At 40.4% G+C, this 71,619-nt stretch overlaps 1 protein-coding gene and 1 pseudogene across 4 annotated transcripts; one reads left to right on the top strand and one right to left on the bottom strand.

The window, feature by feature from the left end:
• Positions 1-34,189: 34,189 nt before the first annotated feature.
• FAS (Fas cell surface death receptor) lies at positions 34,190-61,699 on the top strand. 4 transcript variants are annotated; one of them, XM_040975749.1, is made up of 9 exons: positions 34,190-34,453; positions 48,681-48,816; positions 51,849-51,986; positions 53,335-53,443; positions 55,378-55,433; positions 55,718-55,780; positions 56,899-56,966; positions 58,947-58,971; positions 60,014-61,699. In XM_040975749.1, the coding sequence occupies exons 1-9, from the start codon at positions 34,424-34,426 to the stop codon at positions 60,346-60,348; spliced, it is 960 nt and encodes a 319-aa protein (XP_040831683.1). In that variant the 5' UTR covers positions 34,190-34,423; the 3' UTR covers positions 60,349-61,699. The 4 variants fall into 4 exon arrangements, with proteins under 4 accessions (XP_040831683.1, XP_040831682.1, XP_040831681.1 ...); XM_040975748.1 differs by having other exon boundaries at positions 55,703-55,780; XM_040975747.1 differs by having other exon boundaries at positions 55,700-55,780.
• A 5,289-nt stretch (positions 61,700-66,988) lies between these two features.
• LOC121153470 lies at positions 66,989-67,920 on the bottom strand (annotated as a pseudogene).
• Between the last annotated feature and the right edge of the window lie 3,699 nt (positions 67,921-71,619).

Below are 71,619 nucleotides of genomic sequence, written 5' to 3'. Positions count from 1 at the left end.
GAACTGAAGTATAATAATAGGGCTGACAGGCCCACATTTCACAATTAGGAATTTGGAAGTCAACATAACCGTTGCCATTTTAGTTTTTGGGGACAGATCTGTCTACTAATTTTCTTCTTTTTTTTTTTTTTTGGCAGCATGGTTAGGAATCATCATTTAAACAGAGATATCATCTAGCAACTTGTCTCAGAAATGAGTTGAGAAACAAAGAGAATGTTCAAAGGAGAACTTTCTAGTTCTCCTCTCTGCCCACTAAGCTACTTGAAAGGTTTTAGGAAGAACAGGTGACTCCATCATTTCTCAAAGACAAAAGTTCTCATTCTCAAACAGCAATAGATCACTTCAACGGTTTTACATTTGTTCATTGCCTTCCTCCCAGGCAGAGCGCTAATTAAATTCATCATAGCAAGGCTTGATGAATATTTCTGCATTGCTGAACAATACAGCATGAACAGTTTTGTCTTAGAACTATGTCTGGCTTTAATTTATGTTATGGTGTCTGTGTGATGCATGACATACAAACACATATATTCTTATCTTGGAAGAATTTCATGCCTTATTATTATAAAATTTTAAATAGATTAATATACCCTAATCAGGTTTGTTTGTATTGCTCAGGATTTTGTCATCTGTGTCTAGGTTTTCATAAATGGGTTTAAAAATGATATATTTGTTTGAAAGGAAGAGAGAGGGAACGGGGAAGAGGGAGACAGAGGAGGAAAGAGAGAGAGATGTTCTCACTCCCTGAATACCTGCAATGGCCAAGGTAGGCCAGGCTCAAGTCAGGAGCCACGGTTCAGGAACCCAAGTATTTGTTCCATCATTGTTGTCTTCCCAGGCACACTAGAAGGGAGCTGAACTGGAAACTGACAGGCAAGGATGTGAGTTGAGCCAGCAATGGCTTAACTTCCTATGCCACAACCAACACAGACTAGAAAACACAACTATTTGTATGTTCAAAAATGATAACAGTACAACGGAAAGGCTGGCATTAAGAGGATTATGTAAATTAAATACTCACATTTTCTGTATTGGGGGCAAACTTCACTAAAAGAAGGTACTCTCCTTTTTTTTTTTTTTTGGTCTCAAGAAGTATCTATTTACTGAGAAGCGACTACTATTCCTTTAACTATTCAAGAGTTTTGGCATTTGCCTTTATGACTCATTTATCACACCCTCTCTGACTAGAGTCAGATAGTAATTGGACTATGACACTAAATTTTAAAAATTACTTGTATGATACTAACCAGGGAGGATCTGCAGCCCAAAATAACCTTCTGAGAAAGGGATTCAGTATTTCGTTGTCCGAGTTCAAGGTTTAGGCTTTCACATCCTATCCAAGTTTTCTCGGTGAGAGAAAGCAGCGCTGGATGAGCATGTCTGTGTATGTACAAAGAAATGTCTTTTCAGTGGCCACATAGCTCCTGGCGCCAGAGGCCGAAGAGTTGTGGAACAATTAGAAGAGTAGTAACACCCACTTGTTCAGTTTAAGTTGGGGGCTGCTATAAAATGAATGCCAAACTATAGGCACACAATCCTGATTCATTGCCAGGAGCATCACACAGCACTGTGATCACATTATCCAGTGGTGATGTATGGCTGATTTTTTTTTTTTTTTAGAATTGGGACAGCAATAATTATCTTTGAAACCCTGTGCAGAATTGAATAATAATAGTCTGTGCCGAATAACTATCTAAGGACTTCTTGATAATTCTCCAATATTATTAAATTATATCATCTAAATATGGGCACATATTCATAAAATAGAGATGTCTCATAAAGAATTTTTTTGCTGCTAATGAAAAATATTTTTTCTTTGGATTGATCACACTCATTAGCTGTTTTGTTCAGCTTTTAGAGGGCTCTCCCATGAAAGAAGACATCGCCAAAATAAAATGAAAGGAACAATGAAAACTATTAAGAAGGACTGAAATGACAGTTGGCTCTCAGATCTTTTCTTGTGTGAAGGCAAACATTTTTGGAGCAATACAAGATTATTGAATTCAGAGCTCAAATTCATGAACTTCTGCTTCTTAGTTATTTTTTCCTATATGAAAAGTTAAATTAAGAATCATGCCTTATGGGCCTGGCGCGGTGGTGCAGTGGTTAAGGTCCTCGCCTTGCACGCCCAGCATCCCATATGGGCGCCGGTTCTATCCCGGCAGCCCTGCTTCCCTTCCAGCTCCCTGCCTGTGGCCTGGGAAAGCAGTCGAGGACAGCCCAAAGCTTTGGGACCCTGCACCCGCGTGGGAGACCCGGAAGAGGCTCCTGGCTTTGGATCGGCATAGCATCGGCCGTTGCGCTCACTTGGGGAGTGAATCATCGGACGGAAGATCTTCCTCTCTGTCTCTCCTCTCTGTATATCTGCCTTTCCAATAAAAAAAATAATAAAAATAAATCTTTAAAAAAAAGAAGAATCATGCCTTATCACAGATGGTAATGAGATATGAAATTAGTAGAATGTGAAGCACCTAGAATGCTACATAGCTCAAGGGGACACTGGGTCATTATCAGTTATTCTTTTTAAAAAGTTTATTTATTTGAAAGACAGAGTTACAGAGAAGGAGAGACAGAGAAAGAAGCCTTCCAACTGCTGGTTCACTCTCCTAATTCTGGGCAAGGACAAAGCTAGGAAACAGCAGTGTCCCTTCTCATCTGGGTATCCCACGTAGGTGGCAAGGGCCAAAACTCTTGGACTATCATTTGTTACTTTTCCTAAGCCATTAGCAGGGATCTGGATCAGAAACGGTCAGCCAATCAATGTGAGAACCCGGCACTGCGGGCCCATTGCAAGTTAATTATAACACCAAGTGCTCTGTAGAAAAGTATTATCTATAAAAGTGAGAGATACTTTTTTATATAACATCTTTGTGATTGAGTTTACTTCTACATGTCAGTTCTTAACAATCTCTTAATCACCGACAGATAACTCAGAGATCAGGCATAACCATGAAGAACACAGAATTTTAAAAATGGAATTAAATTCCTAGAGAAGGACAATAGTTGCTACTCCCTTGTTAACAGTTCTTACATTCTACTTGCTTCTCCTTGCTTATTCCTTGTCCTACGCAGAACTGAAACAACACTTTCTCATTAACAAACAGGACAGCTCAGGGCCTTGGTTTGTTCTGCGTCTCTGCCTTAAACAGCATTTCCACAGCCATTCCTCTATGTCTCCTCAACTTCATTTCTTCTGACATTTTATTCAGCCCAGGGGGAGATGTCATCTTCCCCAGCAAGCTTCTTCTGTCTACCTGCACCTCCCACTTTTGATAAGAGTGCCTTTTCTATTTATCCAAAACACTATATTCACCTTTCTTTTAACATTAATAATGCTATTCTATAATAATAAGGCCTATAATAATATTCCCAATGCCCATGTCTGTTACAATGTGCTTGAGATCAGAACCTAAATTGGCTTTGTCTGTATATACCTAGAGCCTGGAACATTCAGTAAATGTTTCTTGAGCCAAACTGAATTCGGCACAGAAAAAGTCTAACAAATGGTTTCTTAAACAATGAGCATCAAAAGTATTCTGAAGAGACAGCAAATAATAATGACAGTTAATACTTACCAGACAACAGATGGTGCTATGAGATATTTGCTTTGAATATGAGAGCTCATTTAGTCTTCACAGTTTCCAAAAGGGACACTGTTACTTTCATTTATAGCTGAAAAAATAGAGACTTAAATGAGCTAATCATCTTGCCAAAGACCTCCTAGCTAGCAAGTGTTAATGCAGGCATTCAGCAGCGGTCCAACTGACGCCAGAGACTGAACTCAGTCACATAAGCAGAGGTGTGAGCAGTGTCCTGGTGTCATGTTCCACCAAGATAACAGGAAGAAATAGTTAAAAAACCATCAGGCAAAAACAGCTGACTTGGGCCCTGCGGCGTGGCCTAGCAGCTCAAAGTCCTCGCCTTGAACGTCCAGGATCCCATGTGGGCGCCAGTTCTAATCCCGGCAGCTCCACTTCCCATCCAGCTCCCTGCTTGTGGCCTGGGAAAGCAGTCGAGGACGGCCCAAAGCTTTGGGACCCTGCACCCGCGTGGGAGACCCAGAAGAGGTTCCTGGATCCTGGCTTCGGATCGGCATAGCATCAGCCGTTGCGCTCACTTGGGGAGTGAATCATTGGATGGAAGATCTTCCTCTCTTTCTCTCCTCCTCTCTGTATATCTGACTTTCCAATAAATAAATAAATCTTTTAAAACAAAACAGAAAAAAACAGCTGACTTTACTATTCAACATTCCTGCCATTTGTTTCCATTGCTGTAAGAATGGTTGAGTACTCTGTAAGCAAAAGAGAGAAGGAGTTTAGGAGAAGGAAAGCCTAAGGAAAGCCTAAGATTGAGGATTTACATTAGTTCTGGGTGCTAGCTACACCACATCACAGTGGAAGGTATCATGGGGAGAGTGTTATATGAGAGGGAAAGATCACATGGTGCTACAGGAAGCTGGAGAGCAAGGAGGCACCATTCTTTTTTGGTAACAATTCTCTCTTGCAGGAACTACGTTATCTAGAACTGTATCCCACTAGGCTATACCTCTTAAATCACCAACTGTCTCTAACACTAACACACTAAAGATCAAACTTAACACACATGAGTGTTGGGGAGACACACTTGTACAACATCCACATCTTAGCCCTGGCTCATGAATTCCTGGGTCCCAAGAACAATTTTGGCTCCAGCTTAGCCCAAGCAAGCCTGGCACCAGCTCTTGCCTTCTAACTTGATTAGATCCAGCTTGCCCTAGAGTCCCACTAGATTTTCATCAGCTGACTGATGTTTGTCAGGCTGAAGCTGGCCTTCACAAACTATCCCAGGTCTCTAGAGTGACAAAGAGTCCTGGTTTGTGTAGGGCTGAAGGGAGTTTCTCAGGACATAGACTTTTCATCACTTCAGAAAGTCCCAAGAAAACCAAGACAGTTGGTTATTCTGTCAATGATTGTTAGAGTGACCCATCTCATGTAGTTCTCATATTTAGTGTCCAAGGATACTCTCTCTCTCTCTCTCTCTCTCTCTCCCTTCCTCTCTCTCTCTCTCTCTCAGAAGCTTTTGGAGGTGGTCACAACCGTTCCTTCTGCATCCATGACACTGACCATGGCTCTCTAACATAACTCTGCAAAATGCACATGTTTAGCATCAGTAGTTTCCAACACAATAGCCACTAGCTTCATTGAATACTGATCGGTGAAATATGTGTGGAAATTAAAATATATTTAAATATACAGAAAAGCTGGGAAGACAGTAGAGTTCTCAAGTGCCTTACATTCAGTGTCCCTTATCATTAACATCATTCAAAAGATCTGTTTATTTGGTAGGTAGTGTTAAAGAAACAGTAGAAGATCTTTCATCTGCCAATTTACTCTCCCAAAGGGCTGCAATTACCAGTGCTGTGCCAAGCTGAAACCAGGACTTGGAACTTCATCCAAGTCTCCCATGTGGGTATCTTGAGCCCAAAGACTCAGGCCTTCTTCCACTGCTTTCCCAGATGCATTATCAGGGAACTGACTCAGAAGTGGAGCAGGTAGAACTGGAACCAGCTCCCACGTGGTATTCTGGCACTGCAGGTGGAGATTTAATCTGTTGTGTCACAATATCAACTCCTGATTCTTTGTTATTAATTGAAGTCCATACTTTATTAGAATCTCCTTAGTTTTAATTCCAGGATACTATATTTCATTTAGTTATGTCTCTTTGGCTCTTCTTGGTCACAACATTTTCTCAGACTTTCCTTCTAACTGGACAGTTTTGAATGGTCAGGTCTATTGCAAAGTATCCTTGAATTTGGATTTTTCTGGTGCTTTTCTCATGATTAGACTGTCTTACATGTTTTAGGTGGGAGGACCCTGGAAGTGAAGTGTCATTCTCATCACTTCCAATCAGGGCACAGGCTACCAAGATCACTTAATCACCTGATTGATGTTGGTCAGTCTTGTCTACTGTCAGCTACTCTTGCCTCAACTCTTTGCATACTGAACTGGGAGGAAACCGCTCTGCACATCCCACATCCTTTAAGGTAGAATACTGAAAAAATTATTTAGAATGGAATCTATTTTGATACGGCTCTCAAAGATTCTTACTCATTTCTAAATTTATGGGTCACTCACACACCAATGCTGGAGAGAGTTAGCATCACATGAAGTTCTGGAGTTTGTTCCCAATTAACTTAGATTCTTTGAAGGTAGATATCATTAATAATCAGTGGATTTGCAAGATGTCTTTGGAGACAAACTGAGAACCACTTATTTAGTTTAAAAACCAAATCACAGATCCTCTGAACACAAAACAGGAAATAAATATAGAATTGTTGCTATTACCACCAGGAGGAGGTTTGTGAGTTGGAAATCAGCTAATAGAGGAGAAAAAGGCCATGTGAGGAAGGCTATATGTAATGCTTTGGACCAACGTCATGGACACAGTGGAAGAATCAGCCAAAGTGAAAGAATCAATTGTATCAGCTAAGAAATGGCTGTGTAGTACAGAAAAGGGCCCCGAGATATGTGTGCGCTTGTGAAGAGTCCTTGTGGCCCACATGTAGTGCATTGCTTCAGATCGACAATGCCATCCATTAGCAGCAGAAACAGCAGTTACTTATTGAGCAATGCCAGTTTATCACACATTGGTTTAACATTTTGCATCAACTGTGCTATTACTATATCCATTTTAAAACTTAGGCATTTGACCTGGTGAGGATGGAGAGAGAGAGGAACTCTTATACAATGCTGGTGAGACTTTAGATTAGTATATTCACTACAGAATACAGTATGGGGATTTCCTCCATAAAAACTTCCATAAGATCCAGCCTAAATTTCATGTTGCTTGAAATAATCCAGACCTAGGCCCAGGCTGCTCCACTTCCAATCCAGCTCCCTGCTTGTGGCCTGGGAAAGCAGTTGAGAATGGCCCATACCTGTGGGACTCTGAGCCCGTGTAGGAGACCCGGAAGGAGTTCCTGGCTCCTGGCTTTGGGTTAGCTCAGCTCCCACCCTTGCAGACATTTGGGGAGTGGATCAGCAGAGGGAAAACCTTTCTGTGTCTCCTTGACTCTGTAAATTTGCCTTTTAAAAGCAACAAGAAGAGCAACAAAGCTTTTTTTATTTTTTAAAGGAAGATGCCAGACCCAAATACTGCATAATATTTTCCAATATGTGGAGGCTAAAAATAACATCAATATAAACAAACAAACAAACAAAAAAGTGACTATAAGAGAGGAGGAATAGGGGAACAGAGTTTAGATACTGGTGTCAGATCAGAATCAGTTACAAAGAATACAGCCCCAGGGCCCTGCGGCGTGGCCTAGTGGTTAAGTCCTTGCCTTGAACATGCCCTGGGATCCCATATGGACGCTGGTTCTAATCCCGGCAGCTCCACTTCCCATCCAGCTCCCTGCTTGTGGCCTGGGAAAGCAGTCGAGGACGGCCCAAAGCTTTGGGACCCTGCACCCATGTGGGAGACCTGGAAGAAGCTCCTGGCTCCTGGCTTCAGATCAACACAGCTCCAGCCGTTGCGCTCACTTGGGGAGTGAATCATCAGATGGAACATCTTCCTCTCTGTCTCTCCTCCTCTCTGTATATCTGACTTTCCAATAAATAAATCTTAAAAAAAAAGAATACATCCCCAGTATTACACAGCATAGTGGGGAGACTAGTAATTTAGTATATCACAGTAGTTTAGTATATATTGTATGGACAAATAGAAGAAAGAAAGAAGCTCCAATCCTACAACTATGATGCAATGACAAAGCAAGGAAAATGTTCATTACCCTGTTTTGATAAGTATACGTGAATTGAAATGTGACACTGTGTCATAAACTGGTACAATTGTTGTTAACAAAACTGTTAAATATGTTAAGTACCTGAGGCTCATAGAGTTTAAGTAAATTATTGAAGGGCTAGTGATTATGGAGTGAGTTTATGACTTTGGACCTGAGGTTAAAGCAAAGGTTGAGTCGAGTAGCATTCTTAGAACTGGACATCCCCTAAGACATACATAGGATGCAGAGTACACAAAATATGAAAAAGAAGCCCTGTTTCTGTTGTTAATGGAGAATGGAACCATAACAGTTTTGACAGATGAACTATTGGGCTTACAATGTAGAAGGTAATTTAAAAACTCATTTGTCACTAGAAGATGGCTTGAATTAGCAACAAAAGCATCTTACCAAGTGAAGGGTGCTTTATTACTACAGTTTCAAGGCACACACATTTCTAGCTTCTGGATTCTGACAGGGCTTTAGAAAACTATAGGTAGAAACCTGATCTCTTTAATTTCTTAGGTTAACAGAATGTTAAAATTTCAATAGCCAAAGAAAGTGCTAGTGAGGGATGGCAAGGACAGACTTAGAGGCCAGGCTGCAGGGTGGGGGCAACTCTGAGTAAATGAGAATACCTGGAGAAAAGACTTCAGGAAACTACAAGGGCTGTCTTAATTTACTGATGTAAAGTACAACAGCCAGTGCCTTTCTTGTTCATTATGTAACTAGCACCCACAGGTTACAAGTAAATTTGAAAGATCTCACATAGAGATAAGGTAAAAGTTTGTAACACAGAGAACAGATTGCCGTTGGGTAGGGAGTGTCCATTTGTCCCTTGAATTAGTTAAATGGAAACAAGGTGGTTTCAAGGCTATTGTAGAAAGGATTTCTGCATGTATATGATTTTACTTATTTTATTTGAAAATCAGGAGGGAGACACAGACAGACGACAGCTTTTCCCTTCACTGATTTCCTCCCCAAAATTCCTTCAACAGCTAGGGCTGGGCCAATCCAAAGCCAGAGGGCCAGAACTCAATCCAGATCTCCCTGTGAAGGCAGGGACCCAGCACTTGAGCTATCATCTGATGCCTCCCAGGGAGCAAGTTAGCAGGAAGCTGGGACTGGAAACTGAGCTGTGACAAGAACCCGGGCACTTTGAAATGAAATACAGCTAATGCATGTGGTACCTTAAATGCTGCCGTGTCAAATAACTGCTCCTAAGTCTACACTTTTAAATATTCTGGGACTTTCCAATCTTTATAAGCACTGTGAGTGAGAAAGAACTAAATATCTAGACTGCTCCTGATCATCCTGGTGCCTTTATAATGATCTGCTGTTATGAATGAACATGATTACACATTAGAAGAAACCTTAGCATAGGAAAGATTATCCTATTGACAGATAAGGAGAAAGAGCCTTGATGTGGACACCCATTTTTCTGACTGTGTCACTGATAAGCTATTTTGAATTGAGACAATTTTTTAATATCTCTGGTTCTCTCTTGTATATCCTAAGCTGAAGTGCTTGGACTAACTTATCTCAGTTTTTTTTTTTAAGTTGTGACATTTTATATGATCATTCTCTTGTTCTTAATCTCAAAAAATGTTTACTATATCTCATTGAGAAACTACCAGGCATCAATCACTTCAGCTAACATCACATGCCTCATGCTTAGGGTGTGCTCTTGTACCCCAGAAAGTGTAAATGACAGTGTTATCCTAGCTGCATTGGTTTGCCTTTCTTCTCTAAATTTATTTACATGTGCACAACCCATATGTGGTAATTTTGCTGTGTATCCACAATTTAGGTTTCAAAATCTTGAGTGAGTTTTGTAAATTCAAATGCCCTCAAGAGCAGAAACTTCCCCAAAAGACAAATAATACCTCCAAACAAGCGAAGAGGTGGCCTGACCTTAAAGGGATCAACCCCCACTCAGCAACCATTTATTGGAAAGCTAATTCAGAGAGGTTAATTCTTCTACTTTTTAAGAGAAGGTGTAAATAACAATTTTATGCAAAATCCTTTCCTTTTATGATGATGCCAAATTAAATTCTTTTTAAAATAAAAGGAATGGGCTAATTCAGTCTTTCCTGAGGGCATTCATTTTGTGAGTTCTGATTCATGAACAACAAGTGATCAAATCGTAGCACAGACCTTGTTGACACTTTATCTCACACTATTTAATTAGACAGTTAATTTCAATGGAGAGGGCAGAAATCTAACATGCTATCAAAGAAAGGAAAAAAAAAGGAAGGGAGACAGGGTGTTGTTGCAGTTGAGGATTTCCTGATACACATCCTACTTGCTTTATTATCGGCCTCTTAGATGTGGTTCTGAACTCTCATGTAGGAAGGAAGTTGTTATAAAAGACCTCAGATCATTGTCCCTGATGATAACACTGCAGACGCATTACATCCTGAGTGTGTGAACACAAGAGCGTCACAGACTGTTTTTCAGTATCAAAAACAAGGAGAAATGATAGTTTAACCAGCAAACGATCACCACAATACAGAAAAAGTTTCTTTCTTTTTTTTTTAAGATTTGTTAATTTTTATTACAAAGTCAGATATTCCGAGAGAAGGAGAGACAGAGAGGAAGATCCTCTGTCCGGTCGTCCAGTGATTCACTCCCCAAATGACAGCAATGGCCGGAGCTATGCTGATCCGAAGCCAGGAACCTCCTGCGGGCCTCCCACGCGGGTGAGGGTCCCAAGGCTTTGGGCTGTCCTGACTGTTTACTCACCACGAGCAGGGAGCCAGTTGGGAAGCAGGGATGCCGGATTAGAACCAGAGCCCATATGGGATCCTGATGTGTTCATGGTGAGGACCTAGAAAAAGTTTCTTAAGAATTGGGAAAAATTCCCGGAAACCATTTCTTTTTAAGAAGCATTGGATTTGGAACAAAATATCTGATAATGCCTTAAGTGTCCTGATTTTATTTCCAAAAAGTCTACAGATTTTTAGTGCCAAACATGAGCCCACGTATAGTACTTATTTGTTTGATAATAAGATGAGTGAAATAGTTTTTTCCCCTGTGGGAGCAAGGTGTCAAATAGCAAATCTGATTTACTGGCAGAGGCATGATTAGAATGTAACGAGAACTTTAATTATCTAACGTTCTAATTTTATACAGAAGTCTTTGCTGCTCTCTTAAATGTCACTTTGGGAAGCTAAGCTATTACAACAATGCCTGCCTCACTGCTCTAATTCTCAGACCTGTAGACAAAACCAATAGTAGATTCTTTCGGATTACTCCAGTATTGGCGAATCTGTCTGTTGAGGGTGAATTTGATTTATGCCTACAGCAGGTGCTATTCTCAACAAAGGTTAACAAAGAAGGCAAATGGGCAACCTTGGGTATTACTATTTTTGGTCAAAAAGGAGGCAGGTTCTGGAGTAATCAGACTCGTATTTTTGTGTTATTTTTAAAGAACCAGGATGTGCAATATACATATGCCTATACATTACTACAATGTTAGTTTCTAATTATCTTCCATTTAAAGATTTTCTGACACAATTCATGCCTTTACATATTCTGCATTGTGTTGGAGGAAAACATTATTTCCCACCTACCTTTCTGAGTTCTCAACTGGGCACCTGCAAAAAAAAAAAAAAAAAAAAAAGGCAGATTATCATGAGAATCTTGATCCTTCTATATACCTAATATATACATGGGAGAGAGCCAGTGAATGAGTGCATCTCAAAGAGGTGACCTAGGATTCTCGTTTCTATCTTCAATGAAGAAAAATGAATTTTGGAGAAGTGACAAGACAACGAAGAAGGACCTTGAGTCTCTGGCAGGGGCAAACCTTGGAGAAGCCAGTATATGGGTAACTAATGATAAATAGAGTTCTTTAGTAAAATTAGCGACATAGATCTTCCAGGCCAGTGTCCAAGCAGCTAAGGCTAAGGTCACTTTCTGTGATAGGCCTTTTGTTCTACCTAAAAGAGAGGGAAGAAGGGACAACTTTGCAAATTTATGTCCTGCTTTCAAACAAATAGAGAGATGGCAGAGAATCTTATTTATATTTGCTGCTTCTTACTGGTTTTCAGCTCAGTCCAATCAAGGGGGGATGCATAGTATGGTGCCTTTTAGTATATAGAATCTACACATTTTGTGGCAGCTGGCCTCTTTCCCTCTGTATAACCACAAGAATTAAATCATCAGAACAGCATAAATATTTAAAGAAGGCTTGCCTCCACCCCTACCATTTGTCTTCCCTCTTGCTATTTTTACTCCAAGTTTCACAAACATTTTTAGTGTCTTCCATTTCCCCTTTCCCCACAGCATGGAAATTTACACAATTAAGCCTTTAAACCCTCAATATTATGTTTACAGAGCATGGAATACTTTCTCTCTTTTCTTCTGCTAAGTCAGGTTTGTTCCTTATCTCTAAAGTCAACTCAGAATTTATCTACAGCAAATCTTAAATGAAGTTTCCTAGTTGGTGAGTATCCTAACCGTGATAGCAGTTCTCTCAGCATAATTGATCTCTTGTGAGCTATCGTATTTCCTCACATCTGTATCTCTCACACTCATACACTTTCAGAGGCAGCCAGTACGTTGGGTATTTCTTTAGGGTACATATAATAGGAACTTGGGAATGCATTAAGCAACTTCCTATTTTCCTCCAGCTTAAGAGAGCTGAGGTGACCATTTCAGGCACTGTTATTTTCAGAAAGCTTTTCTCATTTATTTTAAGAAAAGAACAGATGCATAAGATAAGGAAAGTTATCTGGCTCTAGGCTTAACTTAGTACATTTCACAATCATTGCAACAGGAAATCTGTCTATTTTCAGTGTGGGGCTGCGTTGCTTTCCTTACTTCAGGTGGTCAAGCACATTAGGTATACCAATGTGCTTCAAGAGCCAAAAGCCAATGCACAGAACAGAGACCCTCCATTAACAGCCAGGAGCACACTGGAGAGTATGGTCACCTAGGCAGACAACCCAGGATGACCATCCTGTATCTGTCTCATGAATGCAAAACCCACGGAGTGTTGGGTGAAGACGTATTTTACTAAAGGGCCAGCAGACATGAGTGTCTTGGTTTTATGATACAAGGCTGGTTTGGACTGACTTGCTATTGATCCATTATTGGACATCATTGTAAGTGTTCAATGGCAAAGCTTAACATAAATTGATTTTTCCTACAGTACATACACTCAAAATATTTCCCACCCTAGTTTTTAGAAATAGTGAGTTATAAGAGAGTTTCCTACAATACGGCTTAAAGAACCACAGTCCTGGGAATCACTTAGGCAGTGTGTTCACAGGGGCTCTCTTTAACTGGCCTCTCCAGGGCAGGGTCTGAAGAGCTGGATTGAAACAAGAGCTGCCCAGAAGCACTGGGACAGACAGCAGGAGAATAATGGAACCTGGAATTCCCAAAATTACAGAAAAATACCAAGGGCTGATCCTTCGCAGTTATTATCATAATTGTTTGTCCTTATATTAATGGGGTCCCAGGGTCAACCTAGAAAATACAATAAGGAACACTAACTTTGAGTTTATTTGTGCCCAAGTGAGAAAGTTTGCCTCAAAACTTCTGAGTTTACCAAGAATATTTGCTCCCAAAAGACTTCTTAGCTACTGAAATGTGGAATCTAAAAACAACAGCAAACACAGATGAAGAGACGCACTTATCACAAACTTGCTACAATCACGTTGGTTAGCAAGAGCAGCACAAGGTGTTGATTGCCTGTTACTTACTTTACCCTATGTGTTGCAGTAGAAGCAGCAGTAAGTGTGCTTTGCTTGAGTTACATAGAGGAAAAATGCACTTCATTACTTACTCTCCCTGGGGCATCAGCTAATGGGGAAGCATTAACCAATCCTTCAGCTCTTATGTGAACAGAATTCCATAATCTCTTTTTCCCCTCGGGTGGTGACTTTTTGAGTCTTGATCTTGCCTGATTTCAAATGCCTTTTTTACCATGTGCATGCCATCAGACAGCAGAGTGCATAGTGGCTACATGACTAAGCAAGGGCTGAGACAGGATTGAGGGGCTGTGTTTATTTTAGGGTCAGTTACTTAATTGTGTGGCTCTGTACAGATTGCTAAGTTCTCTAGCCTCAGTTTTATCATCTCAAAGTGTAAGGACCTATATACCTTGATGTATTTTCTCTCTCTAACCATCTCTGAAACATGGAATTTGAGGTGCCAGCCTGGTGGTACAGTAGTATAATCCTCCACGTATGACATTGGAATCCCATATGGCTGAACAGTTGTAATTTGGCTGCTCGACTTCCAAATCGGTTCAATGCTAATGGCCTGGGGAGGCAGACGGGGATGCCCAAGGTCTTGGATGCCTGCACCCATGTGGGAGATCTAGAAAGCTCCTGGCTCCACGCATCAGAAATTTCCAGTTCTGGCCACTACGGCCATTTGGGGAGTAAACTACAGGGAGAACTCTCTCCACCTTTCTTTGTAACTTTGAATTTCAAGTAAAATAAGCCAATCTTTCAAAGAAATATGGAACATGAGAATAGAAGGTACGAACTTCTCTAATCACCTATACAGCACCTATGAGAATAAAGGCTGAAGAAGGTGCTAGTTTCAAGAAAGGAAATACAACTCAGAAACAGTGGCTAATATTCAGCCCCTGGAGCTTTATCATCTACTGACTGGTATGTTACTTGAGCAAATCACCTGCATCCTCGCTTCCACATCTGTTAAAGGACAATGACACTTGTTGGTAATCACACTGCAGCAGAGTTCCTGAGCAGGCAAAAGACACACAACTACCCAATTGTTTTGTAAACTTTTGTGCTGGTCCAGGAGAAATATTGTCACCTAAATATGAATTAATTCAGATGAGTATTGGGTGTGGAGTGGTGCTTAATTTTTGTTCTTCAGAGTGGCGTGAGAACCATTGGAAGCTTAGGGAACCAGTTTCCCTAAGATCTGGAAGATCTGGAGGCTTGAATGAGAAGATCCCATAAAGGGCAAAATGGCCTGAGCAGCACTGACAGGGCAGGCTGGGTGCCAAGACTGGCCTGGGAGTTTATACAACACTATTTTAGCATCGGATGTACTTTAGCCCCCAGAAAAGAAAGTGAACAGAAAGGGCCCTGTGAGATATCTTTGGATACTCCAAGAATTTCAGAAGCTGCAACTTGGAATTCAAGGCATTCATTTCCTTTTCCAACAAAACTGAGACCCTATAGGGTAATTTCTTAACTCCAAAGCTCCTAGTGCTTTAAAACTTGGCTGGAATGTGAGAGTTGAAACAAAGCAAACGTCTTGCCATTTGTGATGAATACACCACAAAGAAGGAGAATTGATTTTGGAATTACACAGGATTTTAGCTTTTTTAAGCAAAGTATTTTGAGTATCTGGGCAGATTCCCCATCATCTCACCTCCTTGGTTGGTTTCTATAGAGTGGGAATGATACAGCACCTACTTTGTGAGGTGGTTGTGGGTTCTCATGAGAATGCAGTGTAGTTTTGATTTCTGGTAGCTTCCCATATTACATCCCTATTAGACACATCTTACAACAACTCATATGACCTAAACCCAAAACGTTAAACGTAGAACGACCCGGCATCCCCCCCCCCCCGCCCCGGCACCCCCCCCCCCCCCCCCCCCGCACCATCCTTGACAAAAATAGGCAAGATTGTTGTTTCTGTTACTTACAAAGATTAATTATAAAGATACAAAGTAGAGAATTGTAGTGAGTGATTTTTCTTGTCAGCTGTGTCTTGTCAAGGCCAATGAAAGAAAACCAAAAAAACAGGATGATTCTGCACATTGCTCCAAGCAGTACAGAGCGATGGGGTGTCCACACACCTGAGTCAACTTCCAGTCAGAATGAAATTAAAAACAGGAAAGTGGTTCAACAGGGTGCCCGTGACTTTCCTTCTGATATACTTCTTGAAATTCACATAAATTTTAAATTTTAGATCCATGGTATCACAAGAGTTGCTCAGTATGACCATAATGCGTCAAGCCTCTAGGGTATCCAGAATTTGAACAGCCATGATGCTCAAGGAACCAGCTTTTTTTTAATGCTCTAACATAAAGCAATGCTTGGAGTTTCTAGTTGGAACTCAGAGCTATATCATGATCCCGACTGTTCTTCAGAAGTAAACCATTTGATTTGGTAATTTCTGTGTACATACTCATTTGTGTGTAGCTTGCAGGTTTGCATATTTGACTTGAATTTAAGTACCTGAGAACTGCATTTTGGTATAGCCATCTTAATTTATTCACTCCATTTCACTAACCAGCATCTTTATCTCTGTGTCTGTGTGATCCTAACTCGGTGGTTGATGAATGCTTTTATTTTGCAGTAAGCGTATATAACAATGGTGATTTATTTCAGGAACAGGACCCAGAAAGATAGTCATAAAGGTTTTGGACACCTTGGGTTTAAAATTCATACTGGAACAACTGAACATGTTTGTTTTCCGGAATCCATGACAACACGAACTTTATCCAAAAACCAGCTGTGAGTGCCGGTAACATGGGCACTCCACTGACCTGGAAGAATGTAGGCACAGTCTGCATTTTGAACACATATTTGTTGGAGGAGTACTTTTTTGGAAGAGAGGAATAGAAAATTTTGGCTTCCTTAGGGAACTGGATTGCAAGAAACCCCTCCTCCACAAGTAGTGAAAATACCACTCCAGAGAACCTTGACTTATAAGGGAAGGCAGTTTCTAAATCACAGAAAGGCTTTTCCTGCTTAGTTCTCAGTGGCTGGCCTGGAATGAGGCTCTGCTAAAAATGTCCCAGGCAACTGTTGATTTAGGCATTTCTCTTCTCTTTTCTAGTAACATAATGCATATATTATGAGAAAGAGGCTGTGGGTTCTTTAAAGTACATTCACCTTTCTAAAGCCATCTTAGAAAGTAGATGTGCAGCAAAGAGTTCCCAAATTTGGAAAAAGGAAAAGTTAGTCTGACAGGACTTTGCGTGGGCTTGGAATTTTGGGCAAAGCATTAGATTATTTGATCCCCACTGCAAGACTACACAGAGATGTAACATGCATCTTGAGTAGTCAACCTTTCAAAGCCAAAACAAGTATTCCAGAAAACATGGCATGTTAAAAGGGTTTGGAAAGGCATCTTTGTGGTCTGTGGGCATTAAAACTTTTCACACATACTAAATAGTACCAAAGACACTTTCATAAGTGGGATCTTGATTGTTAAGCTAAGTGTAATGCTAAGTAATCAGAATGAGGGAAATCAACATATGTTACTTTCATAGGGTAATTTAAATTTTTCTAATACCCTATTTATCTTGTCTCGTTTCTCAAAAAAAAAAAAGTTGCCTTGAATAAAATTGCCCTGAAGGAAATTAATACTTACGCATTTTGTCATTTCTTAGGCATTTGCTCTGCCTGAACTCATGCTGTAGAGCTGAGCAATCTCTCTCCTCTGCTGTCTTAGGATATGAGTATTTGGGTGACTATCAGGAAAAACTGTTCAGCACAGTGCCTTATACCCATCACTTTCTTAAAGGGTTAAGCCTTGATATTACCTTTTGACTAACTTTCATTTTTAGATGATTTGGGTTTCACCTTTTTTCTTATTGGCTTGCCAAAATTAGCGAAGTTAACCACGTCAAAGTGTGCTTTTGCTGTCATTGTTTAAACTGACATGATGTTTATGAAAGCAAGACAGAGTAGAGTCAAAACATGTAGCAGTTTCGCTAATCTGTGCGATAATCCCTGTCCTGTCTTTGCCACATACTTTTTCCCTAGAAAGAAGTTGGTGTTCTGGAGATGGTATGCTGATGGAGAGCTGCCAACAGTTTATTTAAGTCAGGTTTCTAGTTTCTAGAGAACTAAAGGATTTCTATCTAGTAAGAGCATTTACTAATCATTACAAATTAAATACAACCAAGTTCCTGGTTACTACAATAGCAGAGTACTCTAAATTCAACTGTTGCCTGGTGTTCAGGCAACAAAATTATGGGAGTTTGGCTTCTATTACTGGTATAGTGGGTGCTGTAACAATAGAAATTTTGGGAGTATGGAGTTTAACAAAACAACTGATCTCTGTTTATTTTTAACTTATTGACATTTAACACAAAATTTTATTGCCTATTTCTCTTAGTTACCGTTTGTTGTTGCCATTTTCCCCTCTCCTGCCTTCTTTTTTATCATTAATTTTAAATTGACTGAACAAAAATTGAGAGGGAGTACTATGAGTTCTCATATATCCCTTCAGTCTATCCGCCCTACTAACATACAACGTTAGTATAAATGACACAGCTAATGAATCTTGCCTCGCTTCCTCTATTTTTGAAATTTAAACTCTACCTCCTTCACCCCTCCAAGCCCATAGTAATCTTTCAATCTCTATTAATCCTACTTTCTTTTAAGATTTTGAAGGTTTTCTTTTATTTTCGATGATCTTTACACAGTGGATCAGGGTGGGAAAGATTAAGTGTTAAGGGAGTGTGGGTGAGACCATTGTCTCCAAATTTTCTTTTTCTTACTCCTGTATCTGGGGAAGAGTGATAAAAGGGGAGAAACTGCACCCAATCTCCCAAATGCCCAGTACTGGAGGGAACAGTCACCCAGTATCATCCCAGGGTCTGCAATGTGGGGCATGCTCCAAGGGCTCTGCTCAAGTGGTTTTGATAGTTCTGAAATGCTGTAGATCTCACCGAATCAATGATGAGGAAATCCTTCCAAGGTCCATTGGATGACACAGTCCACCTCAGAGTCTCTATTCGCCCAGATATTTGCTGTTAATGCTTGGCTGGAGTGTTTGTCCAATTTGTTCTGTCCTTCTTCTGCTGCTACGGTACTAGATGTCCTCTGCAGGACCCAATGGGGTGCCATATCATCCACGTGCATCTGGGCATGGTGACCACTACTCCGTCTTACTCATTGAGGAGGCCCAGTTCTGACACATGTCCATGGTCAGATCACAGATCCTGTGACTCTTCCCATGGATGGAGTTTTGAGTTCCATGGTTCAGTTGGAGGGATCCCCAAAGAAATCTCTGAGATGATCCCTGACCTGAGTCTTATGTGTGCCTGCCAGTATGGCGTCTGGCTCAGTCTATCACCCACATCAGGCTATGCACACACTGATAATTGCAATTGCTGGGTCAGTTCTATCTCCAGCCCACAAACCAATAGATGCTGCAGCCCACATCAACCCAGTCTACTACATACTTGGCCCTCACATTCACAAGCAGGAACTGCAGCCTAGTTACAACCATCCCAATAATCCCCACAAGGCCTGTCCCAGCCTTGGTTTTATGCTTGCTATATGTGCAGCAGACTGGTCCAGTCTGTCACACATTCCGTTCAGCTCTTACACATGTCAATGGCATTGGAATCTAACTCAACCTAACTGACATCATTATCCAGCCCACACTCAAGCTTGTGGTTACCACTACCTGTCTAGCCAGGTGTGTCCTCAGCCCTGGTATTCATGCTCATCAGTGGGAGTTGCAGCCCATCAAAGAGAAGCCCGCGATTTCTCTACTTGGTCCACTCCCACTCCCACATCTTATACTCCCCTGTGGTTCTTCAGTCTAGCTTGACAGGACTTGATCCAATCCCAGTACTTACCAGCTGGTGCTGACACAAAGCCCAATCAGCCTGCTCACATATGTACCAGAAGATACAGTTAGTTCAGCCTGACTCTCCCTATAAACCAGTTCACATGCAGGCCAACAGGTATTGCAATTCTGCCTGGCCTGGTCTGCCCCCAGTCTCAATTCTCACATTTACTAGAGAGTATAGTGGCCCACAGGAGAGCATGTGATAGCCCCCTTCCAGGCTAACATTCATTCCCCTGGATCTCACGTGTACTGGTGGGTGCTACAGCTCAGTCTGTCCTTACTAGCTTCATCCCAGCTTTGCCTGTGAATTCTGTAGCCTGCCCCCCATCCTGGTTTGACCCCAGTTCAAGCTCATGCTAGTAGGGGCTAAGCCTTGCCCCAAGTCCTGCTCTAATGTTAATGGTTAGTTTTGGATTCTGACTCAACATGTCCTGCACCTCTTCCTGATTCTCAGATCTGCCCAACCGGGCCTGCCCTCATACCTGAGAGCCAGAATGGGGGCAATCCAGGCTGGACGTGGCTATAGTGCCACTCGGCATGGGTGTCGACTGGGTCTGGGGTATGTCAGACTGGGTGAGGTTCCAGCACTTACTGGTGCCCATGAGAGCCAGGATGGGTGTAGGATGGACTGGCTAGGTCTCGGCTACTGCTGACCCATGCCAGAGCTATGTCTGGGCATGGACCAGTGTGGCTGGATGTAGCACCCAACAGTAAAAACCACAATAGGTGTGGGCTGGTTGGGCAAGGCCATTGTTCCTGCCAGGACAGGAGGAGGTGGATTAAGTCAGCCTGGGTCAAGGAAGGGCAATGCAGAGAGAAGGAACTGTTCCAAAACCGATCAGTCTCTGCTGAACTCTGTGGAGTGTGATCCCTGATGGATTGCCCCTAGTCTGCTGATGTCCCATGAGGGTAGAATGTTCAATTTTCATTTTTTTGTTTTGACATTGCAGCAGCTCTAGTACATAAAACAGGATCTGGCATGTAGTGGGTTTTCAAGAAATGTTCTAGTATAAGAGTATAAGAGCAAGGCCATAAGGTGTATGAGAATTTTTCAAAAAGGTTCAGTGTGTGAAAAAAATAGAATTAAAAAACTTATTTTCATGTAAAAATTCTAATTCATGCATAATTTTTTATAATACCAATTTAAAAAATCTATTTTGTTTATTTTCATTTTATTTGAAAAGTAGAGAGACAGAGAGAGCCAGAGTTCCCATCTGCTGGTTCACTAAATTGCCTGAATTAGCCCGGGCTGCACTAGGCTGATGCCAGGAGCCCAGCATTCAATCCAAGTCTTCAAGGTGGGCGTCAGGGAACCTAAGTACTGGCGCCATCACTTGCTGCCTACCTGGGGTGCCCACAAGCAGAAAGCTGGATTGGAAGTGGAGCCTAAGTAGGCAATCTCCCATGCCAAGGCTGCACAAAACATGTGCCGTAATATTCCATGTTTATTAACTTCTTGGGTTGCAAGTGCCTTGGTAAGGCCTTGGCACCTAAACATACTAAAAGTCACTTCTTTGAGATCTCTCTTTACCTCTTTGACTTTGAGAGCATTTTGGTGTGTGGCATTAGTAGGCCATACGCATAGCCCAGTGCTCTATTATAGTACCACACTGCTATAGTTCAGGGAGATTACTCTAAGTGTCATCAGATTTTTCCTCATCAGCTTCACAAATCAGTTGTCATCAAAACCTGAGATCTTCCTCATGCTTGAGGCCAGAGTCCAGTAATCTGGCCACGAATCTCCTATCCCCTCTGGATGACAACTCTACCTCAGACCAGTATTCTCAGATATTTATAGAAATTGTACAATATACAGTAATAATACATTATTAATACAGAAATACTATGCTAATATTATTGCAAACACCAGGGTGAAGAAGGGAGGCAATATTTCTTTTTTTTCTTTCTTTGAAAATATTTTTCAAAAGATTTATGTATTATTATTGGAAAGGTGGAGATACAGAGAAAGGGAGATACAGAGAAAAAGATCTTGCATCCAATTATTCACTCCCCAAGTGGCTGCAACAATTGTAGCTGAGCCAATCTGACTCCAGGAGCCAGGAGATTCCTCCTGGTCTCCCATGCAGGTACATGGTGCAAAACTTTAGGCTGTTCTCAACTGCTTTCCCAGGCCACATGCAGGGAGCCAGATGGGAAGTGGAGCAACTGGGACATGAACTGATGATGCCCATACGGGATCCTGGAGTATGTAAGGTGAGGAGGACGTTGGCCACTAGGCTACCAAGTTAGGCCCAATATTTAATTTAGAATGAAGGAGCTGACAAGAACAATATATTGGTTCCTTTTGGAAAAAAAGATTGTATTTAGTTGAAAGGCAGAGTGACAGAGAGAGAGAGTTATTCTATTTCCTGGTTCATTCCACAAATGGTCTGAATGGTTGGGGCTGTGACAGATTGAAGCCTGGACCGTGGGGCTTTATCCAGTCGCCCACATGCATAGTGGGACCCTATGTACTTTGAACCATTTTTTTTTTTGCTACTTTCCCAACATGGAACTGGATTGGAAAAGGAGCAGTTGGGACTTGAAGTAATTAATATGGGATGCCAGAGCCACTACGCCACAACATTAACCACCACTGGTTCATTTTGAAGGTCATGCAAAATGGAGAAAGATGTTATGTTAATGACATTTAAACATCTTTTCTATTGTACTAAACTATTGCAAGATTTTTTATTGTATTATTTTGTGACTGTAGATACAGTCTTGTTCATCAAGTATCTGAAAATGACTGAATTATTTATAATGTATGCTAACTATAATGAGCAAGAAGTCAATGACATTGCATTATTTTAAAATACATAACGAATATTGAGAGTATTGTAATTTTGTTTACTTATTGGGGTAGGAAGACAGGAGGGAGGGAGAGGGTAGAGAGGGGGGAGAGAGAAAGGGAGAAAGGAAGGGAGAAAAGGACAGAGAGAGAGAGGGAATACATTTTCATCCACTGTCTCATTTCCCAAATGCACACAATAGCAGATGGTAGGCCAAGCCAAAAGCAGGAGCCTGGAATTGAAACATGGTTTACCACATGGGTGACTGGATCCCAACCACTGCAGCCATCACCTACCACTTCCATGGCATGGCTTAATAGGGAACCTGACTCAGCAGTGCAGTGCTGACCCAAACTCAGACATTCCAATATGGAATGCGGACATCTTAACTGTTGGAGCAAACAGCTGTTTCTGAAACACATCCTGGTTTATTTTCTTAATTTTAGAAGGTATTTATTTATTTATTTATTTATTTATTTATATTTATCTGAAACTCACATGGGACAGGGGGAGGACTTTTACCTGCTGGCTCACGCCCCGAATGTCTACAGCAGCCTAGGTCAGGTCAGGTCAAAGCCTGGGACCAGGAACTCCAACTGGGTCTCTCATGTGGGCATCGGGAATCCAAGCATTTGCGCGAGTCCTGCTGCCTCTCAGGGTGCGCAAGAGAGCAGATCAGAAGCAGAATAGCTTGTACTTGAACTAGGCACTCTGATATGAGATGTAGGGCCCAATGTCTACCCTCAATGCTAGTTTGAAATTATATAACTCTATTTATAATTAAGAAACTATGACAGAAACAAAATGCTAAAGTCTTTTTTTTAATATTCCTATTAAATAAAGCAAAATTTAAATGTTCAGGTATTTGGGTGAAGTTGAGATCTGAAAACTAAGTAATTCTTCCATTAAACATTAGGCTCCTAAAGGCTTATATCAATACCATTCTTTGTAGAAGTTACATTGTGTTTGAGATGCACAAGTGTGGGTAAGGTAATTTTTCTGCCTATATCCCCAAAGTTTTGGATAGCCAGCAAAATATACAACTTCGAATCCTGCAGGAGAAAATAAGTCAACTGGGGGGCTAGCACAGTGGCACAGTAGGTTAATCCTCTGCCCTATGGAACTGCTCCATTTCCAGGCCATTTCTCTATTTATGGGTAAAAAACAGTGAAGGATGACTCAAATCCTGAGGCCTCTGAACTCAGAGGATTCAGAAGACACGTTTGGCTCCAAGCTTCAGATTAGTTCAGCTCTGGCATTTGCAGCCATTTAGGGAGTGAATTACTGGTTGGAGGACCTTCTATCTCTGTCCTCTCTGTAAATTCTACCTTTCAAATAAAAATGAACAAATCTTAAAAAGGGCCTGGCGCAATGGCCTAGTGGCTACATCCTCACCTTGCATGTGCTAGAATCTCATATGGGCACCAGTTTGTGTCCTGGCTGCTCCTCTTCCCATCCAGCTCCCTACATGTGCCCTTGAAAAGCAGTAGAGAATTTCCTGAAGACTTAGGGCCCTGCACAGCACGGGAGACCTGGAAGGAGCTCCTGGCTCCTGGCTTCAGATTGGCTCAGCTGTGGCCATTGCAGCCACTTGGGGAGTGAATCATTGGATGGAAGATCTTTCTCTCTGCATATGTGCCTTTCAAATAAAAATAAATAAATCTTCAAAATAATAAACAAATCTTAAAAATTGGCCTCTTTTGGGATGAAAAGTCTCTTATGTGGAATGAAATATTCAAAAAATTAGAATAGGGATGACATTGTGGTATGGCAGCTGAGGTTGGTGCTTGTAATGCTGCCATCTCATACGGGAACCAGCTCATGTCTTGGCTACTCAACTTCCAATGTTGTTCTCTAATAAGAGCTTCTGGCTCCTGGCTTTGGTAGGGCCAAGCCCTGGCCATTGCAGTCATCTGGGAAATGAACCAGTGGGTGGAAAAATTCCCTCTGTCTCTCACCCTTGTCTCTGTAGCTCTGACATTTGAATAAATAAATCTTTAAAAATTAAGATAAACTGTGACTCTCTCCTTCACTTAAGTATCAGAAGCTGAGAAAACTGAAAACGTCTGTTAGAACCTGGATCTAATCACTAGACAAGTTTAGTAATTTTGTACGCAGATCCAACTCACCAGGCAATCGGGGAAGTCTGGTTCATTAAGCTGTCCTGTCTCCTGCTAACTCCTGCTAAATTTTTCACATATTTTGATTGCTTCTCTAAAAATACTTCCATGTTCCTGGAAACTAGAAAGTACTGTGCCTCCTCATTACTGTCTTAGGGTCTTACTTCTGTATTATTATGAAGAATGAATAGTCGTCAATTATTTTTAAGTGTCTCATGCTGTATAGATTACTTTGTATGCAATACTTCCTTTAGCCCTCCTAGTAAACATATAAAAGCTCATTCTGTCATCAGTGACTTCACAGATTGGAAAACTGAAAGTTCCAAGAAAACAAAGTAACTGGTCTATCCTCACAGAACTAATGTGAGTGGAGCTAAAATTTTATTTCAGAGCCTACACTGTTATCCCATTGTGGTCTTCTAGGAAACAGAACCTTAACTATATCCCGTAGTTACAAATAGACCCTAATCTTCCATCTCTCCTCTCACTGTAAAGATTGTACTGTGCCACAATATATTTGCAATCAAAGCTTAAAAAAAAATTTGGGGCTTGAGTTTCCTACCGGGTTGAGATGGACCAGCAATATGAAAGCTTGTCATGCTTTCTAATTAGTGCTTGTACTAATTCCACAGGCCTCTGTGGACTCTTAAGTATGAGACTGAATATGAGAGCAGCTATTTCTGTGTATGGCTTCTAGAGCAACCTAGAAAATTCCTCTTTCCTTGCTCTCCTTAACATGCACAGATTTCATTCTGACATACCATTGTAAACATCCAGAATCCTTCCAACTTCCACAAGATGGACAACTTGAAAGTAGTAAGATACAGGCCTCTTCAGCCAGAAGGTTTACTTCTAAGAACATCTTGTCACTGAACCATCTCCTGAGCTGTCATGCACATGCATTGTTTTCTCTATCCTGACTTATTATCCACACGAACAAGTTATCTTCTTGTCTCCCCTATTTGCTGAAGGAAAAAAGTAAGGAAAGCCAGACAATAGGAAGTAATGAATAGAAGGGAGCTGTGAGTTTCTGGGTTCTGCAACAGGGTGTTTTACCATCCTCAACTCATTGGAAGCAAGTTCTTAGAATTCATTACAGACTAAATTCATACTGAATTCAGAGATACTCACAAGGAAAAGACGCCAGTGTTCAGAAGGAACGGGAGTCTGGCCAAATAACTGTCAGGAACCCATGAAACATAAGCTGCTTAGAGGAGCCATTTGCTCCATCAGTTAAAGCTCTGCCTGGGATGCCTGTGTCCCGTATAAGAAGGCTAGCTTTAAGTCTGACCTTGCTTCCCTTCAGGAATCCGGGCCGTGTGCACCCTAGGAAGCAGTGAATGATGACTCAAGTATGTGGGTCCTATCACCCACATGGAAGACCCAGACTGAGTTCTGGACTCCTGGCTTCAGCTTGGTCCAGCCCAGTCTATAGTACAGTAGACATTTGCAGAGTGAATCAGCATTTGGGTTATCTTTCTTTTTGTTTCAAATAAAAATAAATAAATATTTAAAAGTCAAATGTAGACTATTTGTCTTGGGATAGCTTCACAGTCTAACTGCAGGAAGGCAGTAATATTAACCGGCTTTGAGAAAGAATAAAAGAGTTTGCAACTAAAGTTTCCTCTCTCAATTGTTGTTAATGATGAAATTACTGTTTTTTCTCTACATGTTTATAAATATTTAGGCATGGAGGAAGAATGGCATGACGTAATGATCCAGAAATTTTTTTCTTAAAAATTATGGTAATATCTAAACTCAATTCAATAAAAAGGTTAAAATTGTTTGACCATATTATTTGTTAGCTTTCTGATCTGTCCTGACCTGCCCCCCAGATGGCATGTGGATAAATAGTCAAAATCACTTTAAGTGCCTACATCCTCATAAATTCTTTACACACATACTGTCACACATTTGTAGAGTGTCCATTTAGGGTTTGAATTGACCTTAGCAATGTGGAATAGTGGAAAACACAGCAGCTCCCAAAATGATTATCGAGACTGACAGATCCAGACTAAGACAAAGTTAATTTCTAGTCTGGGCTGAGAAGATGATAAACTGGGTACAAAAACTGACATGCACTTCCTCCCACCTGAAATTTTATTTTACTCATTTTTAAAAAAAGATTTATTTATTTATTGGAAAGTCAGATATACAGAGAGGAGGAGAGACAGAGGAAGATCTTCCCTCCATTGATTCACTCCCCAAGTGGCCACAACAGCAGAGCTGAACTGATCCAAAGCCAGGAGCCCAGAGCCTCTTCTGGGTCTCCCACGTGGGTGCAGGATCCCAAAGCTTTGGGCCGTCCTTAACTGCTTTCCCAGGCCACAGGCAGGGAGCTGGAAGGGAAGCGGGGCTGCCGGGATTAGAACTGGCACCCTTTGGGATCCTGGCGTGTTCAAGGTGAGGACTTTAGCCGCTAGGCCACGCCGCCAGGCCCTACTCATTTCTTTTTAACTTAGTTCACTGTTTCCAATTTCCTCATCTTTCTGGTTTAGTTAGAAATCGAAGAATTCAGTTTTAGACACATTGAGTGCTAGAGGTGGGAGTGGAAAATGAGTAGGAGTTCAACATAACGCCCTGGGAATGTGAAACTGAAGTCAAAGCACCGAGAACAGACCTGAAAGACATCTGGGAGGGGATGAAGGGTAATGTGTAGGTCACCTTTGGAGGAAGGAAGGGAACTAGACAGAACACCTCAGTAAGCAGTGGGACCCTAAGCATCACCTGTGTGTGAAGATAACAAGGAAGTAGCAGCTTGGGAGGATGAGAACTAGGACAGCAGCGCCTGATTACACAAAGAGAAGCATTTCAAAAGGCAAAGGGAAGGCAGGCCTGAGGCTTGAGGATCCCTGGATCCTCAACAAGGACTATCAATACTGGCACCAAGGACTACATCCCAACTGCAAAGGAGACCACGGGGAACTGGAGTGCCTTCGGAGGCCGAGAACTCTGAGGGCATCCACTCCCATTTGAATCTCCCACATGGGATAGAAAGTCCAAATCCCTCCTCGCAGGGCCTAATGTTATCGGAACAACAGCCAGGAGCCCTGAGTGGTCAGCAGAAACAGAAGAACAACAAACTCCCTTCGGGACTAGGGAGAGGAGCTTTCTCTGGTCCGTGCTTAGTTCCAACTTTGGATCCCCACCCTCTCCTGCAATGACTATCAGAGTTGCCCTGGAGCCCCCGGCCCCTCCAAAATGAAACAAACAACAACAACAAAAAATTAGAATAGACAGAGAACAACAAGGAAAGCTTAGAACCAGACAGGAAACGGTCAGCGGGACCTCACATGTACCTTACTCGGTAGGATATGAAAATAAGTTACTCCTCACTGGGATATTGAGGATTTCTCTGCACACCCCTCCTAAAACTGTTCTGTGCCTCAACTAGTGGCATATGCCCTGCTAAAGCTATGAGCCAGTTTGGACTATCCTAAAATCCGCCAAGTTCAGTAAAATTGTGCTTCAATACAATAAACAGCTAAATACAAAAATGAAAGTAGATACCCGAGACAGCTCAATAGTATCCTATAGCCATTTTAAGGTGGACAGAAGGCGGTTGTATTAAACTAAAATTGATGTTAAAGAAGTAGTTAAGAACCTGCATTTTCTAACATATCAGTCACTCAATACCATGTCAATTAACTCCATAATGTTATAAACTGTTGTTGACATTATGTTATGACTTTTAATTGGTCAGAATGATATTCTGCCAGCTTTGCCTTTAGACCAGAGATGGTCTCCCCAAGAAACTGTTGAATTGATCTGGACAATAAGATGCTGGACTCTATGCATGGTACATGCTTGCGATGAAAGAAACAAGACTGGATTTGAACTGTAATACTGCAATAAGGTGGAGTAATCCACCATGGGGGGGCACAGGAAGGGGGCGGAGGAACCTCAGAGCCTATGAAACGATGTCATAAAATGAAATGCAATTAAAAAAAAAAGAATTACTATGATGTGTCACACCTGCATAGCCTGCAAAACCCATGGAATTAGGTACCATTCACGTCAGCCTGTTCTTATCCCCTGCTGTCCAGGAAGATTCAAGGCCCAGAAGTGCTGCTGCTCATAAACATTGATGTGATGAAGGAAGTTGTTTGAATTCCAACTTAAGCCCAAAGCCTCCTTGCACAGAAAGTGGAAACTACATCCTCCTTTGAGTCACTTGCATTGCGATGAGATAGGTGTCACACATTACAGAAATTCAAGCATATTTACAAAGCACTGATATTTAAGAGTGAAGTAGTTCAATTCCAGGCAAGTCTGCATTTCTCTGTAGTGTCAATTTTAAAAGAGAGAGATAATTTTTATAGACTATAAATACAGTCTCACTTCTCAAAAACATCAGGTAAGTTCCAAGTTTTGAAAGGTCCTATGTGGGTAAGACGAATCAAGAAAGTTTACAAGCCTTCAGTTTTCTCTTGTGTGAAAACTGGATCTAGAGTCAGCCTGAACAATGAGAGAGGAAGTTGATGGAGAGGGGAGCCAAAAGTCAAGCAATAAAAGGCAGTCATCACACAATTAAGGAAAGTATGGGTCAGTCACCCAGTGACAAATCAGGAGTATGTGTGAGCCAACTCTCACTCTATCACATACAAGCCATGTGTAAGCGGCTTAAACTAAGGTTACTAAAGTTTTTAAATCTGTAAAATGGGGTGCAATACGAGATCTCATTATGATGTGAGAATCAGCAGAGATTGTGCTCATTTTTAAAAAAGATTCATTTATTTTTATTGCAAAGTCAGATATACAGAGGAGGAGAAACAGAGAAGATCTTCTGTCTGATAATTCACTCCCCAAGTGACCACAGCAGTCAGAGCTGCACTGATCCGAAGGCAGGAGCTAAGAGCCTCTTCTGGGTCTTCCTCAAGGGTGCAGGGTCCCAAGGCCTTAGGCCATTCTCAACTGCTTTCCTGGGCCACAAGCAGGGAACTGGATGGGAAGCAGGGTTGTCAGGATTAGAACAGGTGCCCATAGGGGATCCTGTTGTGTTCAAGGCAAGGACTTCAACCACTAGGCTACCATGCAGGGCCTGTGCCTATTTTCTAAAACAGTTAAATCCTTAATAAATTATTATCCAATGACTTATCAGTGGGTTGAAAGGAGAACTTGTGTATGGTGGTGGTGGTGGTAACTGAACAATGTTTTATCCTTCATAATTGTAACTCATGGCTTTTCACATCATGAAAAGTAAATAGTGGATCTTTCTGGGGTAAGGCCTTGACCAGCAACCAAGGAAAGAGAAATAAAGTGAAGAGTTCTGAACTGTGGACATGGGCAAGAATCAAGGGGAAACACAGGATTGGGAGATTTCTCAATTCACTCCAATGTCCACTTCTTTAAAGTTGCTACTGGAGTAGGCACTGTGCTACAGCAGGTTCAGGACAATCTTGCTCAGATGGACACCTGCCCCTGCTTCCAACACAACATCCTGCGATGCACACCCTTGAGGCAGCAAATGATGGCTTACATACTTGGGTAGACCCAGATGGAGTTTCTGGTTTCTGACTTTGACCAGATCCAGCCTTGCATTATAAAACTAGACATTTCTTTCTCCCTGTCTCTTCCACTCCCTTTCAAATAAAATAAATAGATAAATATTTTAAATTATATTCTAGGAAGAGAGAACTATGGGAGAAGTGGGAAAGGTGAGATGAAGAAAAAAGGAGAAACATTTTAGGCAAAATATTTTAGTCCTAGACGCTGTGTTTTACTCTGGGCTGGGATATGTTGGCTTTCTGTTTAAAAAAAACAAAAACAAAAACAAAATAACAGCAGGTGGCAAACTCTCCTTAACTGAAAAGTCAGGAGGTAACTCAGTATTGTACAAAGTACATAGGCTTTAGAATCAGACATGTTTAGATACCCTGCTTGTCATGCGAATTCAAGCAAGCTTAATCCAATCAGAAAAGTTCTTGTTTCCTCCTGGTGTGAATCTCAGAAATAAATAAGATAATACAGGTAAAGGGACTGTCACATGGTAAGTGTTCAATTTTATGGTATGTGTTCATGAACAGATGTACAAAGTGATTGGCTTAGCTCAACTCCCAGCACTGGGCGCTTACTGTGTGGCTAAGGCAACATCCTTAACTGACTACAGCTTTGGTTATTTCACCTGTAGAGTGGGCACAATGGAAAGATCTAGTGCCTACGACTTTTACAAGCATTGAATGAAGTCATTTTTATAAAACCATGAGAATGCTGCGAAGTTCACAGTAAGTGCCAGAAGACAATCCAAAGCTGAATGTCTACTCAATTTTAACATCAAACCCAATGGAGTTTAGATGAGAAGCCCTAGCAAGCCCTAAATGTTTTCCTGAGAAGAGGAATGTAGGACATAAAAGGCAGAGTATGTGGCACAGGCCTGTAGGATACATGTCCCTGTGACAGAAGTTAAGGCGGAGATTCAGTGAGGCGGGAATTCATGGACATTTATGGTCACATTTTTCAGATTGGCTGAGGAAATCAGCAGGCTCCTTGCCAACTTTCTTTCTGTTCACAGAAATAAAGGCTCAGTGTGTTTGAAAAGGAACTAAGTTTTTTTTTGTTTTGCTTTTTTTGTTTTTTTCTTTTCTTGATAGGAAAAGAATGCACTTATGCAACCAAGGCAGACTTATTTCTACTCAATGAAAATCTGGCCAATGGGAAAGTGATTAAAAAGGTGTTGTGAGCTGATCGAGTTGGCTGACTTTCTTACATTTCACATCTAGTGCTACCAAAGAGATGCTGAAACCAACCTATGGTCAATCAGTTCTAATAGGAAAAGGCTGCCACCCTAGCACAAGGGCCTTGCATCCCACTGCTCTGGCCCTAGCAGGAATTGGGGGCCCCTTGCTTAATGCTGCTCTGACATCTCTCTTTGTCCTGTTTTCAGACTGTTGGTCTCTCCTGGTACTCATCTGGAGGCAGGGAGGCAGCAGGAGACACTGGCATGCCTGAAGTCAACCATACCATTGGTGGTTTGGGAAACAATTTTTAGTGGTATGCAGGCATTTCTAACTACATACATATTTATTTTTGTGAATACCTTCTATATCTAGCAAACAATGTTGATTTTTCCATTTTTGGTTGTACTGTTTTGTTTTACTTTAAAAATAGTGTGACTTAAGGAACAGAGCAAGTTGATTTCACAATATGTACTTACTAAATTTATATTTAATATATGCAAGTGTATGACAAAATGGCAAAAGGTAGACAGACTGAGGTTCTAGAAAGGTTGTAAAGTTCTTTTCCCTGGGTTGTGCTGTCCTTTGCATTCAGTCTCACAAACATGCTCACATAGGAAGTAGGCAAACAAAGTAGGTGGTAGGTTACTTGTCTTTCTCTCACTTTGAACTGTGAGCTCAAATTAGCAACTTGTCTTGTGAGGGCACCTTATGTCGGAGGAATCATGTACACATAATAACTGGAGTTTCTCGAGGGTGCTAGGAGCTTTGTCTCCTAGTCGTTTTGATTCTGGAGGAAATATTTCAAGAGATGAGTCTACAGGATCAGGAGCATAGATCTCCTATTAAGTTAAAACTCTTTATCCTCTTTCCTTTTCCTTTTCAAGCACCCACCCCTATTTCTGTTAGTAATAAAACCCAGTTTTTCTGGTCAGTTGTGCAGTGTGGGATATGACGCCCTCTAGTGACAGAAAAATTCTTTGCTGGAAATAGCATACCTGAACATTCAGCCTATAGGATTGTTAGGGCAATTATCTTGGGTTTGAAACCATGATAATCATTGTAACAATTAATTCTGATAATAAAGAATTTCTGGCACAGAGAATTTTTTCAGCTGGGTAACTGCTGGTGGCCCAGGGTGCAATTTCAGGGCTGAACCCACCCAGAACTATGGGGACTTGAACTGGTTCTACCCCTCAGTGTGAGCTGGCCCTGCTTTCAGTTCTAGCTGCAGTTCCCTGCCCAACCAACCACATGAATCCCACATCTCACACCATCGCCTTTCAAATCCAAGGAGGAGGAAACAAGCTTGTGTCCCAGTGTTTCTGGTGAAAATCTCAAGCTTTGCTTCCACTGAATATGACGTGCTGATGGGTTTAGGCACAGTCGGATTACCTGCCCGTCTCTTCTACCTATGTGAACACCTGGAGCCTGAGGCTGCTGTCAACGTCACCACGAAGGGACAGTTTTACAAATCAACTTGGTCAGTCCACAGTACCTAAAGCTTGATCAAACGCTATTCAAGATGTTTCTGTGAGGGTGTGTTTTGCGTGAGATTGACATTTAAATAGGTAGATTTTGAGTAAAACTCTTACTTTCCATAATGTGGGTGTGCTTCATCCCAATGAGTTGCAGGCCCATAGGAAAAGACCCATCTTCCCTGATAGAGTGGGACTGGGGCCAGTCAGCTGCTTCCAGATTCCATTAGCCACTCTCCTCTGGGTCCCCACCCTAACCTGTGGAGTTTGGACTTGCCAGGCTCTGCAATCACATGCGTGAGTTCCTCCAAGTCTATTATCTAGCCAGTTCTTCATACCATTGCTTCTGCTCCTTAGGAGAGCCCTGCCCAAAAGGATAGCAGGGCAGTTTCTCTTTTCTAAGATTTACTTATTTACTTGAAACAGAGATTTTTTTTCTGTCTTCATCTGTTGGCTCACTCTGCAAATGGTCATGCGCATGCTAGGCTGAAGTCAGGAATCTGGAGCTCCACCAAGATCCCCGTGCCTACAGGGGCCCAAGGATCTGGGCTCTTGTCCCAGCTGTCCCAGCTGCATTAGCAGGGTGCTGGGTTGAAAGAGAAGGCAAGGGGTGAACTTGGCGGAGACAGTGTCTGAACCCTGTCCTCCACAGGCCAGGCTCAGCCTGGTCTTCTTCACCTCATTGACACTCAACCGGAAAGCGAGGCAGAGACAGGTAAAAATACCCATGAGGCTGGGTGACAAGTGCAGGGACAGATGCAAACCAGGCTGAGGTGAAAACACGTAGGAGGATGGCTTAACAAAACACCAGAGGCCTGAACAGTAGTAGGGGCCCCGATGGTCTCTTCAATGTAACGTTTGTCTGCTAAGCATGCTGCCATTTATAGCTTGTAGTTATTCAATCTGGTTGTCAATGTTTTTATTTACAGGCTGGCAGAGCAAAGTGTCAACTAAGGGCTAGCCTGAAGGGTGAAGAGTAAGATGAATAGGGGGAAAAGAATGCTGATGAAGGGTTGGTTCTCACTGGGAAGGGCCTCAGTAGTCTGAGATGCCAAGAGCCAGAGGATGCCAAGGAAATACTGAGTTTCAGGTGTGCCTAGTCTATGGCCTGCATCCAGCCTCAGGCCCACTGAGGGTACCATTCTACAAAGTACCCTTCCATTGAAAAGAAAAAGCAAAAAGCCTTGCAAAATCATCCAAAGAGTTCTCTAGGCTCCACGCTCCAAAACAATCCTGACTTTGACCAGGTGTTAACCACAACACTGAAGCATTGCAACAACCAACATTTTTTTTTTTTTTAAGTTTGGCTAGGAAACGGTGAGTAACAAAGGAGAGGAAGTCATCATGAAGGTTAACACAGCAGTGAGCTGTCAGTGCTCAGCTTGCTCCCCTTTGGAGAAGTGAGGTTACAGAGCCTGCACTCAGGCTCACAGCCCAGCAGCTGGACCTCTCCTCCTGGCCGCTTCACACACACACACACCGGGGACCCCTGGGAGCCTCCCCGGGGCTCAGCGACGACGGGGGTCTTCCCCTAAAAGTCCCCAGCCGTCAACCAACTTTCTGCACCATAGTCTTCGGTTGCAAGAGATCGCTAACTCTCCCAGGTTCAAATACAGCCAGCAGGGCAGCGGGGGACTGCAGCCGGCTCTCCAGGTCCTCACGAGAACCGCACACCCAGGCGACTGCGGAAGCCGCCCAGGATGGGAAATACCAGGGTTGTGCAACAAACCCTGGCCCTTTCCCCACCCGGCTTCCCCCACGCCCACTGCCGCGCAGGCCAAGTTGCTGAATCAATAGAGCCCTCCCCAACCCGGCGTTCCCCGCCTTAGCTCCCCTCCCCCGGGGGGGCCCGACCGTGGAGGAGGAGGACAGACATTTAGACACAGGTGTTGAAAGACCGCTTCCGGGAGAAAGCGGCAGGCGAGTAACTGCAGGAGTGCAGGGCTGGGCCCTCAGAGGACACACCCGGGGCTAGCTGAGCTCGAGGAGCAAGGTGGAGCTGTCGCTTGCGCCCAGGGCTAGCTGATTCGCTGTGCTCGGAGGTGAACAGGTGGATTGCCACACGGCCATGCCCGGGATCAGGCTCCTCCTGCCTCTGGTGAGCCCTCTCCTGCCCAGTTGCAGGATTCTGGTTGCTTAATCCCGGGGCGCGCGTGGTGAGGCCGGCTGGGGACATGGCACATGCGGTGGTGTGGCACAAACGCTTGAAGATCCTGTCAGCGTCTGGGCTGCGGGCGATACTTGGCAACCTTGCTTTCGGGAACTGCGAGGGCCTGCTGTCCGGTCCAGATGCTGAGAGACCAGGGGACGGGGTTGGGGTGTCACGCTTTTCTGGGAACGTATTGCGAAGTGCTGGCCCCGCGCGCAGGCGGTGTACCTCCAGCACTTCTCGGGGACGCTCAGGCTCGTGGGGAGAAGGTGGGCGTGGGTGCTGAGACAAGCTCAGAGCGCTGCAGGCTTTGAGGTCCTCGGAGAGGACCCCGGCCGGAGAGAAGACGGGTCCTCGGTCGGACTAAAGGACAGCGAGGAGATGGGTGGGTGGGTGCGTGCGCCGCCTCCCAACCCGAGCCCGCGGTCTTCGGATCTTTGGAATCACCGGTTTCTTCTTAGTCCTCAAACCAGGGGAGTAAGTTAGCACCAGGTAGTAGCTACACCCGCGGGGGCTTCAAGAGGCCCCGGGTCTTCTGGAAAGTTTATCTTGGGGCGGAACACGCCTCAGTAGGCAACACAGAAAAAGAAACTGTTTTGTTTCCCTTCCGGGAATTCCTCTCCCGAGGACTCTGAAGTCACTCCCTTGGGGCTTGCTTTCCTGTTTCTCAGCCGGTCTTTGTCTTGGGCTCTGGGCGCACACTCCCCAGTTCGCGGTTCCCAACCCCCCATTCTGACCGCGGGTGCGGGTCCTCCTAGCACGGCAGTTTCTCTGGGGGAGTCCCCTCGATCAGAAATGCCAGCTTCAGGATGGCCAATCAAAGGCTCGTGGCCTCAGGAGGTTGAGTTGTAAAGTCTGTGCGAGTCGCGGGTTTCTAATTTTTTGGGTTTCCAAGGCAGTGCCAGGCCGAGAGAATGCAGTCCACTCTGGGAGGCCAGTGGTAACAGAGGGTCCAACGGGGGAGGGGGACGGTCGGAGAGCTGAAGTTAAGTGACAGATCACGGAGCCACTGTGTGGCAGAGCTGGGACAGGAATGAGTTCTAATTCCGAAGCAGTGTGCTAGCTGCAGATCACCACCTGATTACACCAGGAGTTGAAGGGAGATGTCTGAGACCATTTTGCGATTGGGGGAAAAAAATACCCTGGATCCTTTCCAAAGTATTATGCTCTTTAGGTGCTCTTGTAGAAATTTCTTTAGAGATATGGCAGTGCTAAGAATTGAGAACCATTCATACAACCTCAGATTACTTTTAAAAAAAAAGCTTATTTCTTGGACAACATTACTAACAGCAAAGTGTCATAAAACTGCGAGGCGCAGCCCCCGGCTTCTTTAACCTTTTATTGCAGCATCTATTCCAGGGAATGCTGCATGTGTGCAGTACCAAGAAAACGTTGCTATTCTATAAGAACGCTCACACACGCACCTGCTCACATACGATTATGTATGTCTGCAATAATTTTAATATTAAAGTTTGTATTTATTTTATATATGGCCTCGGAGACCAGTTTATTTAATAAAATTTAAAATGCAGATGAATAAAATTTAAACATGAGCTAAAACTCTATTACCTACATAATCATTGCATATATACACACATATATATACACACACATAATTATTTATTTCTTTTTTATGACACAGTTCCATAGGCTCTGGACTTTCTCTTCCATCATTGCTTATATTTAAGCATATCTTCCATTTTCCTCTCCTTACTATGACTTCTTTAAAAATTTAGCTACACACCCACCACTTGCCCTGCTTCAAGTCTCTGTTGTTTGTTTTTGAGATGTATTTATTTCTGGGCCCGGCACCATGGCCTAGCAGCTAAAGTCCTCTCCTTGAACACGCTGGGATCCCACATGGGTACCGATTCTAATTCTAGCAGCCCCGCTTCCCATCCAGCTCCCTGCCTGTGGCCTGGGAAAGCAGTCGAGGACGGCCCAAAGCCTTGGGACCCTGCACCTGTGTGGAAGACCTGGAAGAAGCTCCTGGCTCCTGGCTTTGGATCAACACAGCTCCAGCCATTGCGGCCGCTTGGGAAGTGAATCATCGGATGGAAGATCTTCCTCTCTGCCTCTCCTCCTCTCTGTATATCTGCCTTTCCAATAAAAAAAAATTTTTTTTTTTATTTCTATTGGGAAGGCAGATCTACAAGAACGAGAGACAGAAGTATCTCCTGCCTGCCGGTTCATTCCCCAAGTGGCCGCATCAGGTCTCTGTTCTTAAAGAACTGCCACACTGTGTGTCTCCATCAAATACTTGCTCTTCTGCCTTTGTGCTTGGAAGGGTTTTCTCAGCCTCACGAATACGGCTGAATTCTGCCGTGGAACACAAAGCAAATTTGATGACAGTGATGTAGAACTGTTTCCCATCCCAGCCCTCACCCTCTCCTCTTCTTTCTTCCCTTAGCACTATTTTCTTCAATGTTTATATCCCATCCTTTATCTTTTCCCTTCATTCTCCTGGAGCTTTCTCTCCCCTAGATTCCAGGTATATATATTTTCCAAGACACCCACAATAAGTAAGTTAGAAATCTACAAACATCCACACATTGATAGAGACAGGAAAGCTGTCCAACTTCACAGATTTGTTTGGGAAATACCTCTGAGCACTGCCTGTGTTCATTCCCACGGTGTGGCCTTTCAAGCGCTGTCCTGTAATGGTTTTTAGGACTGAAGTTGGTCAGGCACTACACAGTCAGTTTCTTCTGCATTTCTTCCAACAATTGTGTCAAAACTGGGGTCCAAGTAAAGAAGAAGACATCCTGAAAAACAACAAAAGCCACAGCATATTTTCAAATAGCCAGACAATAATTTCATAAGGGATGTAAAGGAAGTTTTTGAATTCATAATTTAATCTTTACCTTTAAGCTAAACCAAGAAACATGAACTGGATTACAATGTCTTTATTTAGTCTTAAATGGATTTTGCTTATATCTCAAAGGACTCGAAAAGTATTATGAATACAGTAAAATTATGAATTGTAAAAATCAAAACATCAAGAATTGATTGCATAAATGCCAGTGTAGAAATGACAGCATGATGGGAGAAGGGAAACATTAGCCTGAGGTCACCACGGGGAATCCTAGTACTAGCTGTAGACAAGTAGTACGTTAGTTTAAATTGGAAAAGTAAATTGTATTTTCTGCACTGAGGTTGCACGGGCGGGGAGGTGAAATAGAATCAAAGGGGAACTGAGATGTGGCTGTTGTCTTTAAGTTTCTGTAAGGGGACAAGTGATGGACAAGTGCTTCGCTTCTAAATAATCTTACATTGGAAGTGACAGCACTTCGAAGGATTCTCTCTGAAGGTTAGGAGATCACGTTAGGAAAGCAGAGTCACTTTAGTACAACTGACATTTGGACAACAGAATGGTTTTTCTAAGAGTAAGTAAGAAACTTGAGTAAGGAAATTCCCCCCTTGAAACCCCCTAGTAGCTTAAGTGCTTTTTGTGGATTATCTTGGGTTCCAAAAGTCCCTGAATGAGCACATGTTTTGTAATTAGCATTAAAATTGCTTTCTGATGAGGAAATATAAAAAAGAAACATATTTACAAACGATCCATGAGATACAAAGCAAGTTGAGGCCAAGTTTAGGACAGTAAGTCTCTTTTCTGTTTCAAATATGTAAATATTGAAAACTAGTCATATGATGCAAGGAAAAACTAAATATTAAAAAACGAAGTCACTCATTATCTCACCACCTTAATAAGGCAGTTTTGATTTTACTGAAAGCTTCTTACCCATGCCTGCACATATTCATAACTGCATGCTTAACTAGTACCATTTGTAGTCTGCTTTTTGTCACTTTGCATGTACACAAATCTTATAGTTCTAAGTAATTTTCATCTCATAATTTTATTGGATTAATTATAGAGAAGGAATTTATTGAGTTATTTGGGATTATTATAATTTTTATTGTTTATTTTTACAATTTACCATTATATAGGAAGCATTCTTTTCTTTTTAAAGATTTGTTTTATTTTATTGGAAAGTGAGATATTCAGAGAGGAGGAGAGACAGAGAGAAAGATCTGATGATTCACTCCCTACGTGGCAGCAATGGCTGGAGTTGCGCTGATCTGAAGCTGGGAACCCAAAGTCTCTTCCAGGTCTCCCACGCGGGTGCAGGGTCCCAAGGCTTTGGGCCGTCCTCGACTGCTTTCCCAGGCCACAAGCAGGGAGCTGGATGGGAAGCAGGTCTGCTGGGTTTAGAACAAGCACCCATATGGGATCCTGGCACCTGCAAGCTGCTAGGCTACCGCGTCGGGCCCAGGAAGCATTGTTACATATAGTATGATATATATGTATGCATAGATCCATGTATATACAAGACACCAATCATACATATATATGTATATATATGTATATACATATATATGAATGTAGTATATAGCTTTGTATTCTTCCTGCTGTGTATACGTTTTCACAAACATGGAAAATCAGTACTTAATGACTCAAAAAGGCTGTTACATTTTCTGGAAAATTCCTACATTATGTTCTTTGAAGAGACAGTATAAATAATAAAACCCAAATTAGAAAGAGGCTGACTGCGGCAAGATTAATCACCTGCACCTTCTTGATCTGAAATGAATTGTGCAGTCCAGTCATTCCTATCAGTGAATACGTGGAGAGACCTCAGTTAGAGTGATACAGAGCTATTGGCCCGAATTGCACCTTGAGAGTAATTGTAATGGAAGAGTAAGTGTTTTGAGCAAGACCAACTTTGTAAATTAGCAACTCCAACTAAAAATTAATTGGCTGATTTATTCAAATCAGCAAGGAAAATAGCTTTTAATTCTATGGAAATAAAATGGAAAACATGGAATAAAATTGAAAAATTAGGATAGAATTGGCATTGGTTGCATTACCACAGGCTATCTGTCTATTTATATTTATTCACCACTATATTTTGTGAGGCCATAAAAAGATGTGACGAACATTAACACTTGATTTCTAAGACTATACTTCCAGGGATCATTTCTACAGTTCTGTGATAACACTTGATTTCTCAGGGCAGAGATCAGAGATACCTTTTTAAAAAAATTACTTATGTATTTAATTGGAAAGGCAGATATACAGAGAGAAGAAGATGCAGAGAGAAAGATATTCCACCCACTGGCTTAACTCCCAAGTTACTGCAGAGGCCAGAGCTGAGCCAATCTGAAGCCAGGAGCCATGAGCCTCCTCTGGGCCTCCCACGCAGGTGCAGGGTCCCAAGGCTTTGGGCCGTCATCCTCAACTGCTTTGTCAGGCCACCACAGGGAGCAAGATGGGAAGCAGGGCTGATGCAAAGCAAGGATTCAGCTACTAGGCCAGCCTGACTAATCCAACAGGAACAGAAAGGAGACAGTGGTTGGGGTAAGGCTCTTGTCCCTTGCTGAGGGCTGAACTGTGGTTCTGAACCATCCTCACGAAATGATCAATGGTCCTAATGAACTGTATTAATCGGGCCTATACTCACCAGAAGACAAATATCACATAATCTAATCTACATACAGAAACTAAAATAGTTGAATTCTCACAAAGTAGAATGGTGGTTACCAGGGAGTTTGGGAGTTTGGAAAGATGTTGATCAAAGGACACAAAATTTCACTTTGATGAGAGGAATAAATTCAAGAGCTCTATTGTACATCTTGGTTATATTTAATAACAATGTATTGAAACCTGAAAATTGCTGCGAGTAAAGTTTAAGTCCTCCTCCATCTCTCCCCAAAAATAATAACATGTGAGGTGATTCATATGCTAGCTCAGTAAAGCAATTCCTCAACACATGCATATTTTAAAACATATTATCCATCACACACAGAGAGATGCTTTTTATTTCTTGATTTAAAAATGCAAAAGGAACTGGGCCCATACTCCTCTAGACTGCTTTTTGTAGCCTGCATCGATATTGTGTATCTATATGGCTATATACTAACTTAATGTTAATATTACTTGCCACCATTTGAACGTAGGGAGATTCTGGTTTATTTTGAAAAATCAAAGGTCCGTCCTGACTTAACACATGGCCCCTGTTGCCCTGTTGCAGTAAAGGCTGCCCCTTGGTACAGATGAGAACTCCCATTTGACAAGCCCCTCCACTTTGCACTGCCTATTATGCCTGGCTACTTTACTCTTGTGCTATTTTATTAATTACTTTGTTACTTATTTATTTATATTTTCTTATTTACTTATTTTACTATTTGCTTGAAAGGTAGCAGAGGGGTGGGGCGTGGTGGAGATTTCCAACGCATGGATTCTTTTCCCAAGTGGCCTCCAGGACAAGGAATGGCCACACCGAACTCTGAACCTGAAACTCCACTGGAACACACTGGCAGGAGTCACAGTGTACTGCATGTCCAGGCCCATGAACAGAGGACTGGATTAGAAGCAGGCCAGCCAGGACTCAGTGCTGCTCACATGGGATACCACGGTTGCAAGCAGTGGCTTAACTGCTGTGGCACAGTGTCCATCCCTCCTGTCCTAATTCTGTGAGGGTTCATTTTTTTATCTTGCTTTGTTTCAAAACAACCCTAGTACCGAAAAATCTAATCTCTGATGGCATTTCTTGGGATCGTTGTTTTTATTTATCCTTGGTTAACAATGAGTCAAGCAGTCAGTTATTCCTGCTCCCTCAAATGTCTTTCTCCTGGATTCTACAGAAGAAAAAAAAGAGGGTGGGGAAGGGTAGACATTTGGCACAGCAGGTAAGATACCAATTGAGATGCCCACATTCCGTATCAATACCACACAGGAAAGTCAGCACAGACTAGAGGTATATAAACAGTGTCTGCAAAGAGATATTATGAGATGCTCTGTATTGGGCTTACTATCTACCTGGCAGCTCAGTGACACAGGTTTTGCAAAGAGAATCTGGTGGCAAAGAGAATCTGGTGTTGTTGAGAAGGTATGAGGATATGTCAAAGATTGAATGGACTGTGCATATTATGAAAAATGTATGCATCGATTTTTGAACAAAAATAAACTCATTTTTGTAATTCAATTTCCATGTACTTCTTGAGGTATCCTTATACATCTCGGGTAAATATTTTTTACAAAAAATAAATTGACATTTTATCAGAAACAGAGCTTACTATGAACTGTAGTTACCAGTGGTGGTTTTGGTAAGTGAGCTTTTGATTTCAAAAATCACAAAATTTTCTTTAGTGTTATACATCTTTTTGAGTCACTCTTTCAATTCAAAAATAAAATCTTTTTCATCATCATGTCATATTCACTTATAATTGGTTTCAGTAATCCAAAGGATATAAAATAGCCCCGATCACACTAGTTTAAAGAAAGGCTAATATTTATTATGTTTGATTTTTAAAACTGTGGGATGGTCAAATAAATCTGAAAAGACAAAAAAAAAAAGAGTAAATAGTAGTAATTAAAAGACTTAGAATTTTTTTCCAAATACTACGTTAGCTGATATTGTCACTACCATTATTATGCAGATTTTTCTAATTTTCTTGAAAGTATAATCAAAATAATCATTTGCAAATAATCAAAATGAAAACCAACATAGACCTATAAGTTCAATACACTCCTAGTACCTTTAATCTCATCCATTTTAATTTTGTTGCAACACTTTAATCCATGCATGGATTTTAGAAAAAAGTTTCCACCAAAATAAATCTACCTTTTAATTCTATTTTTCTGTGAACTTTCTGACCTTCCCTGTTGCAAGGAACATACATTCACTGAAGAAAACAACAGATAAATTGGACAAAATGAAAGAAAAAAATCAGGGGCTGGACACTTGGAATTATGCACTATTAAATTTTTATATGTTGAAAGATAATTTCCTCCTGTAAAATCTTTTCTTTGCATGTCTGTTTCTTTTCTTTTTTAAAAAAAGATTTATTTATTTTTATTGAAAAGGCAGAATTACAAAGAGAGAAGGAGAGACACACAGAGAGATCTTAAAACCACTGATTCAGTCCCCAGATGGCCACATCAGCAGGAGTTGGGCTGGTCCAAAGCAAGGAGCTTCTTCTGTGTCTTCCACGTGGGGGCAAGGCCCAGAGGACTTGGGCCATCCTCTACTGCTGTCCTGGTCCATAAGCAGAGAGCTGGATCATAAGTGGAGCAGTCAGGACTCAGACATGTCCCCTATGGGGTGCTGGTGCCCCAGGTGAAGGGTTAAGGGGCTATAGCATGCCCTGAGCTCTGGAAACGTCCTTTTCTTATCTACATCCTTTTTCTACTGTCTCAGTACCTAACCTTCTCATGCTGCACTGTCAGTATACACTCACTGGACATCTTCACTGACAGCATTTTCTGCGGTAGCTGCCTGAGCCGCCCTTGGTTACAGGTCAAATAGTCTGCCTCATGGTTCTGGAGCTTACTGCTGCCCTCATGAGTCACCACAAACTGCTGGGAGGCCATGTGAGTCCTGTGCTCAGGCAGAATGACTCTCACACTGTTGCAGGCCTCTGTCTACTCATTTTTGCCATTCAGAGGGCTGCCATTTTCCATGGCCCTGCAGTGTTTGTTTTTTTTTTTTTTTTCTGCTGATGCTTTTAAAGTCTTTTCCTGTTTTCTTTGAACTCAATTAGTTTGTTGTTGTTGTTGCTTAACTTCTTTTGCAAATCCTACATCATCTCTGAAGACCAATAGTCACATTTAGATCAATCTTTCATGGGAGTCTTGATTTCTTCCAGGAGCTGGGTAAAGTCAGGCAATGAGATATTTTTCTGTTGGCAACTGCAGAATTAGATCTCTGGTGCTGACTGTTCTTGGAAAAGTAGGGACAGCCTCATACATTTGTACGGGGGCAGGAGGACATCATCTCCCAGTTTGAACCTTCCCTACACCAAGTCTTCTGTCAGCTGTGTCAATCCAGTCAGCTGTGAAAAGCGATTCTTTACTGCTGCTGGCAATGACTGTCCACTGTTCTCTCAGTTTCTCTTCCTATGATAACCAGGCCAAATCTTGCGTTTCTGGGAAGTTCAAAGTGAGCACAGGCAGAGATTCTGGTCCTGAGTGATGTTCGGGTCCTACTTGCCTGAGCCTACCACATCCTCATCCCTACACAGTTGTTCTCAGTGGCCCAGCTTTGTCCAAAGCTGCAGGCTGGAACAAGTTGTATCTTCTCTGCTAGCCACAGGTCCAGATCAGAGTGTCCCGCAAGAATTTTCTCAGACCACAGGCCAAGAGGATGACTTCTGCTTCTCAGAGAAATTCTTCCAAATGCATCCCCTTCCACCTTTTGTTTCAAACCTTCCTCATATAATCAGCATGTAGGCTTTTTGCCAACAATCATCAAGAACAAATTGTGCTGTGTTGCCTGCCTAAGGGAGGTTAGAGTAATGAAGAAACTATTTTACAAACATGAAACAGAGTCTACATTTGGACTAGAAGTGATTCCTTTGAGTCTTCCTTTAGCCACTTGTGGTTGTAGGCTTTGGACGAGTTATTTCTAACAAGCTGCTCAACTTCCTCAGCTACAAAAAGGACAACAATAACTCTTCTTGCCTTGGTTTACTGTAACGACTGACAGCTGAATGACCTTTGTAAAATCCGGGCAAGTGTCATGGAGAACACAGAAATTCTTCTCCATGGATAGGTATTCCCAACAAACACTTTCATGAATGATTAAAAAGAGGGAAGATAGAAGCAAATGCTCTGGTTTGCAGAAAATATTCAAATCCTGTAGGTAAGGCTCACTTTCTGTTTTCACTTAAAACATTTATTTGTTTATTTAGATTTTATTTGAAAGGCAGAAACAGACAAACTGTGATCTTCCATCCGCTGGCATACTCCCCAAACACCCACAATAGCCAGAGTTGTGCTAGACTAAAGCCAAGAGTCAGGAACTCAGTGTGGGTCTCCTCTTTATTAGGATGATGATTTTTGGTAGGTGTTAGTGATATTTTTACTGAGGACGAGAGGTTCTTTTTCTTCTTGAGTCAGGCCAAGTTTCTGTATAAATGGTGGGTGTGAGCTTCCTGGAGAGTCTGTTGCTCAGTATTTGTTCACATAGTTCTCTCACCCTTTTCACCAAGTGACTGCTAAAATGTCTACTCACCGGCCTTTTCAGATGCTTCTTGCCCAAACACTGATTGTCCTACACCTTAAATTGTCTACATACTGACCATATCCCTCTGCTTGCTTTATTCACTTAAAAGTCATTTATGCCTCCCGGACACACTGTGTGTGTTCACATTCATATACATACAATATACATATGTATATTGTGTATGTATATATACCATCTTTTCCATGTGACAGTTTTACGTGTCAGTTGGACTGGACCATGGTGTCCAGATATTTGCTCAAACGCTATTCTAGATGTTTCCACAGTGGTAAATTTTTGGGTGAGAACAACAGTTAAATTGGTAGACTTTAAGGATAGCAGATACTGACCCGCCTCCATGATTTTGTTTGCCTCATCCAGTTGGCAGAAGACCTTTGTGAAAAAAAAAAAAAACACAAAAATATGAACCTTAGGCCCAGTGTCATGGCCTAGTGGCTAAAGTCCTTGTCTTGAACACGCTGGGATCCCATATGGGCTCCAGTTCTAATCCTGGCAGCTCCTCTTCCCATCCAGCTCCCTGCCTGTGGCCTGGGAAAGCAGTCGAGGACAGCCCAGAGTTTTGGGACCCTGCACCTGTGTGGGAAACCAGGAAGAGGTTCCTGGTTCCCAGCTTTTCCTCTCTGTATATCTGACTTTTCAATAAAAATAAATAAATCTTAAAAAAAAAAAAAACCCTCATGAACCCTGCCTCCCTGATCAAGAAAGAATCCTGGCTTTGAATTTAATGGCAATTCTTCCCTGGATCTACTCTACCAAACTTTGGACTCATGAGGCCACCACAAGCATATGAGCCAGTTTCTTGAAATAATTTTCTGAGTTAACACACACACACACACACACACACACACACACACACACCTATTGGTTCTAATTCCCCGAACAGTTCTGATAAGTATGTCCCTTCACATGTAAACTCTATAAGAGAGACTTTATCTGTTTATTATTCTGTTCTCAGGCATCTGTCAGACAATGGTGGACTTGAGTAGGTACTTAGTAAAGTATTCACCTAATAAGTTGATGAGTTAATTAAGTAATGTTATTCCCAGTGGACAATATAATCAAAGTTTCTCTTTTAAAATCTTTATTATGATACTTAAAATAATTTTTGTTCTTCATATTTTCCATTTAATTATCATTTGCTTTAGTTTATCCACATTTCCTGACTTTGATTTAGCCAATTTCTGGCCTTTTGATTTTTTTGAAAATGTTTTTTAAAAGAGGGAGATTCTGAGTACTTAGGGTTTTATTTTTTTTTTCTTTTGCAGGCTTCCTGCCCTGTTACTGTTAAAATGCCCCAGTGTCTGCGTGAAACTTTGAGTTAATCTCTTCATTCTTATTATTTGAGTAAATACAAAATATAAATGTCCAGAGCATTGTTTGTCTCACACTGTAGATAGCCCCGACATGCTCTTCAGCCCCATCTTTCATGCTGTGCATGTCACCATTCTCTGAGTAAGAAATATTTCCAGAAATCTAACTGTGAACCATGTGAGGTTAAATATGAGTTGAAATTTGTATGGTGTATCCAGAGATATTTGTGCCTCTTCACTCCTCTCTCTCCTCCAAGTTTCACATTTCTGAAAATTCTGAATGTATTTCTAAGGGGGGATTTTGATTCTCTTATCCAAAACATCAAAGCTAAGACAGAACATATTTTTCAGTTAGGCAACTTGAAAAGCCTAGGAAGATGAACCTTTTTCCGGAAATAGCAGGGATGATAACAAGCTTTAAGGAGAGAGTGCTGTTTACCTGAATGACCATGTAAATCAAGAACCAAATCATGGACCTGCTCATGATTATACTGCATCCTGAATACTGAGTGAAATTATCATACCAAAGAGGGCAGTGCACTAGACCTAGACATGACACATGCACATAGATTTGGTTATTAATCTTGAGTGTATTTGACTTATAATTTGGGCTAACCCAACCCCCTACATATCCTATACCTTTGAATTTAAATCTCTATCATTTTCTTGAGTTACAGTGAGAAACCAGGATTGAAAGAGAAGGAGGAGAATGAGGAATATCTCACCATTAACTTTATTCTACACAAAAGTTCATTGGTAACCAAAAAGAACTGCCCCTTTTCTGTTTGGTTGTTTACTTTCGGTTTTGACAAAACCGATATACTGTATACAGTGAATGTCAATTTCTTGGCTAAAGAGTGCTCTCACATTGACTTGAGATTTTTCATGTGCTGGTACAGTCTGGAATGCTAAATGATTAGTCTTCTACTACCTGATGTAACTTTAATTCTAAGATTTTCTTGAAAGTCCCTCACTTCTTATTAATTAACCTTTTGGTGTACAGATACTCCTGAACTTATAGTAAGGTATATTCTTGTAAACCCTTCATAAACTGAGCACAGCTGAGTTCAGCAATGTGTTGACTACATATAACCTACATAATAACCCAGCTGAGCAACACAGCACAGTGGACTACAGATCATTTACCCTCCAGATTGCATGGCTGATTGGGAGCTATTACTCATTGCCACTGCTCAGTCTGACTGGGAAAAGATCGACATGCAAAATTCCAGGTAAAATGAAAATGCTGACTATTTCCTGGAGTGTCCAATTCAGTTACTATTCAATATTAATCCTGTAGTCTAAACGAGGGGATGACTAATAGTAATGGATGACAAGGTGACCTATTGCAGAGAAATAAGTGGAAACTGGAATCCTGAGCTGACTGTAATGCTAGACTGAGATGTTTGAAATGAGCATTGAATCAACGCTGAATATTATTATACCTTAGAAAACTATCATAGACTTGAATGTGTTTTAAAAGTGTTTTAAGGTTCAGATATAAAAATTCTCAAGTTATTAGTGAATTACACATTATATGTGTACAAATTATATGTGCACAAATCTGCTTGTGGAAACTTATTGTTCATTTTCCCATTGTAGTGTTTTTGCAGTCTCAGAACCTACCACATGGCAAGTGTTCAGCAACTGTCTATTGGATGGAAGAGGCAGTGGTTTGGTAATAAAGCCAGCATACTTAGATATAGTTTTTCTAATCTGCATACAAGTTCTAGTATTTCCTTTTATAATCTCTTTCATATACACAGTGTAATCATATCCTATGTTAAGTTGACTTCTCTCTGAATATAGGAGAAAGAACACTGCAATAGCAGTTAAGAACCCCGAACAAGTCTTGGCTTTACCTTTTATAGAGATCCTGGATATGTTAGAAAATTTCTTGACATTTTTGTGTGATTGCCCTCTTGGAAGCCTGCAAATTGTAAATGTATCTTAAGTAGCAAATAGCCCATGAGGAATAGGGGGCAACCACATCTCCTTCACCTAGGAGGGCAGTGGAGGATGGCCTGGGGACTTGGGACCCTGAACCTGCATGGAGGAACAAGAGGAAGCTTCTGAGTCCAGATCCGCGTAGCACTGACTGTTGTGGCCTGGGGAGTGGGCCAGTGGATAGAGGATCTTTCTCTCTATATCTCCTTCTCTCTGTATATCTGGATTTCCAATAAAAACAAGTGTATCTTAAAAAAAATAAAGAAACATAGATTAAGGCTGGTGTTGTGGCACAACTGTGACCCTGGCATCCCTTGTGCACTGGCTCAAGTTTCAGCTGCTCCACTTCAGCTCCCCCACTTCAGCTCCCTACTAATGCATTCAGGAAAGCAGAAGAGGTTGGGACTTGAGCCCCTGCCATTCACAAGGGAGATCCAGAAGGAGTTCCTGACTCTTGGTCTGCCTTGCCTCGCCCCAGCTATTCTGGCCATTTGGGAAGTGAACCAGCAGATGCAAGATCTCTCTTTCTCTCTCTCTTTTTCTCCTTCTCTCTCTAACTCTGGCTTTCAAACTTTTTTTTTTTTTAAAGAAACAGAGATTAGAGAGTCTAAATGATGTAACACACAGATTCATGACAGCAAATGAGAGCCAGCATTCCTTTTTGAGCAGAAACTGGGTTCATGCCTTCCATGATGGTGTTTCCAGCATGGTAGAGAATCCAGGGTCTGAAATTGCAATGCAAATGAACTGCTCTTTTCCTGGAGATAGTCAACAGTAGGATGGAATTCCTACATTGATACTATACACAGTAGACAGATTTTAGGTAGATGATACCTGTCTGCCAAGTTGCTTAGTTAGGAAATTGCTAAAATCCTTTTTTTTTTTCTTTTGCAGATACTCATTTATAATTCTGGATCATTGGGCAGAGGTGTTAATGTCTGTGATATCAATAATGGGACTGAAAATGAGACTCCATCCCTCAATAATCTACATCAAGTAGGCCAATTATGCTGTCAGTCGTGTCCTCCTGGTATGTCACACAAAACATCCAAAGATGAGGATGAAAATCAGAGAATGAGCAGAGGATCATAACAAATAGTATATTTTACTACATTTTGTTTTTTAATTATTTAGTTAAAATGCAGAGTTACAGAGAAAGAGAGAGAGAAAGAGTGAGAACAGAAGAGGAGAGAAGAAGTGATGGAGAGAGAGTGAGCAGTACTGGGAGAAAAGCATCAGTGTCATTATTTTCCTAAAACTACTTTTATGTGTCGTTCTCATGCTATTTGTGACTACAAATAAATTTAACTTACATTTGACATGCATCTCTAAAATTACAGGATCTGTCTATCTAGCTGTACTTTTCATGAGCAAAAGAAAACTCATTTGCAGGAATTAAACCATTATTTGCAGAAAACTCATTTGCAGGAATTAAAATGATCTTCTCAAAGCTGGTTAAAGTGTATCATAATCATAGCGGGACTCTGAAAGCATGGGACTTCTGCCCCTGAAGAACATGTCTCAGCACTTCCCTTCAATCAGAAGGTTTCTTTGAAAAAAAAAAAAAAAGCTGCTCGTCCTGGCACCGAAGCCTGCAAAATAAATTTGCATTTCTGCAGCTGCGTAACAAAATGAACTAGAAAAGTAACGGACAGAAACCAAGAATTTAAAAAAAAATGTATATTTTGAAATACAAACCAATTTGAAATCGGAAAGCCTTCAAGCAACTAGCAAGTTAGAAGCTAAGCAAAATGTAACTGTGCTAACATATTTCAGTTTGAAGTTGACTAAATTGCACACACACTGTCCCTCTGCTGCACTGTGAAGTCAAGAAGGTAAAGGAAAACAACACAGTTTATGCAGCAGCTTAACAGAACGAGAAAGGATTGTTGTAAGTTTCATGGTTGGTCTTCTGTGCTTCCAGCACTCAAACTGCAAAACAGATGTGGATTCTGCATATAAAGAGTTCCCATAATTCTGACCTGGCAAGGGGGAGCGGGGAGGTAAGAGCAAAAGCAAGAAAGAGAAACAGAAGAACAGGAAACCAGCCATGATGCATTGGGAGTGCAACTTAAGTGAAAAAAAAAAAACCAATCATGGAAGTCTATTAACTTGGTTCTATATCTCGAGAATGATTATATAATTATACTTTATGAAGTTAAATAAAATATTTACGATATTTCTTTAGTAATTGCCTCTGGGAAAATAAGATTTTTGATTAACTGATCGAAATGCCTTTATCATATCACCATACTCAATTAGAGGGATTCTACAGTATATGGCATACATGCTGTGAACACACACATCTTTTACATATTCCTATACTTGCATGCATATTTGTATTTATGTGCACATGTGTACACAAGCAGATTTAGGAATGCCACAAAACAACATATAATATCTCAAAAAGATAATTGATATGCGATAGCTTTTATACTCTCTTTACCAAATTTTCTGCAATAAGCATAGGTAATATTCTACTCAGAAAAGTGTATTTTTCAAATCTCATCTTCAAGAAAGCAGCCACTTTCTGTGTTTTGATGAATTCAAATTGTATACATAGGAATAAAGAATCTGATCTATGGTATTCCTGTATATACTGTAGGAGTTAGGGTAGGCATAGTCAGTAAAGATCATTCATTAAAGAAGTTAATTCATTTGGAAACTGGTATATCACTAACAAGAAACGAATCTGTATTTTGCCTCCCTCTTCTTTAAAATGTTACTACAATGTTAAATGACCCGAAAGTACTATATTTGAATTTTGTTCTGATTTTTTATGAGTTTCTGATTTTATTTCCATTGGCTGACTATTATCATCATGCACTAGAATATCACGGATGTTTACATTTAATAATTTGCTTATGTAGAAGATTTTTTAATCAAAAGGAAAACTTTGTGGTTATTAAGAAATCTTTGTGTCTAGGAAACAGTGTAAATTACTTTTTTAGTACATGCAAGTGAAGTGAATTAGACTCTATTTTTAAAAATTTAGCTAAATCATTAGTAATGAACCACTAGTAACACTTTTCTTTTATTTTTTTGTGTGTGTTTTCAGTCTTTTTCTTCTTCATTCCCTCTCTCCTTACCTGAACACAATTATTACCACTTGGCATTGTATGTTTATTTGGACATTATCTGCCTCTAGTAGGTAAAGGTCTTGGATACCAAAACTGCGTCTTGTTTTCTTCAATATATACAAGTTCCTTGAAAGTATCTAGCACACACAGACATTTGCTAAGCACTTGTTAAATAAATGAATTTTCCAGAAGGCATTACTGAATAATGCCTACTAGTAGCAATATAGTGAATCAATTTGTTTTAAGATAAATTGAAATAAACATGAATATAATTCTCTCCCCATGAATCACCAAAATTCTCTGTCTCTTATTATCACACTTGCTTTCAGCACAGGCTGGTTTCCACAAGATCAGAGGGCCCCCTAGTTCCACCTTGTAGCATTGTAGCTCTGACTCTCTTCATCCTTGTATTGCTTAGTAACTAGAGGCCACTGTCCTGACCATGTACCTCCCTCTCCACCTCAATCCTTAGCTGTATGCTCAAGTCTAACTTAGATTGTTTTACTCTGCCTATATCATTAGCAAGATTTGTAGATGCTGAAAGTAGAGCAAGAAATGAGGACAAAGTTAGTAACTGTAAATTAGCTTAGTAATCTTAGAGGCCAAAGAGAGACACCTCCACCCTGAGTATGCCCCTACCAACCTCTGCTCTCCTCTCAGAGAAGATAGTTGGTAAAGACATTTCTCATGATGCATTTGGCCATTCTAATCTTGCTCCTTTTCAGATGCTCTTATTGCTAACTGTCCTATTTCCACACACAGATTCCTTTCTTCATTGTTCTGGCTTTGGTTTTAGGAGACTCTCCCTTTTGACATGATCCTTACAGTAACTTTCTCTGTTTAGATTATATGTCATTAGTCTAACAATCCTGCCCACTCTGTTCGAGAAGTGTGGTTTTTTCTTTCTGTCATTTCTATAATCTTCCCATGAAATTAAATGACCACCAAACCAAACATTTACCCCCTTTTTATTCTTGGGCAGGCACATGGAAATATGCTGACTGTACAACCAATTGGGGCAAACCGATATGTAAGCCCTGTGAAGAAGGGAAGGAATACACCGATGAAGACCATTATTCTTCTGAGTGCAGAAGATGCAATCTTTGTGATGAAGAACATGGTGAGTATCTTAAAAAGCAACTGGAAAACATTGATCTGGTACTTCATGTAGAACCACTTATAAAGCAGTTTGAAATTGGACCCTACTGTGGTACTGTGCTGGCATAAATGGAGAGGTGGGGTAGAGCTGGCTGTGATAAAGCAGGACTGGACACTGAACTCATCACAGATCTGTGCATTTATGGGACAAGTATAAGCAATTCTGTCAGATGTTTTCAAACGTGAACAGGATTCATCAGGTTCCATGAAAACCCACAGAAACTGCTATTTCCTGCTTGATGTCTATGGCCAGAAAGGGCTCCAAAGCTGACAGCTACAGAGAAAGAGAAACCAGTGAGGGGGTGGGGTGCTCCTGCTTCAGTCAGAGTTTGGCTTATTCTAATCATTGCATCTGGGGCTTGGCACTTTTCATGGATGTCTTAATCAGTTCTGAGGTTCAAGGTTAAAATATCATGGAAGTATTCCTACTTTTGACATCAACCGACCTCTAATCCCTTTTTTGGCTGTAAAGCAATGCTTTGCAATCTTGGACTGCATGAGAATGGCCTAGTGGGCTGTTAAGTCAATTTGAGTTCCACCTCAGAGCACATAAACTGTAATCCTTAGAAGAGGGTTTGGCACTGTCTGGGTCAGTGAAGAATAGAGTCAAATTACTGTGCGTATCCAACAAGCTCCTAGGGGATGCTGACATTGCCAATCCATTGACCCTGTTTTGAGTAGCAAAACTCCAGACAAGAGGAACAGGGGAGCCATATAAGCCATGATGAAGGTGGCCTTGGTTGCTTGAGTCTCTTTCCACTTAAAACTGTTAAATGATGGCTGGCCATTTCAACCGATGGGCATTTGTTTTGCATTTAAACACTGGTTGTACAGGCAGGAATTTAGCACTGCAGTTGGGGTGTCTTATAGGATGGTTTCATCCCTTACAAATGTGCTGGGTTTCAACTTCTGTCTCCACTCCTGGTTCCAGTTTCCTGCTAATGCAGACCCTGGGAGGAAGCAAGTGATGGCTCAAATTGTTGGGTTCCTTGGAAGACATGGGAGACATGGATTGGTTTCTCAGCTCCTGGCTTTTACCTTGCTTAGTCCCAGATGTTATGAGAATAAGTGAAGTGAGTTAGTGGGTAGGAGATAGAAGATATCTCCCCTCTCCCAACTTTATATCTGATTCTATCAAACAGATATAATAATAACATTTTAAACACTAGTTGCATTAGTATGATAATAATTCAAATAAGCAATGGTTTTCAAAAATTCATGTAGCTATTGGACATTATTTTCATAACCTTTATAATTAGCCAATAATGATAATTATATTGATAGGTAACACTTTGAAAACTTTTTTCTAGGCTTAGAAGTAGAAACAAACTGTACTACCAAGCAGAATACCAAGTGCAGGTGCAAACCAAACTTTTTTTGTGATGCTCTTCAATGTGAACACTGTAATCCTTGCACCAGGTAAGTTTTTGTTTTTCTGTAATCAAAATACAAGATATTCCTTGAGTGATGCTGTCTTTCTAGAGGGAAGTAACACTTAGAGACTGTCAATAATTGAGAACTGATTTCCCATCCAAGTAACTATATGACAACTTGCTGGTTCACACATTATCAGAAGGAAAACATTTTTATTGAACAATTCCTAAATACTGAACATATCCTGTTGTACTTGATACTGTGTTCCTGGTGTAAGCTAAGGATGTGAGTAAGACAGGCTCCTGGCTTGAAGGTTCCACACTATAGACAAAGCTGAGAAAAGCACTGGATACTATGTGTCAACACCACATAGCAGTGTATTTGTGCCTACAGTGTTACAGATTATATGGGAAAACTTTTAAGTTAGCTTGAGGATGAGCAATGGAAAGGAAAGAAGGTGGAATAACAGGTGCAAAGGACTTAAAAGCCCATGATAGGCAGGGGTTTAGCAGCTGCATTAAGATAAACCTGGGCTCAGTGTGGTAACCTAGTGGCTAAAGTTCTTGCCTTGTGTGAGCCAGGATTCTACATACACGTCGGTTCGTGTCCCGGCTGCTCCACTTCCCTTCCAGCTCCATAATTGTGGCCTGGGAGGGTAGAAGAGAATGGCCCAAAGCCTTGGGACCCTACACACATGTGGGAGACCCAGAAGAAGCTCCTGGCTTTAAATCAGCTCAGCTCTGGCATTTGTGGCCACTTGGGAGTGAACCAGCAGACAGAAGATCTGTCTCTTCTCTATAAAATCTGCCTTTCCAATAAAAATAAATATATCTTAAGAAAAAGAAGGAAAGAAAGAAAGAAAGAAAGAAAGAAAGAAAGAAAGAAAGCAAGCAAGCAAGCAAGCTCTGGAGAACAGGATGCTAGGTTAGAGGGCTGGAAAAGTTTAGAGCGAGCCAGGGTCAAATTCTGCAGAAATTTGTCATTCATACTAAAGAGCTTAATTTTAACCCAAGCCAAAAAACTTGATTGTACATCTCACTATTGTGTTAATTGGACCCTAATTTCTATGAGGGTTAGATTAGGTTATAGATACTGCAAAAGTAGTTTTGCTTTGTACTCATTTGCTAAATTAGTATTCATTTGCTTCTCCTTAAAGTTGTAAATCATCTAGAAAAACTCTGTGAAACTCAGATAAGAAGCTAAAAATTAGAGAAATGAAACTTTATGTCCTGTTTGCTAGAAAAAATCTTCATGTACACTGACTTATCACCTCCTTTCTAGCCTAACATGATGACAGCGTCTCAGGTAGGGATAGAGGAGAAGGGCCAAGTAGAATAAGAAGTTTTGTTTTGTTTTGTTTTTCTAAATACTTCACAATCTTGATTTTATTTTCTCAACATAGCGGGAGAGAGTACCATTATCTCCATGTTATCATTGAGATAATAGATACATGGCAGTTAAGTGACCTTACAAACTTATCTTGTTAGATACTGGACCGGCAAGCTGTGAACTCAACTACTGATTGCCAATCTTTGGATATCTAAAGAACATCCTATGTGAGCCTCTTTCGGCTCTGAATTACTACTACTCGAACCTCTACATGTGGCAATTTCTAAGGGCTAACTGAAAAGCCTCCATAGGCACCATCATGGGCAATGGCTCTTACCTAGCTATTCTATTGCTTAATGGAGTTTTGAAATTCCTTTATTATTTTGAATATTTATCAGTGTAAGTTCATTTTCGTGTCTTTTTCACCAGGATTTGTTTGTCAATAGTGCCTTCTTTAACTCTTGCCATCTTAAAACAGTCTACTCCTTAAGATAATTCCTATCCAAACATCCAAATTACATGACTTCTATTAGCTTTAGATGCTAATCTAGAAACCTTTCAGGGAATATGGTCTTTAACTTGTAACATGCCACTAAAACTGAGGACTATGTCCACTAGGCTCTCTGAATTTTCTCCATATTTTTTCCTAGATGTGAACATGGAGTCATTGAGGAATGCACACGAACCAGCAACACCAAATGCAAAGGTAATTATTGCTTGTTATGGCTATCCTCTCCCTTCTCCGATCCTGAAGATAAATTGAACTTTTAAAATACGTAAAAAAAAAAAACCAGCTGTTGAAGTGCCATAAGCAATTTCAAAACAGACCCAAAGAACAATACAATATACAGATAATAACCATTATCCATGGAAAATTATGAAAAAAATCATTGTTTTTGATTATTTGAGCATACAATACCCTGTTCAAGGATGAGTTACTCCTAAAGATTTCTTATTTTCATGTGAAATTTCCAGTGCTCCAATCTACAGATTCCAAGTATTATCCTTTGTTGCTGCTTTTGCTGCCTGTACTTGCAGTGTTATTATATCTTGGTAAGTTTTTATTTTATTCAAACCACAGATGGAATGGCTGGGGAAGTAGGGCACTCACAATTATTTCCCTCTTTCTCCTACCTATAAGAGAGCCCACACACGTATCTTTGTTATATTGCTAATTTCCTCCCACTGCAGCTACTGTTTCTAAGCAGTAGTGTGGGGCCTCATCTCACCTTCCTTTACACAAGAGTTCTCTCATGTGGCATAATTGGCTAGAAATTACAGATCTTTCCATGTTCAGTGAAATCCCCTCATATATAGCGAGAACACAAGGAACAAGAGTAAGGGCTTTTCCCAGAAAGTATCCATCGCAGGGGGACACGTTCCCTCTCGGTATCTTCTTTCCCCTGACCACATCCCAGTAAAAAAAAAATATATATATATAAATATATATATATATATTTGCCTTCTTAACTGAGAATACCAGTATGACACATTTTATGCAAGCTACTGAGCTAAGTCAGCAGAAAAGAATAAAATTAATATATAGTTAGTCTACAAAATATCTTTAAATATTCATAAAATGCAGATGTACCAATTTTCAATTACTTGTAAGTACCTAAATTTCCATTTTTCCTTTTTTTTCTTCAGCTCAGTTAATGTAAGATGTTGTCCAGTTCTGAAAGTCTCTTGAGCTACAAATATCTACTTGATGTTTAAACATGATAATTATGCTTGCAGACTTAAGAGATTCCTTTCTTCAATCTCTCAAAGCATACAATCAGTTACTGACTGAATATATCTAAGTTACTCCTCAGTGTATATACTTAAATTTGTGGACATTAAATGTGGTTCCATGGCAAACCAATATCTACTTTCCACGACCTACAGCTTCTGTGCCCAGTTGTGGCCATGCACAACTGGAGTGGTAGTGGCTGTACAGTAAGTTAAATACCAACCATACATCAGGCCGGGGTGCGATAATTAAACAAGGCCCATCTCTAAAACACTGGGAATTTTCAAAACTGACACAATACTGCCTCTTGTGTTGATTGGCTATTTCAACGTTCAATGATTTTCTTTGTCCTTATACTTCTCAAGTTTGCAAGTGTGTTCTTACATGTTTACCACAAAGGTGAGACATGCCTCTGATAGAAATTTCCTTGTTCTTTCAGCTTGGCGAAAATGGAAAAAGCAAGGCAAAGAAAAATGTCATCAAGGCGAATCTGCAACCTTAAAATCTGTAGGTGTTGACATTTGCATCAGCTTTTATAAAATGGAGAAAGTATTAAGAACAGAAAAAGGAAATGTATATTTCTTTTAAAAATTATTTTATTGTTTATTTGAAAGGAAATGAAATAGAAAAAGAGGGAGAGAGACAAATAAAGAACTTTTATCCCATTGATTTGTGATTCAAATGCTAGAAAGAACCAGGGCAGGGTCAAGGCAGAAGCCAGGAGCCAGACACTCAGTCCAGGTTTTTCACCTTTGGGGTAGGAACCCAATTAGTTTAGCCACTACCTGCTACCTCTTAGGATGTGCAGCAGAATGGAGCTAAAATTGAGAATAGAACTCAAAACAAAGCATTTCAATATGGGATGCTGGTGTTCCAAATGCATTTTAGTTATTGGACCAAATGCTCACCCCTGTTACTTTAAGAAAATACTAGTTGGATTTGTGAGTTCCTGAGTTAGAGGGGTGTTAAAAATGAACCAAGGTGGTAGTAGTTATGTAATGGCCTAGTTAGTAGACTGCATCTGTGATGCCAGCATTCTGTATGGGTGCTGATTTCTGTCCCAACTACTGTACTTCAGATCCAGCTGCCTTTTAATGGCCTAGGCAGGGCAGTGAAGATGGCCCCAAGTACTTGGGCTCCTGCCACCCACAAATGAGACTGGAAAGAAGCTCCTAGCTCTTGGCGATAGCCTGGCCTACCCCTGGCCATTGTAGCTATCTAGGGCATGAGCCAATACATGGATCTTTCTTTGTTTCTTCCTTTCTTTGTTAACTCTGATTTTAAATACATACATGCATATGTAGATAAATATTTACAATAAGTGAGTAGGACTATGATACCTAAAGTATAAACTTCCACACAAATATAAAAATCAGCAAAGGAATATGTGTGGAATGTGTATTGAGAAAAGGATGTATGACTCAATTTCATCTTCCCCTCTCTTGCAGAGAGATATTCTTTCCCTGAGCACAGATTCAGAAACCAATCTCAGTAGAGAGATAGTTGTTAAAATTCAATAAAATGGTTCAACTCATTTCCCTTCATCCACCTGTTGACTTTATCTCTCATCATATCTTTTCCCAACATGGCATTAAGACATTGAAAATAACAACAATAACAACAACAAAAACACTGAAAAGATAAACCAATTCTACCTAATTGAAAAACAATCCCCTCATTTGGGACCAGGATTCAATTCAGTGGGAGTTATTATCCTTTAAATCCATATGTTATCAAAAACAAATGTTTGATTTGAGCTATTACCCAGTATCAAAAAAATAGTAACTCTGAATAGTAACAGTAACTCGAGCAGTTTGTTTATTTTAATGAGTCTCTATGAAAAAGAATCTTCAGTCATTCTGTGAGTGCATTAGGATCTCTATTAGTCAGATTTTTGTTATCACTATTAAACACTTGAGACAACTAACCATACAAAGAACAGAGATTAATTTTTTTTGGTGCATGGTTTTGGAGGTTCACTGTCCAAGACTCTATGGGCTCCATAGATTCAAATTTTGACAAGGACATTTTTGCTAGCTGCCCTGAGGTGGCACAGACAGCAACAGGAAATGTGTGTGTCCATGTCCATTTTTATGTCTATGACTGTGTGAGCTCTTAGGAAGCCATCAGAGTTTATTAATGAGAGGGACTTGCCATGAGGACCTAATCTAATCACCTCTCAATGCTACACCTTCACTGCACTAAGTTTCTCATTACTTCAGGTTTAAATGTCTGTATGAGTTCAGAGTCACATTTTCTTAAAACCATAGTAAGTTCCCTGTCTGGTAAAAATGTAAGCTTATAACCTTTCAGAACCCAAATCTGAATGAGGGAAAGAAGCCTCCTCAATCACTTGGTCTAGTTCATTAATTTATGCATCAAAGTAACTATATTTCATTCCAAATTAAGGAAAAATTAGAAAATTACATTTAGATCATGCTAAATTACCTCTCTTTTCCTCCATCTTTTTATTTTTTTTTTCCCCAGGAAACAGTACCAATGAATTTCTCAGGTAAGGCTTTAATTATTTTATTCCCTAGAGGTAGCTTCCTTTGTAACAACAGACAATTTTTAGAGTAAAATAATATTGCTAATTTCAGTGGCAAGTTCTGTGAACTTTGTTTTCCTTGAATTTAAAGATCTTCTTGAATTGATCAGGCAGTTTGTTTATATTTATAACTAACAATGATCATTAAAAATAAGTCAGTCAGTGGGCCTGGCACGATAGCCTAGCAGATAAAGTCATCGCCTTGCATGCTCTGGGATCCCATATGTACACTGGTTCTTATCCCAGTGGCCCTGCTTCCCATCCAGCTCTCTGCCTGGGACCTGGGAAAGCAATTGTGGACAGCCCAAAGCCTTGGGACTCTGCACTCATGTGGGATACCGGAAGAGGTTCCAGGGTACTGGCTTTGGCTTGGCACAGCTCTGGACATTTCAGTCACTTGGGGAGTGAATCAATGGACGGAAGATCTTCCTCTCCATCTCTCCTCTCTGTATATCTGATTTTCCAACAAACATACGATAAATCTTTAAAAAAAAATAAGTCACTTAGTGAAAGGATGCCAAACGATACAGCATAATAAAATTTTCTGTCACAACCGGCTAAATGAGTTCTAGAACTAACTAGTTTTAGACTAAATTATTGGTGAACTCAACTCTAAAACAACATATGTGATCTATTCAATTCCATTCTTTGGTTCAGCTGTCAACTTTTTGCTTATCCTTTTAGATTAGTTGGTGGCTGACCATCAGATCCATAAAGGGTTGCTAGTAGGGTCCTTTTCAAACCATCTTATTTGTAAATGGAAAGGAAAAATACAGAGATAGTATATAGATTATAGAACAAACTGGAATACCTATAGCATGTGTTGGAATTGAACTCAAGCTTATTTTTCTTGCTGTCTTTTTTTCCCTCTAATAAGTAGTTTGGAACCTTAGGATTTAACTGTACTCCTGTATTCTTGAGTGCTATAAGGGGAGAAACACATATTGTTCTCTCTTTTGGGAATTTCATTTAGAAATTTTCTCAGGAACTCTTTTCTGTTTTTCAGATATTGACATTGGTAAGTATATTACCACTTTTGCTGAAGAAATGAAAATAAATGAAGTTAAAGAATTTGTTCGGAAGAATGGTATCAATGAAGCCAAAATAGATGAGATAAAGAACGACAATCTTCAAGATACAGCTGAACAGAAAGTCCAGTTGCTTCGTAATTGGTATCAACTTCATGGGAAGAAAGATGCCTATAACACTTTGATTCAAGGTCTCAGGAAAGCTAATCTTTGTGCACTTACAGATAAATTTCAAGATATAGTCCAGAAAGACATTGCTAGGGACCAGGAAGCTTCAATTAGAGATGAAAATGAAAGACAAAGCTTGGTCTAGGAATAAAACAACTAATTCAGTTCTGTGTATGCAGCTGGAAGGAAGGAAGGAAGGAAGGAAAGAAGGAAGGAAGGAAGGAAGGAAGGAAGGAAGGGAAAAATGATAAGTGGGAAAGCTCTAAATAGCTGAAGGCTGTAAAGACTGCTTCGCTTTTCACTGGATGAATTTTTTTTTCATTCATTAGATTTTCAGAACAAATCTAATTCTATCTTCAAGGATGTTTGAAATATCTTAGGAGGACAGAGACAAGAGTAAGTGTGATGGCATGCTAAGCATCCGAACAGATGATTAGTGTCATATTTTAGCATCTAATTCATAATTTTGTAAAAGATATGTATAAAAGTACAGGCATTTATCCATAGGCTGACCTAATTTTGTAAGCAACTATGACCTTTTATTGTAATGTCTCCGTTACTGAAAAGACCACTTTGCCTCTAAATTTCTTTGCCAACTCTATGTTGAGTCTGGAGATTCTGTCATATTTGTAAACTTTGTTTATACATGTGAAAGGAATAAATTCAGGCAGTTTTCCATATATGTTTAAATGCAGAATTTAATAAGATACTACCTCAAGGACCTTTGTACAGGTTGTTAGGATTTTATTTTGTAATATTTCCACTTTGAATTCATATGGAAAACATGGCTTTATCTGTAACACTTGAATATTTTACATGTATATGACATTTTTCTGGATCAGAATCTTCTCATTCATTCTCTGGTGCCAGGAGCATTCTGAAGCAGAGAGAACTATTACAGCCTTGTCATGTGTCCATTTACTCCCTGATGTTCATCTTGGTGGTGTTTAGTTCCCCTAAACCTGGAAGGATGGCCACATGCAAGACTGCCCTTAGAAACTCTATCCTGGTTTAGAGAGACTCACTGCTGTCATTGAAGGTAGTAACCTTGTGGGTACCTTGAACCCATGTCTTCAACTAAAAGTAAAAAGATTCCTATTTCATCCCCAGCCTGAAAAATGTTCAATTGGCTCCCATTTCTCTTTTGTGGCAAAAAGGAAATTGCTGATCATACATAGCAAAGCTAAAAATCATCAAAAGATAAAATTTAGGAACTGCTCTTGCCATTCCCTGAAGATGCTCAAAACAACAAACGCCTCTCTCTGGCACTACTTTGTCACTTTTATATTTAAAGCTCTTTGTTAGCCTATCTGAAATGTGAATTTTAATAAATATTTATATTTGTAGACATGTGTGATAAACTGAACAAAACTATAACCTGACAGTTATTCGATAAGCCTATAAGACTTCCATGGATGGACAAGATGTTCCCTTGTGTTTGGAAATCTAAAATATAGGTAAAGAAATTATTAAAATATTTTTGGAGTTTCTGGCTATCTCTTCATAGCTGGGGTCTTTTGTTTTTCATTTCGTTTTCATTGACCGTTGCTAAATATAATCTGTTTACCAATCTTTACTGCATTGTTTGATCTGTTAGGTTCCTTTTAAAAGCTCTTTTCATAGCTAAATTTTCCCATGGGTTGGCACTGTCATGAATACCTCTTACAAACAGCATATGATTGTTAGCTAAGAATATTTTTGAAGGATGGAATCTGCATAAGAAAAGTACAAAACTGGAAACTATAATGCTAAGGGAAATGAGCGAATCCCAAAAGGTTAGATACCACATGTTTGCCTTAATTTAACCTGTATTTTTTTTAACCTGTCATTGATACTGTCTCAACACATGTGTTTTGAAAAATTGAACTTGTACTATTTTTAACATATTGTTTACTCAATACTATGTCAATCAATTCCATAACACTGTATATTGTTGCTGATGTTTTGTTGGGGCTTTTAACTGATGGGGATTTTACTCTGTTAGCTCTACCTTCAGACCAGAGAAGGTCTCCCCAAGAAGCCGTTAAAGTTATCTGGACAATAAGATGCTGGACTCTATGCTGGGTATGTGCTTGCAACGAAGGAATCTCAACTGAACTTGAACTGTGGTTATGCAGCAAGGTGGAGGAATCCACCATGGAGGGAGGGTTTTAGGAGTAGCGGGGGAAATCCCAATGCCTATAAAACTGTATCACATAATACAATGTCATTAACAATAAAATAAAATAAACAAAAAATAAAAAAAGAAAGTACAAATTTCAAGGAATAGCTTTTATTAGTAATAAAAGTAATAAAGGACATTTAAAAAATGTCCAAATAGCATTTTGTTCTTAAAATTAATTAATTTTATTTTTCCATGATATAGTTCTACAGGCTCTGGGATTTTCCTTCCCTCCCCTTGTTCATCTTCTTTTTTATTGATATATTTATTATTATTATTTTATGATGTAATTTCATAGACTCGAATTCTCCTTACTCTCTCCTTAAAGCCTCTCCCACGCTTGACTTCCCCCATATTATTACAATAGCATAGTCCTTCTTAAACAGTATAAATCTTTCATTCTGCTATTTAATATATCCTGACATTGTGGGTATAGACAATGGCCGAGAGTCTAGCATCCTATTATCAAGATATATTTAACAGTTTCATTGGGAGACCATCTTTGATTTGGAAGTAGAGATGCATATCCTCACATCTGGATATGACAGCTTCTATTACACAGTTACTATACACTCCTTTAAATGAAAAGCCATAAAAAAATTGACAATAGGAAGAAAAATAGAAAATGTACAACATGAAGTTAAATAACAAGCTACTGTGTGACCAATGTGTTGCTAAATAAATGAAAATCAAAAACCTTGAAGAGAATGATGCTACTGTATGACCTATGAGTTAATGAAGAACTTAATTAAAAAAAAAAAACAATTTCGAAGAAATGAAAAAAAAAAAAGCAAAACCCACGAGATGTAGCAAAAACAGTACCGAAAAGGCTATTGATCTGGTATTTTGCAAAGAGGCTGCATTACAGAGGAAACATATGATATTTATCCTTTTGGGATTGACTTGTTTCACTGACATAATAATGGTCTCTAGTTGGGACCTTTTGGTTGCAGATTGTAGACTTTAATTTTTTTAAATGGCCAAGTAGTATTTCATGGGGCAGATGTACCAGTTTCTTTATCCATCCCTCTTTTTCACTTGTCTTAGCACTTTCCATACTGACTTCCAAAGTTGCAGCACTAGCCTACAATCCCACCAAGAGTGAAGGGAGGTAGCTTTCTCCCCACACCCATGCCAGCAGGTGTTATTAGTACAGTTCTGAATGTAGACCTATCTTACTGGAGTTAGGCAGAAGCTCAATGTGGTTTCCATTTGCATTTCCCTGACAGCTAAAGGGCCTGAACATTTTTTCATATGTTTATTAACAATTTGAATGTTTTGTTTTAATTGCCTATTCATCTCCTTCTCCCATTTCTTCACAGGATTATTTGTTTTGCTGTCACTGAGTTTGTAAAGCCCTTTGCAAACCGTAGATATTAGTCTCCTACCAGTTGTGTAGTGTGCAATGATTTTCCCCATTCCATTGATTGCTTCTTCACTTTGCTGATAGTCTCCTTTGCTATACAGAAACTTTTAAATTTGATGTAGTCCCATTTTTTTTTTTAATTTTGGCTTTGACTGCCTTGCTTTTGGCAACTTTTCATGAAATCTTTCCCAATGTCTATACATTGGAGAGTGCTTCCTATCTTTTCCTCCAATAGTTTGATTATTTCTGGCAGATTTAGGTCCTTGATCCATTTGGAGCTGATTTTCATATAAGGTGACAGGTGCGAGGGTCTTGCTTTTTATTTCTGCAGGCTGCTATCCAATTATCCCAATAGCATTTGTTGAAAAGAACAGGCTTTTTCCTTGCATTATTTTCGTTTTTCTTATCAAAAATTAGTTGACTATACACATGTGGGCTCCATTTTGGTGTTTCTATTCTACTCCACTGATCTTTTGTTTCAGTACCAGACTATTTTGATGGCGACTGCCCTATAGTGTCTTTTGATGTATGGAATTATGATTCCTCCAGCTTGATTTTTATTATTCAGGATAGTTTTGGCTATTCATGGTCTCTTTGTTTCCAGATAAACTTTTGTATCTTCTTTTTCTTTCTGAGAATAATGTTTTTGGGATTTTGATTGGGATAGAGTTAAATCTGTATTTTAATTTTGGTAATATGTACATTGCTAAGCGGGGTTTTGAAATAGTCTCTCCAATATATATATTTTTTTCATTCTAGCTAGTTGGTAACCACTGGACTCTCTCTCTTATTAGTTTACTTATTTCCCAAGTATTCAGTTGTCAACATGTCATCAATATAAAAACTATAAATGAGATAGCTAACATTCCTTTTTTCTTCATGCTAAATATTAAAAAATCCAGCTTACATTTCATTTATACTTAGAAGAACATGTCAGCTGGTCTCAGCCACATTTCACAGATACCTGTTGCTGCTAGTCTGTATCACTGTTTATGGCAAGATCTAGAAAACTTTAACCCTAGGGCTAAAGTTGCCTTACTGCTAAAATCTGGCACTTCCTGGGTCTGTACAATGAAAAGTCTTTATGCTTCTTGGCAGGAATTTTTTCCATTCCTATATTAGCTTTGGGAATTATTCTGCATATAGAAATTTGCAATTTGGTTATTTCCCCTTGTAGTTAGTTGTTCCATACCTGGCTCTTAGAGTCTACTCTATGTGTGCACAGTATCCAACCACAGACTTCAAAGCACCTCTGTACAGATACAGAGCTATTTTCTGTGTAACTAACTTCCATCCTTCCCTGCCTCCCTATCAATATTCCATTCTGTAAAGTCCAACAGCCTCAGCCTCCTGAACACCAATTTCTGGTCTTCAATTTAGCAAGATAACTATGCTTTACTTCAAGTCTTCTCTTGTGCAATAGTCTACAGAATGCCTTCAGGCAGAAATTACGAGCAAATACAGGGCTCACCTCATTAGTTTTCTTTCTTTGAAGGATCACTCTGTGGTGCTTGCTGTCCAGGCTTCTAGCTGTGGGCAGCAGGGAGTTAGCCTGGTACAAGTAATTCTTTATGCCCCGAAGTGGAAATCCTAGTTTGTAAGGCAAAATTTAATTAGAGGACATCCTGTGCTCACTCTCATGAGTTTCAGCCAAGAACATTGGGTTCTTTTGGAGGAGGAAAGTTGAGAAGGTTTTTGATGTTGGTGGGAGGTTCCATTCCTTATGGCTACACCTAGCACCTCCACATGCAACCGCTCCTATGTCCACAGTCACAGCTGTCTTCCTAAGATGAAGTGGCTCTGCTTCAACATCATGCTTATTCTAATGTATCTGGCTCTTTTTGAGGTAGGCCTCTTGGGTAGGCCTTTAACCTAAATACCACCTGTGAGTTGCAAAATGAACAAATAAAAACAAAAAATGACACACGCAGAAGGAGGTCAAAGATCATGTGGAAGGTCCTATATGCTCCTTCCTGGCCTGCCCCATCTCCCAACAGTCATTGTATAGCACTGAATAATCCGTCTCTGTGCACCTGTGTGGATCAGGCATATGATCAATGTGTTATTTCTGTTATTACTCCTGCATGGTTGTTTGGGTTAAGAATTCTATGTTATAACAATAGCAATTTTCCTTCAGTACCTTGAAAATGCTAATACACTGCTTTCTTACATTTGCTGCTGCTCATGAAATGACTGCTATTGGTCTAAACATCGTTCCTTAATAGATCAACTTCATACTACCAGCAAAAGTCATCAAAACATAAAGTTCATTTTTCAAGCTTCCCTTGCCATCCCCCAACTCTTTTTTTTTTTTTTTTGGTATTCTTCAATTTCATTACAGTGAGTTTCAGTATGGGTTTATTTTTATTTAACCTATTTATAAAGGATAAATTTTCCATCAGAAAGATAATGCTTCTTTGCTCTTCACTCTATTCTCTTCTGGAACTTTTTTTTAGCACTATTTGGCAAACCTTCTTGAACTATCCTCCAGGCTTTATCACATTGTAAAAATTAAACTCTCTGTATTTTTTTCATTTTGGTAAGCTATTCATTCCTTTCTTCAGATTATCTGTTTTCTCCTTTTCTAGTCACACTAATAATTTTTTTTTGAAATTTAAAGAAAAATATGGAAAATCTGAAAAACAATTAGAAAAAATAAACTTTCAGAAAACTTAGCTACACAATGCACTGAGTCAATTCTGTTACATTCTATTACACTGAGTCAATTCTATACAAAAACTATGAAACAAGCCACCCTTCTTCATCAATTGGAGCAAAGACAGAATGCCTAAAAACAATGTTGATGACTTCTCATGGATGGGCTTTTCACTTTGAGCAAAATAAAAATAGAAGAGCAAAAAAGGGATGAGTATGTTCAGTTATATGAAGCCCCTAGGAATCAGAACATCTTGTCATGTAGCAGTAGTGCATACTATAAAAGCGCATCTTGTTAAAGGAATAGAACCACCAGTGTTCAAAAGCAGCTTTGTCAATCAGGAAAAAAATAAACCATTCTTCAGGATGTCCCTCTGTTGCTCATCACTGCGTACACCGTACACCGGTAGCAACTTTTGACATGAACAGAGCAAGAAGAAAAGAAGCTACAAACCTGTTTGTTTAAAATCAAAGTGAAAACAAATATCAAATCTGTTATACACTAACATCTTCAAAGTACATCACTTGTACCAGAGAAAGACTAGAACAAAAATGTGTTTACGGAGATACAAACATTAGAGAGTCAGTGAATGATCATGCCTCTCACATGGCGTTCCGGCAGTATTCGAGGGGGGCCGCTTCTTAACCACTGGCGTTGAACAAAGCTGCGGAATTTTTTGCCCAGCACTTTGGAAAATTGTGAAGGTAATTCAGTAATGAAGCAAGACTCTCCTCATCCAGAGGGGGTAGAGCTGGATATTGCTACAATTCGTACCATTGTTAAATAATTGGCAGTAGAACTGGCACTCCACACAGCTGCAGGTGATCTGCAACGATTCCAGCATACTGTGCTCTTTGAGTTTTGTAGAACAACTGAATGTCCAGGATTATACTGAAGTATTTTTCTGTTCCTACCACAGTTTCTTTAACAGCATTCTCATTACTTGTATTTCCATGAGATTTTTTTTATAATTTGCATAATTTTCCAGAATGGAAATCACATACTTGGCAGGAAGATAAAAGAGCTGTTTTTGTCCGGTAATTAAGTACCAATAATCATCAAGCCATGGTTTTAGCTCTTCTGGAATCTTCAACTTCAGTTCTGTTCATGAAGGACTCCTCATTGTCAACAACAGGATCCACGCAGACACTCCTCTTCCAAGTAGGCTGATGGTACTGCCCCATCTCCACTTCTAGGTGTTTTCTGTTTGTCCTTTGTTTTCACATATGCATTTTTTTCTGCCGCAGTCCAAGTGTCTTATTTCCTGGAGAACTCCCTCTCATCTTCCCCTCTGCACACTGTTCCTGTTTGGTTTTTACAAGTTTTTGTCAAGTTTGCACATTGGGGTCCACATATCTGCACACTCAGCTCTCTGGAACCCATTCTTCCCAAATTTTATTCCAACCATTGTAACATACAAAATACTTTACTCATTTGTCCTTTATACACACTGCATTTCACAAAGAGGCCTATGAAAGCACAATACTTGCTCACTGACCTGGAATTCAGGCTTTGGGTCCCAGCTGGGCACCATTCATTTATAAGTGATTTGCTGCCTCTGCCTTCTCCCTCCACACCAGACTACTGCCCTCTACTCTCTATCCTACCCAACGTCAGATGCGTCCTCAGGCGTCTGACTGCTCTACATTCTGGACCAAAATCCTATTATTTTTTTCCATTTTAATATTTATTTTGTTCTTATTTGAAAGGCAGAGGTAAAATAGAGCCAGATACTTAGCCTGCTGGTTTACTTCCCAAATGGACACAGTAACCAGAGCTGAGTGGATCTGAATGGGTGAAGGGGCCCAAAGCCTTTAGCCATCCTCTACAGCTTTTCCAATCTGCAAGCAGAGAGCTGGATCAGAATTGGAGCAACCAGGACTTGAACCAGTGTTCATAAGGGATCCCAACACTGAAGGCTGAAGCTTAGCATACTATGCCGTAGTAATGTTCCCCACATTTCCCATTCTTAATATTTAATATTGCTTCTCTTATATATTATAACTTAGGCATGTCTGTTACTACTTATTTCTCCTTGATTAATTTACTAGATTTAATGTCAGCATTATTTCTTTGAGGTTCTTACAGTTACTTTGATTTTTTTTCTTAATTTTAACTGCATAGATTTCATACTAATTTTGTATGCCTTATTCTTTCTTTAAAGATTTGTTTTATTTTTGTTAGAAAATCAGATATACAGAGAGGAAGATTGTCCTTTGATTCACTCCCCAAGTGGCCACAATGGCTGAAACTGTGCCAACCTGAAGGTAGGAGCCAGGAGCCTCTTCTGGGTATCCCAAATGGGTGCAGGGTCCCAAAGTTTTTGGGCCATCCTCCACTGCAAGTTGCAAGAACCAACTGTTTCACGAAGAATTTTGAAGTGACATCATAGGTCAAGATGCTGCCTGCCATGACAGAATTTCACATGAGTGATGGCTTCAATAGCAGGTGCTCCACTGCCAATCAAGCTTCCTGCTAATGCATCCAAATACTTGGGCTCCTGCACCCATGTGGGAGACCTGGATGAAGCCCCTGAGTCCTGACTTCCATTTGGCCCATCAGTAGAACTGAGGAAAGAACCCACTTCTACATTTTGTGAAGGAAAAAAAAGGGACTAGTTGTGGCACATTGGAATAAGCCAATGTTCAGCTTTCAATGTCAATGTCATCATCCCATATTGTTGCATCAGTTCAAATCTTTGATGCTTTTGCACCTATTCAGCTTGAGCATCTATCACCCATACAAGAAAGAAAGAAACTGCCTGTGACTGGCTTCACTATAGTTAAGGGACAACAAAACGCATATTTACTTTATTAAATGAATCCTTAAACTTTTTAATTGACTCTCAGCTTAAGTCTCGGTCAGGACACTGGTAATGAAACTGTCACCAGTTGGACCCCTCCAAAAGCAGCTTTGAGAAAGAGTTTTGGTGGAGGTGGTCTACTTGGGAGGTTACCCAAGGAAAATAGTGATAGGGTTGGAAAATAAGACAGAAAACAGCAGGTCCTAATGATAGGGTTATTGCTGTAAATCACTGGGGCACATTTCTACCGAGATCCCACTGATAGATTGTGTGAGGGTATTCTTCAACAGTATGCCAATAAGGCACAGAGAAACTGGGTCTTGGCACTGATGCTAATCTTACAGTGGTTGAGGGACCTTGTTAGGACATTAACCCCCTAATCTCTGGCCTGATCAGCAACCAGGCTTGGTAGCTCAAGAACAAACATCTTCCGACAGAGAGGAGATCCGTGTCACATTTGTTAGCAAGTGATCTCAAATGATCAAGGGACACCCAGCATGTTTATTATGAGAAGACTGCTTCGTGCTTGCTTCGGCAGCACATATGCTAAAATTGGAACGATACAGAGAAGACTGCTTCTTTAGTATAGAACTTAATGCTGAGACGTTGATATGCAATGAATAAGCAGCCTCATGGGAGAACTCACTTGAAGGGAAAAGGTTGCAGGACATGTTGAATTTGATAAAATAAGAATGTCATAGTTGGTGATAGAAGTATCTTCAATACAGATGGGAACATGTTGCTTAAATTTCTTGCCATCTAATAGCAAAAATGAATGCTAGGTTTTAGACCAAAAAAAAAAAAGACAATAAAGCTAAAAAACCTATTTTATTAAGCTCTGTAAAGTACAGGGCCTAGCACTCCTGTGATGTAAAAAGGAAGGCAGAATTACTGGTGCATTTACTCTTCCCATCCTCTCTGAGAAATACAAAAGGAGCTTCTGCAGAAACTTGAGGTGGTATGGGAATCTGTGCCAGGGCATTTATTTCTAGGTCAGTAGGAAAGAACAATTTTGTGCATTGTGTCAAAAATCATCCTGTAAAGAAAAAATCAGTTTCTCGTGTATGCAAGAGTTTGCAGAACATTTTTTTTACAAGCTCTAAAGTCATATATTTAGCCCTGGCATTGTGGTACAGCAGATTAAAGCCACTGCCTGTGACACCAGTATCCCACACAAGTACTGGCTTGAGTCCTGGCTGCTTTACTTCGCATCCAGCTCCCTGCTAATGCACTTAGGAAAGCTACTGAGGATGGCTTGAGAACCTGTGCTCTTGTACTGATGTGGGAGACCTGGACTGACTGAGCCCAGGCAGTAGGGGTTATTTGCGGTATCAATCAGCAAATGGAGGAGGTCTCTCTTTTTCTCTCTGTTAACTCTGTTTTTCAAATAAATAAAATCAATCTTTGAAAAAAAATTTACATTTACTTTCTAGCCACTGAGTTAAGTTTCTGTCATAAATTTAAGACCAATTTCTACCTTCCATAATAATATTTGAAGGGAGTACTATTTTTTTGACAACTGGCACCACTAGTTCCATGGGAAGATGCTTTCAGTTTTGCTAACTTTAAGCATCTATTTGAGCCACAAACCCGGAAACACAGAAGCTAGTACCACAATGGGCTCCCAGATCATAGCCGTGAAATGGACAGACTATCCACTTTCCTTGTTGCTTTTCCTCTTCTTCTCAGTCTCCTTTTCTATAGCAATGGTGTGACATCATAGCTCCCCTGCCCTCCACTTTCTTCTTCTTTATTCCATGCTTTTTCTTTATCTCTTGCGTTTTCAAATGTCCTCTTTCATGTAAGGAGAATCCTTGGTGATAAGGCGTGCATTTCTCCAGATTGCTCACATCATCCATTCTATTGATTTGATTTTCTAAACACCATTTAGAGAGAGAGAGATTGAGAGAGAGAGAGAGAGAGAGAAATATGCTCCCATTCTCTGGTTCACACACCAAGTGCTAGCAATGTTTGGGAAGGGGCAAAGCCAGGAACTAGGAATCCAGGTCTCCCCAGTAGATGGCAGTGCTCCCCAGATTCTGCACTGGCAGGTTGCTGGGGACAGGATCCAGGGGTTTGAATTAAACTCAGAACCACCTGCATGGTATGTGGGCATGTCAACCACTACACTAGACTGCTCTCCTTTTGTGGACTTTGACTTTCTTGCCTATTCCCACTTTTTGTTTAGCTACTTCCAATTTATCCCTCACATATCTGCTTAAAGGATACTTCCTATGGAATTTCTAGCTGTATGCCTTCTAAATCATGCACTTCTGATGTGCAGTTACATATAATACTATGTGCAGGTGGTTGTTAAAAACCTTTCACTTTACTCTGCCATGAAGACCCTGAGGACATTAATCCCAACTGGCACTGCATAGGTTTCGAATCTGCATTTCTTGAACAAATCAGTTAAGGAGAAAGTTGGAA

Source organism: Ochotona curzoniae, unplaced genomic scaffold (genome assembly GCF_017591425.1).
Source record: "Ochotona curzoniae isolate NIBS_2020 unplaced genomic scaffold, NIBS_Ocur_1.0 contig_2692, whole genome shotgun sequence".
In the NCBI taxonomy this organism is placed as follows: domain Eukaryota; kingdom Metazoa; phylum Chordata; class Mammalia; order Lagomorpha; family Ochotonidae; genus Ochotona; species Ochotona curzoniae.
Note: the sequence above shows the minus strand (reverse complement) of the source record. Positions and strands in the feature narration are given on the sequence as shown.

Excerpts from the sequence above, each read along its gene's own strand:
- FAS (XM_040975747.1), top strand. The coding sequence starts at position 34,424 with ATGCCCGGGATCAGGCTCCTCCTGCCTCTG. Across the intron at positions 48,817-51,848 it reads CTGTCAGTCGTGTCCTCCTG|GCACATGGAAATATGCTGAC; the intron begins GTATGTCACACA and ends ATTCTTGGGCAG. Across the intron at positions 58,972-60,013 it reads AGTACCAATGAATTTCTCAG|ATATTGACATTGGTAAGTAT; the intron begins GTAAGGCTTTAA and ends TCTGTTTTTCAG.